At 57.3% G+C, this 72,089-nt stretch overlaps 1 protein-coding gene and 1 long non-coding RNA gene across 2 annotated transcripts; one reads left to right on the top strand and one right to left on the bottom strand.

Annotated features, from left to right (window-relative positions):
* Positions 1 to 3,293: 3,293 nt before the first annotated feature.
* On the top strand, positions 3,294 to 14,589 carry LOC142478288 (uncharacterized). The gene is made up of 4 exons (XR_012793047.1): positions 3,294 to 3,423; positions 3,734 to 3,824; positions 12,088 to 12,159; positions 13,555 to 14,589. It is a non-coding gene; the product is annotated as an uncharacterized LOC142478288 (long non-coding RNA).
* Positions 14,590 to 16,778: 2,189 nt separating this feature from the next.
* On the bottom strand, positions 16,779 to 34,316 carry LOC142478287 (ER membrane protein complex subunit 3-like). Its single transcript, XM_075582437.1, has 9 exons — positions 34,115 to 34,316; positions 30,356 to 30,413; positions 18,581 to 18,674; positions 18,397 to 18,501; positions 18,150 to 18,231; positions 17,992 to 18,071; positions 17,817 to 17,899; positions 16,928 to 17,047; positions 16,779 to 16,897 (listed from the first exon to the last, which is right to left on the bottom strand). The coding sequence occupies exons 1-8, from the start codon at positions 34,267 to 34,269 to the stop codon at positions 16,946 to 16,948; spliced, it is 759 nt and encodes a 252-aa protein (XP_075438552.1). The 5' UTR covers positions 34,270 to 34,316; the 3' UTR covers positions 16,779 to 16,897; positions 16,928 to 16,945.
* Positions 34,317 to 72,089: the final 37,773 nt, after the last annotated feature.

The following is a 72,089-nucleotide window of genomic DNA, read 5'->3' on the forward strand; positions in this document are numbered from 1 at the left end:
CCCCACATCCTGCACACTGCCCCCCCACGTCTAGCACACTGCGCCCCCCCCACGTCTAGCACACTGACCCCCCACATCTAGCCCACATCTAGCACACTGCCCCCCCCACGTCTAGCACACTGCGCCCCCACATCCTGCACACTGCCCCCCCACGTCTAGCACACTGCGCCCCCCACGTCTAGCACACTGCCCCCCCACATCCTGCACACTGCCCCCCCACGTCTAGCACACTGCGCCCCCCCACGTCTAGCACACTGCGCCCCCACATCTAGCACACTGCGCCCCCCCACGTCTAGCACACTGCCCCCCCACATCTAGCACACTGCCCCCCCCACGTCTAGCACACTGCCCCCCCACGTCTAGCACACTGCCCCCCCCACATCTAGCACACTGCGCCCCCCCCACATCTAGCACACTGCCCCCCCTCCTACATCTAGCACACTGCCCCCCCCTCCTACATCTAGCACACTGCGCCCCCCCCCCCACATCTAGCACACTGCCCCCCCTCCTACATCTAGCACACTGCCCCCCCTCCTACATCTAGCACACTGCGCCCCCCCACATCTAGCACACTGCGCCCCCCCCCCACATCTAGCACACTGCGCCCCCCCTCCTACATCTAGCACACTGCCCCCCCTCCTACATCTAGCACACTGCCCCCCCCCCCCACATCTAGCACACTGCGCTCCCCCCCCCCCCTACGTCTGGCACACTGAACCTCCTCTACCTCTAGGACACAGCAAATACCACCACCCTCTCTACCTCTAGGACACTGCACTCGGACACGTGCTCTGTATAAGCCCGTGTACCTCTAGGACACTGCACTCGGACACGTGCTCTGTATAAGCCCGCGTACCTCTAGGACACTGCACTCGGACACGTCCTCTGTATAAGCCCGTGTACCTCTAGGACACTGCACTCGGACACGTGCTCTGTATAAGCCCGCGTACCTCTAGGACACTGCACTCGGACACATGCTCTGTATAAGCCCGTGTACCTCTAGGACACTGCACTCGGACACATGCTCTGTATAAGCCCGTGTACCTCTAGGACACTGCACTCGGACACGTGCTCTGTATAAGCCCGCGTACCTCTAGGACACTGCACTCGGACACATGCTCTGTATAAGCCCGCGTACCTCTAGGACACTGCACTCGGACACATGCTCTGTATAAGCCCGCGTACCTCTAGGACACTGCACTCGGACACGTGCTCTGTATAAGCCCGTGTACCTCTAGGACACTGCACTCGGACACGTGCTCTGTATAAGCCCGTGTACCTCTAGGACACTGCACTCGGACACATGCTCTGTATAAGCCCGTGTACCTCTAGGACACTGCACTCGGACACGTGCTCTGTATAAGCCCGTGTACCTCTAGGACACTGCACTCGGACACGTGCTCTGTATAAGCCCGTGTACCTCTAGGACACTGCACTCGGACACATGCTCTGTATAAGCCCGCGTACCTCTAGGACACTGCACTCGGACACGTGCTCTGTATAAGCCCGCGTACCTCTAGGACACTGCACTCGGACACGTGCTCTGTATAAGCCCGCGTACCTCTAGGACACTGCACTCGGACACGTGCTCTGTATAAGCCCGCGTACCTCTAGGACACTGCACTCGGACACGTGCTCTGTATAAGCCCGCGTACCTCTAGGACACTGCACTCGGACACGTGCTCTGTATAAGCCCGCGTACCTCTAGGACACTGCACTCGGACACATGCTCTGTATAAGCCTGCGTACCTCTAGGACACTGCACTCGGACACGTGCTCTGTATAAGCCCGCGTACCTCTAGGACACTGCACTCGGACACGTGCTCTGTATAAGCCTGTGTACCTCTAGGACACTGCACTCGGACACGTGCTCTGTATAAGCCTGCGTACCTCTAGGACACTGCACTCGGACACGTGCTCTGTATAAGCCTGCGTACCTCTAGGACACTGCACTCGGACACGTGCTCTGTATAAGCCCGCGTACCTCTAGGACACTGCACTCGGACACATGCTCTGTATAAGCCCGCGTACCTCTAGGACACTGCACTCGGACACATGCTCTGTATAAGCCCGCGTACCTCTAGGACACTGCACTCGGACACGTGCTCTGTATAAGCCCGCGTACCTCTAGGACACTGCACTCGGACACGTGCTCTGTATAAGCCCGCGTACCTCTAGGACACTGCACTCGGACACGTGCTCTGTATAAGCCCGCGTACCTCTAGGACACTGCACTCGGACACGTGCTCTGTATAAGCCCGCGTACCTCTAGGACACTGCACTCGGACACGTGCTCTGTATAAGCCCGCGTACCTCTAGGACACTGCACTCGGACACGTGCTCTGTATAAGCCCGCGTACCTCTAGGACACTGCACTCGGACACATGCTCTGTATAAGCCCGCGTACCTCTAGGACACTGCACTCGGACACATGCTCTGTATAAGCCCGCGTACCTCTAGGACACTGCACTCGGACACGTGCTCTGTATAAGCCCGCGTACCTCTAGGACACTGCACTCGGACACGTGCTCTGTATAAGCCCGCGTACCTCTAGGACACTGCACTCGGACACATGCTCTGTATAAGCCCGCGTACCTCTAGGACACTGCACTCGGACACGTGCTCTGTATAAGCCCGCGTACCTCTAGGACACTGCACTCGGACACGTGCTCTGTATAAGCCTGCGTACCTCTAGGACACTGCACTCGGACACGTGCTCTGTATAAGCCTGCGTACCTCTAGGACACTGCACTCGGACACATGCTCTGTATAAGCCCGCGTACCTCTAGGACACTGCACTCGGACACGTGCTCTGTATAAGCCCGCGTACCTCTAGGACACTGCACTCGGACACGTGCTCTGTATAAGCCCGCGTACCTCTAGGACACTGCACTCGGACACGTGCTCTGTATAAGCCCGCGTACCTCTAGGACACTGCACTCGGACACATGCTCTGTATAAGCCCGCGTACCTCTAGGACACTGCACTCGGACACGTGCTCTGTATAAGCCCGCGTACCTCTAGGACACTGCACTCGGACACGTGCTCTGTATAAGCCCGCGTACCTCTAGGACACTGCACTCGGACACGTGCTCTGTATAAGCCCGCGTACCTCTAGGACACTGCACTCGGACACATGCTCTGTATAAGCCCGTGTACCTCTAGGACACTGCACTCGGACACATGCTCTGTATAAGCCCGTGTACCTCTAGGACACTGCACGGCGGACACATGCTCTGTATAAGCCCGTGTACCTCTAGGACACTGCACTCGGACACATGCTCTGTATAAGCCCGCGTACCTCTAGGACACTGCACTCGGACACGTGCTCTGTATAAGCCCGCGTACCTCTAGGACTCAGTTGTTTCTTTTCCTCACAGGCTGGAATCAGACGCGGCTAATCTGTTGTCCAAACTACTGCAGGTAATGTCCCCCCGGGGTCAGGTGGAGGTCATATGGGGTCAAACAGAGTTCAGATAGGGTCACAGGTGGAGGTAGGGACAGGCAATAGTCACATAGGGTCAATGTAAGAGGCAGCGGTAATATGGGGTCAGGCAGGGGTCACAGGTCGATGCAGGGTCAGACAGAGCATAAGGTTTCAAACAAAGGTCACAAATGGAGGTCGGGTCAGAAAAAGCTCATGCAAAGTCACAGGCGGAGGTTGCATAAGGTCCAAGTCATATGGGGTCAAAAGTATTTGCAGGTCACCTCAGGTCACTTGTCCCTGTCACAGCTGGTGGGGAGGAGGCGGATCTCCGCAGAGGAGGCAATGAGGCACCTGTACTTCCAGGCACTGGGGGACCGGATCCACACCCTGTCCGACAGTAAGTGCCACCTCGCACACTCCTCCCCTGCGCACACCTCGCACACTCCTCCCCTGCGCACACCTCGCACACTCCTCCCCTGCGCACACCTCGCACACTCCTCCCCTGCGCACACCTCGCACACTCCTCCCCTGCGCACACCTCGCACACTCCTCCCCTGCGCACACCTCGCACACTCCTCCCCTGCGCACACCTCGCACAATCCTCCCCTGGGCACACCTCGCACACTCCTCCCCTGCGCACACCTCGCACACTCCTCCCCTGCGCACACCTCGCACACTCCTCCCCTGCGCACACCTCGCACACTCCTCCCCTGCGCACACCTCGCACACTCCTCCCCTGCGCACACCTCGCACACTCCTCCCCTGCGCACACCTCGCACACTCCTCCCCTGCGCACACCTCGCACACTCCTCCCCTGCGCACACCTCGCACACTCCTCCCCTGCGCACACCTCGCACAATCCTCCCCTGGGCACACCTCGCACACTCCTCCCCTGCGCACACCTCGCACACTCCTCCCCTGCGCACACCTCGCACACTCCTCCCCTGCGCACACCTCGCACACTCCTCCCCTGCGCACACCTCGCACACTCCTCCCCTGCGCACACCTCGCACAATCCTCCCCTGCGCACACCTCGCACACTCCTCCCCTGCCCACACCTCGCACACTCCTCCCCTGCCCACACCTCGCACACTCCTCCCCTGCGCACACCTCGCACACTCCTCCCCTGCGCACATCTCGTACACTCCTTCCCTGCGCACACCTCGCACACTCCTCCCCTGCACACACCTCGCACACTCCTCCCCTGCGCACACCTCGCACACTCCTCCCCTGCGCACACCTCGCACACTCCTCCCCTGCGCACATCTCGCACACTCCTTCCCTGCGCACACCTCGCACACTCCTCCCCTGCGCACACCTCGCACACTCCTCCCCTGCGCACACCTCGCACACTCCTCCCCTGCGCACACCTCGCACACTCCTCCCCTGCGCACACCTCGCACACTTCTCCCCTGCGCACACCTCGCACACTCCTCCCCTGCGCACACCTCGCACACTCCTCCCCTGCGCACACCTCGCACACTCCTCCCCTGCGCACACCTCGCACACTCCTCCCCTGCGCACACCTCGCACACTCCTCCCCTGCGCACATCTCGCACACTCCTTCCCTGCGCACACCTCGCACACTCCTCCCCTGCGCACACCTCGCACACTCCTCCCCTGCGCACACCTCGCACACTTCTCCCCTGCGCACACCTCGCACACTCCTCCCCTGCGCACACCTCGCACACTCCTCCCCTGCGCACACCTCGCACACTCCTCCCCTGCGCACACCCATCACACTCCTCCCCTGCGCACACCTCGCACACTCCTCCCCTGCGCACACCTCGCACACTCCTCCCCTTCGCACACTCCTCCCCTGCGCACACGTCGCACACTCCTCCCCTGCGCACACCTCGCACACTCTTCCCCTGCGCACACCTCGCACACTCCTCCCCTGCACACACCCATCACACTCCTCCCCTGCGCACACCTCGCACACTCCTTCCCTGCGCACACCTCGCACACTCCATCCCTGCGCACACCTCGCACACTCCTCCCCTGCGCAAACCTCGCACTCCTCCCCTGCGCACACCTCGCACACTCCTCTCCTGCGCACACCTCGCACACTCCTCCCCTGCGCACACCCATCACACTCCTCCCCTGCGCACACCTCGCACACTCCTCCCCTGCGCACACCTCGCACACTCCTCCCCTGCGCACACCTCGCACACTCCTCCCCTGCGCACACCTCACACACTCCTCCCCTGCGCACACCTCGCACACTCCTCCCCTGTGCACACCTCGCACACTCCTCCCCTGCACACACCCATCACACTCCTCCCTGCGCACACCTCGCACACTTCTCCCCTGCGCACACCTCGCACACTTCTCCCCTGCGCACACCTCGCACACTTCTCCCCTGCGCACACCTCGCACACTCCTTCCCTGCACACACCTCGCACACTCCTCCCCTGCGCACACCTCGCACACTCCTCCCCTGCGCACACCTCGCACTCCTCCCCTGCGCACACCTCGCACACTCCTCCCCTGCGCACAACTCGCACACTCCTCCCCTGCGCACACCTCGCACAGTCCTCCCCTGCGCACACCCATCACACTCCTCCCCTGTGCACACCTCGCACACTCCTCCCCTGCGCACACTCCTCCCCTGCGCACACCTCGCACACTCCTCGCCTGCGCACACCTCGCACACTCCTCCCCTGCGCACACCTCGCACACTCCTCCCCTGCGCACACCTCGCACACTCCTCCCCTGCGCACACCTCGCACACTCCTCCCCTGCGCACACCTCGCACACTCCTCCCCTGCGCACACCTCGCACTCCTCCCCTGAGCACACCTCGCACACTCCTCCCCTGCGCACACCTCGCACACTCCTCCCCTGCGCACACCCATCACACTCCTCCCCTGCGCACACCCATCACACTCCTCCCCTGCGCACACCTCGCACTCCTCCCCTGCGCACACCTCACACTCCTCCCCTGCGCACACCTCACACTTCTCCCCTGCGCACACCTCGCACACTCCTCCCCTGCGCACACCTCGCACACTCCTCCCCTGCGCACACCCAGCACACTCCTCCCCTGCGCACACCTCGCACACTCCTCCCCTGCGCACACCTCGCACACTCCTCTCCTGCGCACACCCAGCACACTCCTCCCTTGCGCACACCCAGCACACTCCTCCCCTGTGCACATCTCGCACACTCCTCCTCTGCGCACACCTCGCACACTCCTCCCCTGCGCACACCTCGCACACTCCTCCCCTGCGTACATCTCGCACACTCCTCCTCTGCGCACACCTCGCACACTCCTCCCCTGCGCACACCTCACACACTCCTCCTCTGCGCACACCTCGCACACTCCTCCCCTGCGCACACCTCGCACACTCCTCCCCTGCGCAAACCTTGCACACTCCTCCCCTGCGCACACCTCGCACACTCCTCCCCTGCGCACACCTCGCACTCCTCCCCTGCGCACACCTCGCACACTCCTCCCCTGCGCACACCTTGCACACTCCTCCCCTGCGCACATCCATCACACTCCTCCCCTGCGCACACCCATCACACTCCTCCCCTGCGCACACCCATCACACTCCTCCCCTGTGCACACCTCGCACTCCTCCCTTGCGCACACCTCACACTTCTCCCCTGCGCACACCTCGCACACTCCTCCCCTGCGCACACCTCGCACACTCCTCCCCTGCGCACACCTCGCACACTCCTCCCCTGCGCACACCAGCACACTCCTCCCCTGCGCACACCTCGCACACTCCTCCCCTGCGCACACCTCGCACACTCCTCTCCTGCGCACACCCAGCACACTCCTCCCTTGCGCACACCCAGCACACTCCTCCCTTGCGCACACCCAGCACACTCCTCCCTTGCGCACACTTCGCACACTCCTCCCCTGCGCACACCTCGCACACTCCTCCCCTGCGCACACCCATCACACTCCTCCCCTGCGCACACCTCGCACACTCCTCCCCTGCGCACATCTCGCACACTCCTCCTCTGCGCACACCTCGCACACTCCTCCCCTGCGCACACCTCGCACACTGCTCCCCTGCGCACATCTCGTACACTCCTCCTCTGCGCACACCTCGCACACTCCTCCCCTGCGCACACCTCGCACACTCCTCCTCTGTGCACACCTCGCACACTCCTCCCCTGCGCACACCTCGCACATTCCTCCCCTGCGCACACCTCGCACATTCCTCCCCTGCGCACACCTCGCACACTCCTCTGCGCACACCTCGCACACTCCTCCCCTGCGCACACCTCGCACACTCCTCCTCTGCGCACACCTCGCACACTCCTCCCCTGCGCACACCTCGCACACTCCTCCCCTGCGCACACCTCGCACACTCCTCCCCTGCGCACACCTAGCACACTCCTCCCCTGCGCACACCTCGCACACTCCTCCCCTGCGCACACCTCGCACACTCCTCCCCTGCGCACACCTCGCACACTCCTCCCCTGCGCACACCTCGCACACTCCTCCCCTGCGCACACCTCGCACACTCCTCCCCTGCGCACACTCATCACACTCCTCCCCTGCGCACACCTCACACACTCCTCCCCTGCGCACATCTCGCACACTCCTTCCCTGCGCACACCTCGCACACTCCTCCCCTGCGCACACCTCGCACACTCCTCCCCTGCGCACACCTCGCACACTCCTCCCCTGCGCACACCTCGCACACTTCTCCCCTGCGCACACCTCGCACACTCCTCCCCTGCGCACACCTCGCACACTCCTCCCCTGCGCACACCTCGCACACTCCTCCCCTGCGCACACCTCGCACACTCCTCCCCTGCGCACACCTCGCACACTCCTCCCCTGCGCACATCTCGCACACTCCTTCCCTGCGCACACCTCGCACACTCCTCCCCTGCGCACACCTCGCACACTCCTCCCCTGCGCACACCTCGCACACTTCTCCCCTGCGCACACCTCGCACACTCCTCCCCTGCGCACACCTTGCACACTCCTCCCCTGCGCACACCTCGCACACTCCTCCCCTGCGCACACCCATCACACTCCTCCCCTGCGCACACCTCGCACACTCCTCCCCTGCGCACACCTCGCACACTCCTCCCCTTCGCACACTCCTCCCCTGCGCACACGTCGCACACTCCTCCCCTGCGCACACCTCGCACACTCTTCCCCTGCGCACACCTCGCACACTCCTCCCCTGCACACACCCATCACACTCCTCCCCTGCGCACACCTCGCACACTCCTTCCCTGCGCACACCTCGCACACTCCATCCCTGCGCACACCTCGCACACTCCTCCCCTGCGCAAACCTCGCACTCCTCCCCTGCGCACACCTCGCACACTCCTCTCCTGCGCACACCTCGCACACTCCTCCCCTGCGCACACCCATCACACTCCTCCCCTGCGCACACCTCGCACACTCCTCCCCTGCGCACACTCCTCCCCTGCGCACACCTCGCACACTCCTCCCCTGCGCACACCTCGCACACTCCTCCCCTGCGCACACCTCACACACTCCTCCCCTGCGCACACCTCGCACACTCCTCCCCTGTGCACACCTCGCACACTCCTCCCCTGCACACACCCATCACACTCCTCCCTGCGCACACCTCGCACACTTCTCCCCTGCGCACACCTCGCACACTTCTCCCCTGCGCACACCTCGCACACTTCTCCCCTGCGCACACCTCGCACACTCCTTCCCTGCACACACCTCGCACACTCCTCCCCTGCGCACACCTCGCACACTCCTCCCCTGCGCACACCTCGCACTCCTCCCCTGCGCACACCTCGCACACTCCTCCCCTGCGCACAACTCGCACACTCCTCCCCTGCGCACACCTCGCACAGTCCTCCCCTGCGCACACCCATCACACTCCTCCCCTGTGCACACCTCGCACACTCCTCCCCTGCGCACACTCCTCCCCTGCGCACACCTCGCACACTCCTCGCCTGCGCACACCTCGCACACTCCTCCCCTGCGCACACCTCGCACACTCCTCCCCTGCGCACACCTCGCACACTCCTCCCCTGCGCACACCTCGCACACTCCTCCCCTGCGCACACCTCGCACACTCCTCCCCTGCGCACACCTCGCACTCCTCCCCTGAGCACACCTCGCACACTCCTCCCCTGCGCACACCTCGCACACTCCTCCCCTGCGCACACCCATCACACTCCTCCCCTGCGCACACCCATCACACTCCTCCCCTGCGCACACCTCGCACTCCTCCCCTGCGCACACCTCACACTCCTCCCCTGCGCACACCTCACACTTCTCCCCTGCGCACACCTCGCACACTCCTCCCCTGCGCACACCTCGCACACTCCTCCCCTGCGCACACCCAGCACACTCCTCCCCTGCGCACACCTCGCACACTCCTCCCCTGCGCACACCTCGCACACTCCTCTCCTGCGCACACCCAGCACACTCCTCCCTTGCGCACACCCAGCACACTCCTCCCCTGTGCACATCTCGCACACTCCTCCTCTGCGCACACCTCGCACACTCCTCCCCTGCGCACACCTCGCACACTCCTCCCCTGCGTACATCTCGCACACTCCTCCTCTGCGCACACCTCGCACACTCCTCCCCTGCGCACACCTCACACACTCCTCCTCTGCGCACACCTCGCACACTCCTCCCCTGCGCACACCTCGCACACTCCTCCCCTGCGCAAACCTTGCACACTCCTCCCCTGCGCACACCTCGCACACTCCTCCCCTGCGCACACCTCGCACTCCTCCCCTGCGCACACCTCGCACACTCCTCCCCTGCGCACACCTTGCACACTCCTCCCCTGCGCACATCCATCACACTCCTCCCCTGCGCACACCCATCACACTCCTCCCCTGCGCACACCCATCACACTCCTCCCCTGTGCACACCTCGCACTCCTCCCTTGCGCACACCTCACACTTCTCCCCTGCGCACACCTCGCACACTCCTCCCCTGCGCACACCTCGCACACTCCTCCCCTGCGCACACCTCGCACACTCCTCCCCTGCGCACACCAGCACACTCCTCCCCTGCGCACACCTCGCACACTCCTCCCCTGCGCACACCTCGCACACTCCTCTCCTGCGCACACCCAGCACACTCCTCCCTTGCGCACACCCAGCACACTCCTCCCTTGCGCACACCCAGCACACTCCTCCCTTGCGCACACCTCGCACACTCCTCCCCTGCGCACACCTCGCACACTCCTCCCCTGCGCACACCCATCACACTCCTCCCCTGCGCACACCTCGCACACTCCTCCCCTGCGCACATCTCGCACACTCCTCCTCTGCGCACACCTCGCACACTCCTCCCCTGCGCACACCTCGCACACTGCTCCCCTGCGCACATCTCGTACACTCCTCCTCTGCGCACACCTCGCACACTCCTCCCCTGCGCACACCTCGCACACTCCTCCTCTGTGCACACCTCGCACACTCCTCCCCTGCGCACACCTCGCACATTCCTCCCCTGCGCACACCTCGCACATTCCTCCCCTGCGCACACCTCGCACACTCCTCTGCGCACACCTCGCACACTCCTCCCCTGCGCACACCTCGCACACTCCTCCTCTGCGCACACCTCGCACACTCCTCCCCTGCGCACACCTCGCACACTCCTCCCCTGCGCACACCTCGCACACTCCTCCCCTGCGCACACCTAGCACACTCCTCCCCTGCGCACACCTCGCACACTCCTCCCCTGCGCACACCTCGCACACTCCTCCCCTGCGCACACCTCGCACACTCCTCCCCTGCGCACACCTCGCACACTCCTCCCCTGCGCACACCTCGCACACTCCTCCCCTGCGCACACTCATCACACTCCTCCCCTGCGCACACCTCACACACTCCTCCCCTGCGCACATCTCGCACACTCCTTCCCTGCGCACACCTCGCACACTCCTCCCCTGCGCACACCTCGCACACTCCTCCCCTGCGCACACCTCGCACACTCCTCCCCTGCGCACACCTCGCACACTCCTCCCCTGCGCACACCTCGCACACTCCTCCCCTGCGCACACCTCGCACACTCCTCCCCTGCGCACACCTCGCACACTCCTCCCCTGCGCACACCTCGCACACTCCTCCCCTGCGCACATCTCGCACACTCCTCCTCTGCGCACACCTCGCACACTCCTCCCCTGCGCACACCTCGCACACTCCTCCTCTGTGCACACCCCGCACACTCCTCCCCTGCGCACATCTCGCACTCCTCCTCTGCGCACACCTCGCACACTCCTCCCCTGCGCACACCTCGCACACTCCTCCTCTGTGCACACCTCGCACACTCCTCCCCTGCGCACACCTCGCACACTCCTCCTCTGTGCACACCCCGCACACTCCTCCCCTGCGCACATCTCGCACTCCTCCTCTGCGCACACCTCGCACACTCCTCCCCTGCGCACACCTCGCACACTCCTCCTCTGTGCACACCTCGCACACTCCTCCCCTGCGCACACCTCGCACACTCCTCCCCTGCGCACATCTCGCAAACTCCTCCTCTGCGCACACCTCGCACACTCCTCCCCTGCGCACACCTCGCACACTCCTCCTCTGTGCACACCTCGCACACTCCTCCCCTGCGCACACCTCGCACACTCCTTCCCTGTGCACACCTCGCACACTCCTCCCTATGTGAGCTCTTCCCATCTGTGCTGAGCAAAGGCATCTTCCTGTCTCTTCTTTGTTTTCCAGCCACCTCCATCTTTGTTCTGAAAGAGATCGGTCTGGAGGCAGAGAGCGGGCACAGGACGATCCCCGAGCCAGGTGACACCCCAAATGTACCCTACTCTGAGCCAGGTGACACCCCAAATGTACCCTACTCTGAGCCAGGTGACACCCCAAATGTACCCTACTCTGAGCCAGGTGACACCCCAAATGTACCCTACTCTGAGCCAGGTGACACCCCAAATGTACCCTACTCTGAGCCAGGTGACACCCCAAATGTACCCTACTCTGAGCCAGGTGACACCCCAAATGTACCCTACTCTGAGCCAGGTGACACCCCAAATGTACCCTACTCTGAGCCGGGTGACACTGCCTCCCCCCAATGTACCCTACTCTGAGCCGGGAGACAACCCAAATGTACCCTACTCTGAGCCGGACGACACCCCATATGTACCCTACTCTGAGCCGGGCGACACCCCAAATGTACCCTACTCTGAGGCAGGTGACACCCCAAATGTACCCTACTCTGAGCCAGGTGACACCCCAAATGTACCCTACTCTGAGCCGGACGACACCCCAAATGTACCCTACTCTGAGCCAGGTGACACCCCAAATGTACCCTACTCTGAGCCGGACGACACCCCAAATGTACCCTACTCTGAGCCAGGTGACACCCCAAATGTACCCTACTCTGAGTCAGGTGACACCCCCCATGTCCCTTACTGTGAGCTGGATGACACCTCCCCCTGCCCCACATGCCCCCTACTCTGAGCCGGATGACACAGCACCCCCGCTCCCCCCCCCCCCTTGTACCTTACTGAGCCAGGTGACGGTTCATTAGGCCGCACTGTGTCTATCGGTGGTGTACGTTGCCTCACTGCTTATTAAACATGCCGCTTTTGTCTGAGCATCGGGCAATCTGACACCCGGTCACTGGGTTCAATCATTCTCCATGTTATTTGATAGTTTTTTGGTATTTTATGGCTCGGGTTTGGGCTCCATAAACCAGCTCCCGGCACACGCAGTCGGCACACGCAGTCGGCACACGCAGTCGGCACACGCAGTCGGCACACGCAGTCGGCACACGCAGTCGGCACACGCAGTCCTTTGTATCGCATGCCTCATGTTCAGGATCTCCAGACACTTACAGCAGCAAATGACCGATGGTTAGGAGTCTTTAGGCCGTTTGTGGGATGGGTTGGTCAATCCTCTGCTCCTCTGCACCAGGATCCCTCCTCATTTGCGTGAAGCTCTCTGTCTTTTGTAGATTTTAAATTAATGTCTAAATGTTTTTAATGTCACATCCTGCAAGGAATCTGTGAAACTGACTGCAATCTCCAGCCTCGCTTTGTATCGCCGCAGCGTCTGGAGCCGGTCCCGCCCTGTGCGCTGTGGGAGGTGCAGCGAGACACATCTGGCCCTGTTGTGAGCAGATAGCATGAGACCTTGTGTGAGATTGGGGACTTTAGATCTTTATTCTTCTTTCTCCTGCAGTTAATGGACAGTCTCGCCGACTCAGCCTCGTCCTCTGAGAAATACTTTGAGCTCTATCTTCAGTGAGATCCTGATGACCAGAAGATCGGTGCCTGGACAGAGCTTTACAGACAGCTCTGTGCCCGATGGCCAAGTGAACGTGGATATCAGGCGGTGCCAGCATGTGGCACCTGCAATTCCAGTATTAGCTCTACCCTGCCGTGCGGTCACAGTGCACACTGCGCTGCTGCTGCCGTCCCTCTGGCAGCCCCTAATAGGACTCTGTCCTTTCCTTGCTCGTGTCCCTGTTTTCTCTCGACCACACCCTCGGTCACAGAAGTTTTTTTTTGTCAACTTCCTCTGCGGGCCTCTCTCTGTGACAGTGTGCGGGCCCCTCTGTCTAAGCTGCTCTCATTGTCAGTGTGCAGGGTCTGAGCATGAGAAGTTTAAACTTCCACAGTGATCCTGGATGTTCCCAGTATTAATCAAACTAGAGGGAAGCCAACGACCTGAACTCAGCAGACCTTTTGGTTGCTACTGGCAGGGATGTGATGCTCTGCAGGTCTCTGGCAGGGGAGGGGTTAATCACCATACTAAACTCATGAGTAATTTGGCTCCAGCCAGTTGAGTTGCACACGGGGAAGGCTTATAACCCCCAGCCGACTCCTGCGGGGTAAAGTTGCTACTCTCTTATCCCACTGTACGCACTGGTGAATAGATGTGGGAGGGGGTGTCACACATGTGCCCAAGTCAGAGGTGAAAGGTCACTTTGCATTTCCTAGATACAAGACTGTGCCTGGGCCAAAGCGTGCCGTATTGGATGTGAACAAGTAGCGATGCGCTGCAGGGGAAGATGTGCTGCAGGGACCAGGTAGGAGAGTAGCTGTACAGACGTCTGGCTGTAGCCTTTAACCCTGCTCAGGCCTCAATTCAAGGCACGTTATGGCTGCACTGACTTCCCTATACGACCTATACAATGTCGCCTTTCAGCCAGGAACAGACCCCTCACCCTGCTGCATATCAATGTATGAACAAATATTAAATGTTTGGAAACCACACGCAGGCTTTGGTGAATGTGTTGGGAGAGGGTGCATGTCTGGGTCATGTCAGACGGTTCCCCGTACACAATTTACATATGTTTGCATAACGTCCAGATGCAGCGTGTGAAATGTAATATAAAAGTATACATTTAATAAGGAAAATACCACACGCTCAAGGAATAAGCATTGAGTTTTACTCCCTGTACAACTGCCATTTAGTAGATTCTATTTTATTTATCACAGAATTATTTTATTTTTCAAAAGGACTTTATTCACAAATATGGGACAGCGGTGGGAACGAAATTTGCCCCATCTTATGCAAATGTATACATGGGCCTGTGGGAGGTTTAAATACACATGGCACAATAACCCCCGAGAAACTGTTGGACACGATTCATAGATGATACTTTTTATCTGGAAGGGGCCAAGAGATCTATTATATGTATTTTGAACTTCTATTAACAATGAATTTGGATTGGATTTCAGTAGTGTGAGCGATAATAAACAGATTGCATTTTTAGATCTTTATTTTACTTTTTCATGAAGGCATCAGCCCCATTTACACTAAAATTCAGAATAGGAGAATGTAATGAGTCTCGATGTATGCATCCTCAAACTGGATCAATAACTGAATCAATAACATCCCATCTGGGCAATTATGCAGAGTAAAAAGACATTGCACTTTAGACTCTTGATTTCCAAATAGAAGCTTAACTTTTAGTGAATATATTTCAAGAGATGCACTACAGCGCAGAACTAGTCAACTCCTCTCTGGGAAAGGTAGCAATCTTAAATATAGCAGAATTGATAAGAAAAGGGGACAGAACACAAGTTTTATCACTCTGTGCAATGAGGGAGCACCCCAAATAAAACAAATAAAAAATCTTTACACACTGGAACATCCTTAAACAGGATGGCGTTCTCAGCAATGAAATCTCTGAGACCACAGATTACATACATATATAAAGGTGAGAACTACAAAAGATAGGACGGCCCCATGTTCTCTGAAAGTACAGGTTAATATACCGCTGTTAAGATTAATGTCTTTTTCAAATCTTTCTGTCTCGCATAATTAATGGCCTTAATTCACTCCGGCCCTGCCTGCCCGTTACATACATGTCTATCTTCAGGGACATATTCCTAGGTATAGGTATTCTATAAGATTGATGCTATTAGGGTTATTTGTATTCCTGTAATCACACACTGCTTGCAGTTATGTTTATTCACAAGGTATCACAGCACTGGATGTATAATGGGAATTTGCAAACCCTATATTTTTTAGTACTGATTTGTACATCAGAGCCTGGGGGTCACTGACCTAACAGGAAATAAGTGAATAGAGGTCTCTATAAAGAGACATGCGTGGTTGCCATGACAGAATGGGCAGCTTAAATGTGTGTGACACAACACCCACCAGAACCTAACCCCTGAACAATTGGGCGGCGCGCTCATGGAACGCGCAGGGTGAGCGGGGAAGACGTTATCAGCGCCGTGCGACTCCCAGGCCTGTACTGAGGATGCTGGACGCCAAGCGCTGCCTTCCGTGGTAGCGGCGATTGTCCCTCTTGCTTCTCCTTTGGACCAGGCTGAAAGGACCCTAACCTTCTCCATGCCTTTTTAAAATACAGACGATCGCGAGTTGGCATTTTTTAACCCTTTCTATTTATACTGAATAAATCTTCTTGTGCCATAGAGCGTTTTGCGCGCTTATCTTCTAGTAATACAGACACTAAAATACCTGACATGTATGGTGCACGCCGACCTCGGGTAAAGAACCTACCTGGTCTCTGCGCTCCGTCCGCTGAATACAACAGAGAAAATGCTTAGCAAAACATGATCGCTACATCTTCCAACAGAGAAAATGCTTAGCAAAACATGATCGCTACATCTTCAAACAGAGGAAATGCTTAGCAAAACATGATCGCTACATCTTCAAACAGAGGAAATGCTTAGCAAAACATGATCGCTACATCTTCCAACAGAGGAAATGCTTAGCAAAACATGATCGCTACATCTTCCAACAGAGGAAATGCTTAGCAAAACATGATCGCTACATCTTCCAACAGAGGAAATGCTTAGCAAAACATGATCGCTACATCTTCCAACAGAGAAAATGCTTAGCAAAACATGATCGCTACATCTTCCAACAGAGAAAATGCTTAGCAAAACATGATCGCTAAATCTTCCAACAGCCGTTTGCAAAACCCTCTGAAATATTACTTTATTGTCTGGGGGAAAAACATCAACTGTACAACTGGTTAAGGCACAAGATATGAATCCATTAAAAAACCCTTCTTCCCGTAGTGAGGAAAGCTTTATACAGGGGGGGGGGGGGGGTGGGAGGGGGGGGGAGAGGGGGGCAGTGTTCTTGATCAGTGAGGGCCATCAAGGTTTAGGTCCTGAGAGATGAGATCTTCCTCCACGTTTTCCAGAGCCCACTGATGTTCCGTGATCTCCATGGCTTCCCACTCAGCCTAAGGAGGACACGAGTCAGAGGAGGAGGACACGGTGACACAGAGAGGAGGAGGACACGGTGACACAGAGAGGAGGAGGACACGGTGACACAGAGAGGAGGAGGACACGGTGACACAGAGAGGAGGAGGACACGGTGACACAGAGAGGAGGAGGACACGGTGACACAGAGAGGAGGAGGACACGGTGACACAGAGAGGAGGAGGACACGGTGACACAGAGAGGAGGAGGACACGGTGACACAGAGAGGAGGAGGACACGGTGACACAGAGAGGAGGAGGACACGGTGACACAGAGAGGAGGAGGACACGGTGACACAGAGAGGAGGAGGACACGGTGACACAGAGAGGAGGAGGACACGGTGACACAGAGAGGAGGAGGACACGGTGACACAGAGAGGAGGAGGACACGGTGACACAGAGAGGAGGAGGACACGGTGACACAGAGAGGAGGAGGACACGGTGACACAGAGAGGAGGAGGACACGGTGACACAGAGAGGAGGAGGACACGGTGACACAGAGAGGAGGAGGACACGGTGACACAGAGAGGAGGAGGACACGGTGACACAGAGAGGAGGAGGACACGGTGACACAGAGAGGAGGAGGACACGGTGACACAGAGAGGAGGAGGACACGGTGACACAGAGAGGAGGAGGACACGGTGACACAGAGAGGAGGAGGACACGGTGACACAGAGAGGAGGAGGACACGGTGACACAGATTGGAGAATGACACGAGACAATAAACCAGAGAGCTTTGGGAGAATCTCACCTTAAAAGCTTTGTTAGTGTCAGGGGGTACAGGTACAGCACCCCCTGTCATCTGATCCTGCATAATACGGCTCTGATCGGCAGCTGTGAGACAGTGAGTAATGACAGCAGCATCAGACTGAGACACTGAGACACCCCCCCTCTCTCTCTCTTCTCTCTCCTCCCTCCCCGCTCACCATTGTCCTGTCCCAGGAGCAGCGTGTACATGCTGCGCAGACCAAACACATTGAGGAAATACCAGGACGCCGAGCTCACCCTACAAGCAGAGCATAGGTCAGGGGTCAAGGGAAATAAGGAGGGGAATCTCACACAAAAAGAAAGCAACGCTTCTTACCAGGAGGCATCGAGTGACACCAGCTCAATCCCACGCTGTAACATGGGTTTAAACCGCAGGGTCAGTGGGAACGGTACTTTCGCTGAAAGAGACGCAGGTCTGATGAGAAGTGCTGACCCCCTAAAGAAGCCCATGCCTGACTACTGAAATACAGCCCCCCACCACATACTTAATCCTCACAGGCTCTTCCTCCCCCACCTACCAGACCCATCCACCCCTGGCGTTATGTTCTAGAGATTACACCTACTCGTGAGGAAGCCAGAGAAGGCCCAGTTGATCCAACCTCCGATGAGGATCATGGGGAGGACGTTGGTGAGATTCCCCTTCATCATCTCAGTGACCATGGTGGGGTCTGTGGGGGGAGAGGAGGTGAGCGAGGAAGAAGGCCGAGCCCGACAGAGGGAATAGGAGTATGTTGGGTGGGCTATTACCTGTCATTGGGTTTCGCTGGATCACTTTCCTCTTGGTTTTCTTGAAGAATCCATTCTCCACGTCATTAAAATAAAACTTCCTCATGATGAAAGACTGTGGGGGCATCATATCGACCGAGGTCAAACTCGCACACAGCGGCAGAGCTCACCTGCCGAGACACACACACACACACACACACACACCTCGCTCACCTGTCGCGACACACACACACAGCGGCAGAGCTCACCTGCCGAGACACACACACACAGCGGCAGAGCTCACCTGCCGAGACACACACACACAGCGGCAGAGCTCACCTGCCGAGACACACACACACACGCACACACGCACACACGCACACCTCGCTCACCTGTCGCGACACATACACACAGCGGCAGAGCTCACCTACCGGGACACACACACACCTCGCTCACCTGTCGCGGGACACACGCACACACGCAGAGCTCACTCGCCTGTCGCGGGACACACGCACACACATGCGGAGCTCACTCGCCTGTCGCTGGACACACGCACACACGCAGAGCTCACTCGCCTGTCGCGGGACACACGCGCACACACGCAGAGCTCACTCGCCTGTCGCGGGACACGCGCAACACGCACACACGCAGAGCTCACTCGCCTGTCGCGGGACACACGTGCACATGCAGAGCTCACTCGCCTGTCGCGGGACACACGCACACACGCAGAGCTCACTCGCCTGTCGCGGGACACGCGCACAGAAGCAGAGCTCACTCGCCTGTCGCGGGACACACGCGCACACACGCAGAGCTCACTCGCCTGTCGCGGGACACGCGCAACACGCACACACGCAGAGCTCACTCACCTGTCGCGGGACACACGCGCACACGCAGAGCTCACTCGCCTGTCGCGGGACACACGCACACACGCAGAGCTCACTCGCCTGTCGCGGGACACACGTGCACATGCAGAGCTCACTCGCCTGTCGCGGGACACACGCACACACGCAGAGCTCACTCGCCTGTCGCGGGACACACGCACACACGCAGAGCTCACTCGCCTGTCGCGGGACACACGTGCACATGCAGAGCTCACTCGCCTGTCGCGGGACACACGCACACACGCAGAGCTCACTCGCCTGTCGCGGGACACACGCACACACGCAGAGCTCACTCGCCTGTCGCGGGACACACGTGCACATGCAGAGCTCACTCGCCTGTCGCGGGACACGCGCAACACGCACACACGCAGAGCTCACTCACCTGTCGCGGGACACACGTGCACATGCAGAGCTCACTCGCCTGTCGCGGGACACGCGCACACGCAGAGCTCACTCGCCTGTCGCGGGACACGCGCACACGCAGAGCTCACTCGCCTGTCGCTGGACACACGCACACATGCAGAGCTCACTCGCCTGTCGCGGGACACACGCACACACACGCAGAGCTCGCTCGCCTGTCGCGGGACACACACGCACACACGCAGAGCTCACTCGCCTGTCGCGGGACACGCGCAACACGCACACATGCAGAGCTCACTCGCCTGTCGCGGGACACACGTGCACATGCAGAGCTCACTCGCCTGTCGCGGGACACACGCACACACGCAGAGCTCACTCGCCTGTCGCGGGACACACGCGCACACACGCAGAGCTCACTCGCCTGTCGCGGGACACGCGCAACACGCACACACGCAGAGCTCACTCACCTGTCGCGGGACACACGCGCACACGCAGAGCTCACTCGCCTGTCGCGGGACACACGTGCACATGCAGAGCTCACTCGCCTGTCGCGGGACACACGCACACACGCAGAGCTCACTCGCCTGTCGCGGGACACACGCACACACGCAGAGCTCACTCGCCTGTCGCGGGACACACGTGCACATGCAGAGCTCACTCGCCTGTCGCGGGACACGCGCAACACGCACACACGCAGAGCTCACTCGCCTGTCGCGGGACACACGCACACACGCAGAGCTCACTCACCTGTCGCGGGACACACGTGCACATGCAGAGCTCACTCGCCTGTCGCGGGACACGCGCACACGCAGAGCTCACTCGCCTGTCGCTGGACACACGCACACATGCAGAGCTCACTCGCCTGTCGCGGGACACACGCACACACACGCAGAGCTCGCTCGCCTGTCGCGGGACACACACGCACACACGCAGAGCTCACTCGCCTGTCGCGGGACACACGCACACACATGCAGAGCTCACTCGCCTGTCGCGGGACACACACGCACACACGCAGAGCTCACTCGCCTGTCGCGGGACACACGCACACATGCAGAGCTCACTCGCCTGCCGCGGGACACGCGCAGAGCTCACTCGCCTGTCGCGGGACACGCGCACACACGCTGAGCTCGCTCGCCTGGCGCGGGACACACGCGCACACACGCAGAGCTCACTCGCCTGGCGCGGGACACACACGCACACACGCAGAGCTCACTCGCCTGTCGCGGGACACGCGCACACACGCAGAGCTCACTCGCCTGTCGCGGGACACACGCACACATGCAGAGCTCACTCGCCTGTCGCGGGACACGCGCACACACGCAGAGCTCACTCGCCTGTCGCGGGACACGTGCGCACACGCAGAGCTCACTCGCCTGTCGCTGGACACACGCACACATGCAGAGCTCACTCGCCTGTCGCGGGACACACGCACACACACGCAGAGCTCGCTCGCCTGTCGCGGGACACACACGCACACACGCAGAGCTCACTCGCCTGTCGCGGGACACACGCACACACATGCAGAGCTCACTCGCCTGTCGCGGGACACACACGCACACACGCAGAGCTCACTCGCCTGTCGCGGGACACACGCACACATGCAGAGCTCACTCGCCTGCCGCGGGACACGCGCAGAGCTCACTCGCCTGTCGCGGGACACGCGCACACACGCTGAGCTCGCTCGCCTGTCGCGGGACACACGCACACACGCAGAGCTCACTCGCCTGTCGCGGGACACACGCACACACGCAGAGCTCACTCGCCTGTCGCGGGACACACGTGCACATGCAGAGCTCACTCGCCTGTCGCGGGACACGCGCAACACGCACACACGCAGAGCTCACTCACCTGTCGCGGGACACACGTGCACATGCAGAGCTCACTCGCCTGTCGCGGGACACGCGCACACGCAGAGCTCACTCGCCTGTCGCGGGACACGCGCACACGCAGAGCTCACTCGCCTGTCGCTGGACACACGCACACATGCAGAGCTCACTCGCCTGTCGCGGGACACACGCACACACACGCAGAGCTCGCTCGCCTGTCGCGGGACACACACGCACACACGCAGAGCTCACTCGCCTGTCGCGGGACACGCGCAACACGCACACATGCAGAGCTCACTCGCCTGTCGCGGGACACACGTGCACATGCAGAGCTCACTCGCCTGTCGCGGGACACACGCACACACGCAGAGCTCACTCGCCTGTCGCGGGACACACGCGCACACACGCAGAGCTCACTCGCCTGTCGCGGGACACGCGCAACACGCACACACGCAGAGCTCACTCACCTGTCGCGGGACACACGCGCACACGCAGAGCTCACTCGCCTGTCGCGGGACACACGTGCACATGCAGAGCTCACTCGCCTGTCGCGGGACACACGCACACACGCAGAGCTCACTCGCCTGTCGCGGGACACACGCACACACGCAGAGCTCACTCGCCTGTCGCGGGACACACGTGCACATGCAGAGCTCACTCGCCTGTCGCGGGACACGCGCAACACGCACACACGCAGAGCTCACTCGCCTGTCGCGGGACACACGCACACACGCAGAGCTCACTCACCTGTCGCGGGACACACGTGCACATGCAGAGCTCACTCGCCTGTCGCGGGACACGCGCACACGCAGAGCTCACTCGCCTGTCGCTGGACACACGCACACATGCAGAGCTCACTCGCCTGTCGCGGGACACACGCACACACACGCAGAGCTCGCTCGCCTGTCGCGGGACACACACGCACACACGCAGAGCTCACTCGCCTGTCGCGGGACACACGCACACACATGCAGAGCTCACTCGCCTGTCGCGGGACACACACGCACACACGCAGAGCTCACTCGCCTGTCGCGGGACACACGCACACATGCAGAGCTCACTCGCCTGCCGCGGGACACGCGCAGAGCTCACTCGCCTGTCGCGGGACACGCGCACACACGCTGAGCTCGCTCGCCTGGCGCGGGACACACGCGCACACACGCAGAGCTCACTCGCCTGGCGCGGGACACACACGCACACACGCAGAGCTCACTCGCCTGTCGCGGGACACGCGCACACACGCAGAGCTCACTCGCCTGTCGCGGGACACACGCACACATGCAGAGCTCACTCGCCTGTCGCGGGACACGCGCACACACGCAGAGCTCACTCGCCTGTCGCGGGACACGTGCGCACACGCAGAGCTCACTCGCCTGTCGCTGGACACACGCACACATGCAGAGCTCACTCGCCTGTCGCGGGACACACGCACACACACGCAGAGCTCGCTCGCCTGTCGCGGGACACACACGCACACACGCAGAGCTCACTCGCCTGTCGCGGGACACACGCACACACATGCAGAGCTCACTCGCCTGTCGCGGGACACACACGCACACACGCAGAGCTCACTCGCCTGTCGCGGGACACACGCACACATGCAGAGCTCACTCGCCTGCCGCGGGACACGCGCAGAGCTCACTCGCCTGTCGCGGGACACGCGCACACACGCTGAGCTCGCTCGCCTGGCGCGGGACACACGCGCACACACGCAGAGCTCACTCGCCTGGCGCGGGACACACACGCACACACGCAGAGCTCACTCGCCTGTCGCGGGACACGCGCACACACGCAGAGCTCACTCGCCTGTCGCGGGACACACGCACACACGCAGAGCTCACTCGCCTGTCGCGGGACACGCGCACACACGCAGAGCTCACTCGCCTGTCGCGGGACACGTGCACACACGCAGAGCTCACTCGCCTGTCGCGGGACACACGCACACACATGCAGAGCTCACTCGCCTGTCGCGGGACACACGCGCACACATGCAGAGCTCACTCGCCTGTCGCGGGACACACGCGCACACGCAGAGCTCACTCGCCTGGCGCGGGACACACGCGCACACATGCAGAGCTCACTCGCCTGGCGCGGGACACACACGCACACATGCAGAGCTCACTCGCCTGGCGCGGGAGACACGCACACACGCAGAGCTCACTCGCCTGTCGCGGGACACACGCACACACGCAGAGCTCACTCGCCTGTCGCGGGACACACGCACACACGCAGAGCTCACTCGCCTGTCGCGGGACACGCGCACACACGCTGAGCTCGCTCGCCTGGCGCGGGACACACGCGCACACACGCAGAGCTCACTCGCCTGGCGCGGGACACACACGCACACACGCAGAGCTCACTCGCCTGTCGCGGGACACGCGCACACACGCAGAGCTCACTCGCCTGTCGCGGGACACACGCACACATGCAGAGCTCACTCGCCTGTCGCGGGACACGCGCACACACGCAGAGCTCACTCGCCTGTCGCGGGACACGTGCACACACGCAGAGCTCACTCGCCTGTCGCGGGACACACGCACACACATGCAGAGCTCACTCGCCTGTCGCGGGACACACGCGCACACATGCAGAGCTCACTCGCCTGTCGCGGGACACACGCGCACACGCAGAGCTCACTCGCCTGGCGCGGGACACACGCGCACACATGCAGAGCTCACTCGCCTGGCGCGGGACACACACGCACACATGCAGAGCTCACTCGCCTGGCGCGGGAGACACGCACACATGCAGAGCTCACTCGCCTGTCGCGGGACACACGCACACACGCAGAGCTCACTCGCCTGTCGCGGGACACACGCACACACGCAGAGCTCACTCGCCTGTCGCGGGACACGCGCACACACGCAGAGCTCACTCGCCTGTCGCGGGACACACGCACACATGCAGAGCTCACTCGCCTGTCGCGGGACACACGCACACACGCACACATGCAGAGCTCACTCGCCTGTCGCGGGACACACGCACACACGCACACACGCAGAGCTCACTCGCCTGTCGCGGGACACGCGCACACACGCAGAGCTCACTCGCCTGTCGCGGGACACGCGCACACATGCAGAGCTCACTCGCCTGTCGCGGGACACGTGCACATGCAGAGCTCACTCGCCTGTCGCGGGACACGCGCACACATGCAGAGCTCGCTCGCCTGTCGCGGGACACACGCACACATGCAGAGCTCACTCGCCTGTCGCGGGACACGCGCACACATGCAGAGCTCACTCGCCTGTCGCGGGACACACGTACACATACAGAGCTCACTCGCCTGTCGCGGGACACACGCACACACGCAGAGCTCACTCGTCTGTCGCGGGACACACGCACACACGCAGAGCTCACTCGTCTGTCGCGGGACACGCGCACACACGCAGAGCTCACTCGCCTGTCGCGGGACACACGCACACACGCAGAGCTCACTCGCCTGTCACGGGACACGCGCGCACACGCAGAGCTCACTCGCCTGTCGCGGGACACACGCACACACGCAGAGCTCACTCGTATGTCGCGGGACACGCGCACACACGCAGAGCTCACTCGCCTGTCGCGGGACACGCGCACACACGCAGAGCTCACTCGCCTGTCGCGGGACACGCGCACACATGCAGAGCTCACTCGTATGTCGCGGGACACACGCACACACGCAGAGCTCACTCGCCTGTCGCGGGACACACGCACACATGCAGAGCTCACTCGTATGTCGCGGGACACACGCACACACGCAGAGCTCACTCGTCTGTCGCGGGACACGCGCACACATGCAGAGCTCACTCGCCTGTCGCGGGACACACGCACACACGCAGAGCTCACTCGTATGTCGCGGGACACACGTGCACACACGCAGAGCTCACTCGCCTGTCGCGGGACACGCGCACACACGCAGAGCTCACTCGTATGTCGCGGGACACACGTGCACACGCAGAGCTCACTCGTATGTCGCGGGACACACGTGCACACACGCAGAGCTCACTCGTATGTCGCGGGACACACGTACACATGCAGAGCTCACTCGCCTGTCGCGGGACACACGTGCACACACGCAGAGCTCACTCGCCTGTCGCGGGACACGCGCACACACGCAGAGCTCACTCGCCTGTCGCGGGACACACGTACACACGCAGAGCTCACTCGTATGTCGCGGGACACACGTACACACGCAGAGCTCACTCGTATGTCGCGGGACACACGTGCACACGCAGAGCTCACTCGTATGTCGCGGGACACACGTGCACACACGCAGAGCTCACTCGTATGTCGCGGGACACGCGCACACACGCAGAGCTCACTCGCCTGTCACGGGACACACGTACACACGCAGAGCTCACTCGCCTGTCACGGGACACACGTACACACGCAGAGCTCACTCGTATGTCGTGGGACACACGTGCACACGCAGAGCTCACTCGTATGTCGCGGGACACACGTGCACACACGCAGAGCTCACTCGTATGTCGCGGGACACACGTGCACACACGCAGAGCTCACTCGTATGTCGCGGGACACACGTGCACACACGCAGAGCTCACTCGCCTGTCGCGGGACACGCGCACACACGCAGAGCTCACTCGTATGTCGCGGGACACACGTGCACACGCAGAGCTCACTCGTATGTCGCGGGACACACGTGCACACACGCAGAGCTCACTCGTATGTCGCGGGACACACGCACACACGCAGAGCTCACTCGTCTGTCGCGGGACACACGCACACACGCAGAGCTCACTCGTCTGTCGCGGGACACACACGCAGAGCTCACTCGCCTGTCGCGGGACACGCGCACACACGCAGAGCTCACTCACCTGTCGCGGGACACACGTACACACGCAGAGCTCACTCGTATGTCGCGGGACACACGTGCACACGCAGAGCTCACTCGCCTGTCGCGGGACACACGTGCACACGCAGAGCTCACTCGCCTGTCGCGGGACACACGTACACATGCAGAGCTCACTCGCCTGTCGCGGGACACGCGCACACACGCAGAGCTCACTCGCCTGTCACGGGACACACGTACACACGCAGAGCTCACTCGTATGTCGCGGGACACACGTGCACACGCAGAGCTCACTCGTATGTCGCGGGACACACGTGCACACACGCAGAGCTCACTCGCCTGTCGCGGGACACACGCACACACGCAGAGCTCACTCGCCTGTCGCGGGACACGCGCACACACGCAGAGCTCACTCGCCTGTCGCGGGACACACGCACACATGCAGAGCTCACTCGCCTGTCGCGGGACACACGCACACACGCACACATGCAGAGCTCACTCGCCTGTCGCGGGACACACGCACACACGCACACACGCAGAGCTCACTCGCCTGTCGCGGGACACGCGCACACACGCAGAGCTCACTCGCCTGTCGCGGGACACGCGCACACATGCAGAGCTCACTCGCCTGTCGCGGGACACGTGCACATGCAGAGCTCACTCGCCTGTCGCGGGACACGCGCACACATGCAGAGCTCGCTCGCCTGTCGCGGGACACACGCACACACGCAGAGCTCACTCGTCTGTCGCGGGACACACGCACACACGCAGAGCTCACTCGTCTGTCGCGGGACACGCGCACACACGCAGAGCTCACTCGCCTGTCGCGGGACACACGCACACACGCAGAGCTCACTCGCCTGTCGCGGGACACACGCACACACGCAGAGCTCACTCGCCTGTCACGGGACACGCGCGCACACGCAGAGCTCACTCGCCTGTCGCGGGACACACGCACACACGCAGAGCTCACTCGTATGTCGCGGGACACGCGCACACACGCAGAGCTCACTCGCCTGTCGCGGGACACGCGCACACACGCAGAGCTCACTCGCCTGTCGCGGGACACGCGCACACATGCAGAGCTCACTCGTATGTCGCGGGACACACGCACACACGCAGAGCTCACTCGCCTGTCGCGGGACACACGCACACATGCAGAGCTCACTCGTATGTCGCGGGACACACGCACACACGCAGAGCTCACTCGTCTGTCGCGGGACACGCGCACACATGCAGAGCTCACTCGCCTGTCGCGGGACACACGCACACACGCAGAGCTCACTCGTATGTCGCGGGACACACGTGCACACACGCAGAGCTCACTCGCCTGTCGCGGGACACGCGCACACACGCAGAGCTCACTCGTATGTCGCGGGACACACGTGCACACGCAGAGCTCACTCGTATGTCGCGGGACACACGTGCACACACGCAGAGCTCACTCGTATGTCGCGGGACACACGTACACATGCAGAGCTCACTCGCCTGTCGCGGGACACACGTGCACACACGCAGAGCTCACTCGCCTGTCGCGGGACACGCGCACACACGCAGAGCTCACTCGCCTGTCGCGGGACACACGTACACACGCAGAGCTCACTCGTATGTCGCGGGACACACGTACACACGCAGAGCTCACTCGTATGTCGCGGGACACACGTGCACACGCAGAGCTCACTCGTATGTCGCGGGACACACGTGCACACACGCAGAGCTCACTCGTATGTCGCGGGACACGCGCACACACGCAGAGCTCACTCGCCTGTCACGGGACACACGTACACACGCAGAGCTCACTCGCCTGTCACGGGACACACGTACACACGCAGAGCTCACTCGTATGTCGCGGGACACACGTGCACACGCAGAGCTCACTCGTATGTCGCGGGACACACGTGCACACACGCAGAGCTCACTCGTATGTCGCGGGACACGCGCACACACGCAGAGCTCACTCGCCTGTCGCGGGACACACGCACACACGCAGAGCTCACTCGTATGTCGCGGGACACACGCACACACGCAGAGCTCACTCGTATGTCGCGGGACACACGTGCACACACGCAGAGCTCACTCGCCTGTCGCGGGACACGCGCACACACGCAGAGCTCACTCGTATGTCGCGGGACACACGTGCACACGCAGAGCTCACTCGTATGTCGCGGGACACACGTGAACACGCAGAGCTCACTCGTATGTCGCGGGACACACGCACACACGCAGAGCTCACTCGTCTGTCGCGGGACACACGCACACACGCAGAGCTCACTCGTCTGTCGCGGGACACACACGCAGAGCTCACTCGCCTGTCGCGGGACACGCGCACACACGCAGAGCTCACTCACCTGTCGCGGGACACACGTACACACGCAGAGCTCACTCGTATGTCGCGGGACACACGTGCACACGCAGAGCTCACTCGCCTGTCGCGGGACACACGTGCACACGCAGAGCTCACTCGCCTGTCGCGGGACACACGTACACATGCAGAGCTCACTCGCCTGTCGCGGGACACGCGCACAAACGCAGAGCTCACTCGCCTGTCACGGGACACACGTACACACGCAGAGCTCACTCGTATGTCGCGGGACACACGTGCACACGCAGAGCTCACTCGTATGTCGCGGGACACACGTGCACACACGCAGAGCTCACTCGTATGTCGCGGGACACGCGCACACACGCAGAGCTCACTCGCCTGTCGCGGGACACGCGCACACACGCAGAGCTCACTCGCCTGTCGCGGGACACACGCACACACGCAGAGCTCACTCGTATGTCGCGGGACACACGTGCACACACGCAGAGCTCACTCGCCTGTCGCGGGACACGCGCACACACGCAGAGCTCACTCGTATGTCGCGGGACACACGTGCACACGCAGAGCTCACTCGTATGTCGCGGGACACACGTGCACACACGCAGAGCTCACTCGTATGTCGCGGGACACACGTACACACACGCAGAGCTCACTCGCCTGTCACGGGACACACGTACACATGCAGAGCTCACTCGCCTGTCGCGGGACACACGCACACACGCAGAGCTCACTCGCCTGTCGCGGGACACACGTACACACGCAGAGCTCACTCGTATGTCGCGGGACACACGTGCACACGCAGAGCTCACTCGCCTGTTGCGGGACACACGTACACATGCAGAGCTCACTCGCCTGTCGCGGGACACGCGCACACACGCAGAGCTCACTCGTCTGTCGCGGGACACGCGCACACACGCAGAGCTCACTCGCCTGTCACGGGACACACGTACACACGCAGAGCTCACTCGTATGTTGCGGGACACACGTGCACACGCAGAGCTCACTCGTATGTCGCGGGACACACGTGCACACACGCAGAGCTCACTCGTATGTCGCGGGACACGCGCACACGTAGAGCTCACTCGCCTGTTGCGGGACACGCGCACACACGCAGAGCTCACTCGCCTGTCGCGGGACACACGCACACACGCAGAGCTCACTCGTATGTCGCGGGACACACGTGCACACACGCAGAGCTCACTCGCCTGTCGCGGGACACGCGCACACACGCAGAGCTCACTCGTATGTCGCGGGACACACGTGCACACGCAGAGCTCACTCGTATGTCGCGGGACACACGTGCACACACGCAGAGCTCACTCGTATGTCGCGGGACACACGTACACACACGCAGAGCTCACTCGCCTGTCGCGGGACACACGCACACACGCAGAGCTCACTCGCCTGTCGCGGGACACACGCACACACGCAGAGCTCACTCGCCTGTCGCGGGACACACGCACACATGCAGAGCTCACTCGCCTGTCGCGGGACACACGCACACACGCAGAGCTCACTCGCCTGTCGCGGGACACACGCACACACGCAGAGCTCACTCGCCTGTCGCGGGACACACGCACACACGCAGAGCTCACTCGCCTGTCGCGGGACACACGCACACACGCAGAGCTCACTCGCCTGTCGCGGGATGTACTTTCCATTCTCCCTCAGGACTCGGCTCCGCAGAAGAACCTGACTGAGAGGGACAGAGAAACAGCTCAGATCAGAGAAAGAATCGTGTGGGGGGGGGGGGGGGGAAGGGGAGGAGAGAATGGATCGGGGGGGGGGAGGAGAGAATGGATCGGGGGGGGGAGGAGAGAATGGATCGGGGGGGGAGGAGAGAATGGATCGGGGGGGGAGGAGAGAATGGATCGGGGGGGGAGGAGAGAATGGATCGGGGGGAGGGGAGAGAATGGATCGGGGGGGGAGGAGAGAATGGACGGGGGGGGAGGAGAGAATGGACGGGGGGGGGGGGGGAGGAGAGAATGGACGGGGGGGGGAGGAGAGAATGGACGGGGGGGGGAGGAGAGAATGGACGGGGGGGGGGAGGAGAGAATGGACGGGGGGGGGGGAGGAGAGAATGGACGGGGGGGGGGGAGGAGAGAATGGACGGGGGGGGGGGAGGAGAGAATGGACGGGGGGGGGGAGGAGAGAATGGACGGGGGGGGGAGGAGAGAATGGACGGGGGGGGGGGAGGAGAGAATGGACGGGGGGGGAGGAGAGAATGGACGGGGGGGGGAGGAGAGAATGGACGGGGGGGGGGAGGAGAGAATGGACGGGGGGGGGAGGAGAGAATGGACGGGGGGGGGAGGAGAGAATGGACGGGGGGGGGAGGAGAGAATGGACGGGGGGGGGAGGAGAGAATGGACGGGGGGGGAGGAGAGAATGGACGGGGGGGAGGAGAGAATGGACGGGGGGGGAGGAGAGAATGGACGGGGGGGGAGGAGAGAATGGACGGGGGGGGAGGAGAGAATGGACGGGGGGGGGAGGAGAGAATGGACGGGGGGGGAGGAGAGAATGGACGGGGGGGGAGGAGAGAATGGACGGGGGGGAGGAGAGAATGGACGGGGGGGGGGGAGAGAATGGACGGGGGGGGGGGAGAGAATGGACGGGGGGGGGGGAGAGAATGGACGGGGGGGGGGGAGAGAATGGACGGGGGGGGGGGAGAGAATGGACGGGGGGGGGGGAGAGAATGGACGGGGGGGGGGGAGAGAATGGACGGGGGGGGGGAGAGAATGGACGGGGGGGGGGGGAGAGAATGGACGGGGGGGGGGGGAGAGAATGGACGGGGGGGGGGGAGAGAATGGACGGGGGGGGGGGGGAGAGAATGGACGGGGGGGGGGGGGGGAGAGAATGGACGGGGGGGGGGGGAGAGAATGGACGGGGGGGGGGGGAGAGAATGGACGGGGGGGGGGGGAGAGAATGGACGGGGGGGGGGGGAGAGAATGGACGGGGGGGGGGGGAGAGAATGGACGGGGGGGGGGGAGAGAATGGACGGGGGGGGGGGGGGGAGAGAATGGACGGGGGGGGGGGGGGAGAGAATGGACGGGGGGGGGGGGAGAGAATGGACGGGGGGGGGGGGGGAGAGAATGGATGGGGGGGGAGAGAATGGATGGGGGGGGAGAGAATGGATGGGGGGGGAGAGAATGGATGGGGGGGAGAGAATGGATGGGGGGGAGAGAATGGATGGGGGGGAGAGAATGGATGGGGGGGGAGAGAATGGATGGGGGGGAGAGAATGGATGGGGGGGAGAGAATGGATGGGGGGGGAGAGAATGGATGGGGGGGAGAGAATGGATGGGGGGGAGAGAATGGATGGGGGGGAGAGAATGGATGGGGGGGAGAGAATGGATGGGGGGGAGAGAATGGATGGGGGGGAGAGAATGGATGGGGGGGAGAGAATGGATGGGGGGGAGAGAATGGATGGGGGGGAGAGAATGGATGGGGGGGGGAGAGAATGGATGGGGGGGGGAGAGAATGGATGGGGGGGGGAGAGAATGGATGGGGGGGGAGAGAATGGATGGGGGGGAGAGAATGGACGGGGGGGGAGAGAATGGACGGGGGGGGAGAGAGAATGGACGGGGGGGGAGAGAATGGACGGGGGGGAGAGAATGGACGGGGGGGGAGAGAATGGACGGGGGGGGAGAGAATGGACGGGGGGGGAGAGAATGGACGGGGGGGGAGAGAATGGACGGGGGGGGAGAGAATGGACGGGGGGGGGAGAGAATGGACGGGGGGGGGAGAGAATGGACGGGGGGGGGAGAGAATGGACGGGGGGGGAGAGAATGGATGGGGGGGGAGAGAATGGATGGGGGGGGAGAGAATGGATGGGGGGGGAGAGAATGGATGGGGGGGGAGAGAATGGATGGGGGGGGAGAGAATGGATGGGGGGGGAGAGAATGGATGGGGGGGGAGAGAATGGATGGGGGGGAGAGAATGGATGGGGGGGAGAGAATGGATGGGGGGGAGAGAATGGATGGGGGGGGGAGAGAATGGATGGGGGGGGAGAGAATGGATGGGGGGGGAGAGAATGGATGGGGGGGGAGAGAATGGATGGGGGGGGAGAATGGATGGGGGGGGAGAGAATGGATGGGGGGGGAGAGAATGGATGGGGGGGGAGAGAATGGATGGGGGGGGAGAGAATGGATGGGGGGGGAGAGAATGGATGGGGGGGGAGAGAATGGATGGGGGGGGAGAGAATGGATGGGGGGGGAGAGAATGGATGGGGGGGAGAGAATGGATGGGGGGGAGAGAATGGATGGGGGGAGAGAATGGATGGGGGGGAGAGAATGGATGGGGGGGAGAGAATGGATGGGGGGGAGAGAATGGATGGGGGGGAGAGAATGGATGGGGGGGAGAGAATGGATGGGGGGAGAGAATGGATGGGGGGGAGAGAATGGATGGGGGGGAGAGAATGGATGGGGGGGAGAGAATGGATGGGGGGGAGAGAATGGATGGGGGGGAGAGAATGGATGGGGGGGAGAGAATGGAGGGGGGGGGAGAGAATGGAGGGGGGGGAGAGAATGGAGGGGGGGGGAGAGAATGGAGGGGGGGGGAGAGAATGGAGGGGGGGGGAGAGAATGGAGGGGGGGGGAGAGAATGGATGGGGGGGAGAGAATGGATGGGGGGGAGAGAATGGATGGGGGGGAGAGAATGGATGGGGGGGGGAGAGAATGGATGGGGGGGGGGAGAGAATGGATGGGGGGGGGGAGAGAATGGATGGGGGGGGGAGAGAATGGATGGGGGGGGGGGAGAGAATGGATGGGGGGGGGGAGAGAATGGATGGGGGGGGGAGAGAATGGATGGGGGGGGGGAGAGAATGGATGGGGGGGGGAGAGAATGGATGGGGGGGGGAGAGAATGGATGGGGGGGGAGAGAATGGATGGGGGGGAGAGAATGGATGGGGGGGGGAGAGAATGGATGGGGGGGGGAGAGAATGGATGGGGGGGGGAGAGAATGGATGGGGGGGAGAGAATGGATGGGGGGGAGAGAATGGATGGGGGGGAGATAATGGATGGTGGGGGGGAGAGAATGGATGGGAGGGAGAGAATGGATGGGGGGGGGGAGAGAATGGATGGGGGGGGGAGAGAATGGATGGGGGGGGGGAGAGAATGGATGGGGGGGGGAGAGAATGGATGGGGGGGGAGAGAATGGATGGGGGGGGAGAGAATGGATGGGGGGGGGAGAGAATAGATGGGGGGGAGAGAGAATGGATGGGGGGGGGGAGAGAATGGATGGGGGGGAGAGAATGGATGGGGGGGGAGAGAATGGATGGGGGGGGGAGAGAATGGATGGGGGGGGAGAGAATGGATGGGGGGGGGGAGAGAATGGATGGGGGGGGAGAGAATGGATGGGGGGGGAGAGAATGGATGGGGGGGAGAATGGTCAGAGGTCACACCTGTCACTCAGGGGCTCTAGCTCCACCTTCTTGTCGCCCTGCAGCAGGCGGGTCACGTGGTGGCGCAGGAGGCCGCTCAGGAAGGTGATGAACACGATGGGCAGCACTACCCACAGCCTGATACTGGCGTCCAGCAGCAGCTCGAGGCTCCCCATCTCTCCGTGACGTCACGCCGGAAAAAGCGCAGCACCCGGAAATGGAACCGCCGCGGCTAAAGCTTCCGGGTGACGCTTTGCATCCGCCCGCAGTCAAGATGGCCGCCGGTATTATCACCTGCCCGAGATGTGACTTGTGACGTTTTATTACCCAGAATGCTTCGTATCCCGCGGGCGCTTCCGGGAGCTGCAGACATGGCGAAGGTTCTGCGGTACGAGGCATTTGTGACGGACATTCTGCGGAGAGACCTGCGGTGTGTACCACGTGACTCATTCCAGCGCCACGTGACTGTGCACAGCACCATGTGACACCTCCCAACGCCACGTGACTGCACAGCACGTGACACCTCCCTAATCAGCGCCACGTGACTATACACAGCACCACGTGACACCTCCCAACTCAACACTACGTGACTGCACAGCACCGTGAGACTATACACAGCGCCGTGAGACTATACACAGCGCCGCGAGACTATACACAGCACCACGTGACTATCCACAGCGCCGTGAGGACTATACACAGCACCACGTGACTATACACAGCGCCGTGATACTATACACAGCACCGTGAGACTATACACAGCGCCGTGAGACTATACACAGCGCCGCGAGACTATACACAGCGCCGTGAGACTATACACAGCGCCGTGAGACTATACACAGCACCACGTGACACCTCCCAACTCAACACTACGTGACTGCACAGCACCGTGAGACTATACACAGCGCCGCGAGACCATACACAGCACCACGTGACTATACACAGCGCCGTGAGACTATACACAGCGCCGTGAGACTATACACAGCGCCGCGAGACTATACACAGCGCCGCGAGACTATACACAGCGCCGCGTGACTATACACAGCGCCGTGAGACTATACACAGCGCCGTGAGACTATACACAGCGCCGTGAGACTATACACAGCGCTGCGAGACTATACACAGCACCGCGAGACTATACACAGCGCCACGTGACACCTCCCAACTCAACACTACGTGACTGCACAGCACCGTGAGACTATACACAGCACCGCGTGACTATTCACAGCACCGCGTGACTATACACAGCGCCACGTGACTATACACAGCACCGCGTGACACCTCCGAACTCAGCACCGCGTGACTATACACAGCACCGTGAGACTATACACAGCACCGCGTGACTATACACAGCGCCGCGTGACTATACACAGCGCCACGTGACTATACACAGCGCCGCGTGACTATACACAGCGCCGCGTGACTATACACAGCGCCACGTGACTATACACAGCGCCGCGTGACTATACACAGCGCCGCGTGACTATACACAGCGCCGCGTGACTATACACAGCGCCGCGTGACTATACACAGCGCCGCGTGACTATACACAGCGCCACGTGACTATACACAGCACCGCGTGACTTTCTCGACTTCCTTTGAAAGGTTTTTTCTTACCTTCTTTCCAGTCCTTAGGCTGTGCTCTGTGCACTCTGTCTGCTCTGTCTACTCTGTGCGCTCTGTCTGCTCTGTCTACTCTGTGCGCTCTGTGCGCTCTGTCTGCTCTGTGCGCTCTGTCTGCTCTGTCTTCTCTGTGCGCTCTGTGCGCTCTGTCTGCTCTGTGCGCTCTGTCTGCTCTGTCTTCTCTGTGCGCTCTGTCTGCTCTGTCTGCTTTGTGTGCTCTGTCTGCTCTGTGCACTCTGTCTGCTCTGTCTACTCTGTGCGCTCTGTGCGCTCTGTCTGCTCTGTGCGCTCTGTCTGCTCTGTCTTCTCTGTGCGCTCTGTCTGCTCTGTCTGCTTTGTGTGCTCTTTCTGCTCTGTGCGCTCTGTGTGCTCTGTGTGCTCTGTGTGCTCTGTGCGCTCTGTGTGCTCTGTGTGCTCTGTGCGCTCTGTCTGCTCTGTGCGCTCTGTCTGCTCTGTCTGCTCTGTGCGCTCTGTGCGCTCTGTCTGCTCTGTTTGTTACTGTGCTATTCTAGGATAGATCTAATCACCACGAGCGCTCACCTGATTCCCAAAATCACAGCCTCAAACATTCACAACATAAGGTGGTCGGACCACGCTCTGGTAGAAATAGAGAAGGTCAACTTTCACGCTAAATCACATAGATCCCACTGGAAACTTAACGAAGCTTTATTAAAAATCCCAGAAATAATCTGAGATTTGGATACAGAGATAAAGGCCTTCTTCCAGATAAAGGAGGGAAGTGTAGCTGCTTGAGAAGGAGTGGCTCAGTGAGTAAAGACACTGACTGGCACTGAGTGTGAAGCAGGGGAGCCTGGGAGAAGGAGCGGCTCAGTGAGTAAAGACACTGACTGGCACTGAGTGTGATGCAGGGGAACCTGGGAGAAGGAGCGGCTCAGTGAGTAAAGACACTGACTGGCACTGAGTGTGAAGCAGGGGAACCTGGGAGAGGGAGCGGCTCAGTGAGTAAAGACACTGACTGGCACCGAGTGTGAAGCAGGGGAGCCTGGGAGAAGGAGCGGCTCAGTGAGTAAAGACACTGACTGGCACTGAGTGTGAAGCAGGGGAACCTGGGAGAAGCAGCGGCTCAGTGAGTAAAGACACTGACTGGCACCGAGTGTGAAGCAGGGGAACCTGGGAGAAGGAGCGGCTCAGTGAGTAAAGACACTGACTGGCACCGAGTGTGAAGCAGGGGAACCTGGGAGAAGGAGCGGCTCAGTGAGTAAAGACACTGACTGGCACTGAGTGTGAAGCAGGGGAACCTGGGAGAAGGAGCGGCTCAGTGAGTAAAGACACTGACTGGCACTGAGTGTGAAGCAGGGGAACCTGGGAGAAGGAGCGGCTCAGTGAGTAAAGACACTGACTGGCACTGAGTGTGAAGCAGGGGAACCTGGGAGAAGGAGCGGCTCAGTGAGTAAAGACACTGACTGGCACTGAGTGTGAAGCAGGGGAGCCTGGGAGAAGGAGCGGCTCAGTGAGTAAAGACACTGACTGGCACTGAGTGTGAAGCAGGGGAACCTGGGAGAAGGAGCAGCTCAGTGAGTAAAGACACTGACTGGCACTGAGTGTGAAGCAGGGGAACCTGGGAGAAGGAGCGGCTCAGTGAGTAAAGGCACTGACTGGCACTGAGTGTGAAGCAGGGGAACCTGGGAGAAGGAGCGGCTCAGTGAGTAAAGACACTGACTGGCACTGAGTGTGAAGCAGGGGAACCTGGGAGAAGGAGTGGCTCAGTGAGTAAAGACACTGACTGGCACTGAGTAGCAGGGGAAAAGCTAACACTGAACCACTTACTAACCCCAAAGGAATTACAATTGGTTATTAAAAATTTAAAGTGCTCTAAAGCCACTGGCCCAGATGGGTTTTCAAATATGTACTACAAAAATTTTAGCAAGACCTTAACCCCTTATTTACTTCAAACTTTTCAATGCAATTCTCCAAAACAAAGAGGCTTTCCCCACTTCCATGCTGCAAGATTCAATATCCCTAATCTACAAAGAGGGAGAAGAACCTACTAAGTGTGGAAGCTACCGCCCCATCTCATTGGTTAATTCGGACCTAAAGATATTCTCCAAAATTTTAGCTAACAGATTAAGTAATATTCTCCCCAAGCTGATACACTATAACCAGGTAGGATTTATATCAGGCTGCTGACAATGTGAGAAGAAAAATAGTTGACTTGACACATTTAGCCCAGAAGAATAAGATCCCTTCAATGCTGGATGCCGAAAAAGCATTAGACTGCATTGATTGGTTATATATAAGGCCTGGACATCCACACATTACAACAGTGGTGGATGATAATAGGATCCTTTCCATGGTAAAGAAAACCCCGTCACAACATCCAGCCAAGTGAAGAACACTCTCCAGGAGGTAGGCATATCATTATCCAAGTCTACCATAAAGAGAAGACTTCACGAGAGCAAATACAGAGGGTTCACCACAAGGTGCAAACCATTCATAAGCCTAAAGAATAGAAAGGCCAGATTAGACTTTGTCAAACAATATCTAAAAAAAGCCTGCCCAGTTCTGGAACAGCATTCTTTGGACAGATGAAACAAAGATCAATCTGTGCCAGAATGATAGGAAGAAAAAAGTATGGAGAAGGCTTGGAACGGCTCATGATCCGAAGCATACCACATCATCTGTAAAACACGGTGGAGGCAGTGTGATGGCATGGGCATGCATGGCTTACAATGGCACTGGGTCTCTAGTGTTTATTGATGATGTGACAGAAGTAGCCGGATGAATTCTGAAGTGTATAGGGATATATTGTCTGCTCAGATTCAGCCAAATTCAGCAACATTGATTGATGAACGGCGCTTCACTTTACAGATGGACAATGACCCAAAACATACTGCGAAAGCAACCCAGGAGTTTTTTTTAAGGCAAAGAAGTGAAATAATCTGCAATGGCCGAGTCAATCACTTGATCTGAACCCGATCGAGCATGCATTTCACTTGCTGAAGACAAAACTTAAGGCAGAAAGACCCACGAACAAACAACAACTGAAGACAGCTGCAGTAAAGGCCTGGCAAAGCATCACAAAGGAGGAAACCCAGCGTTTGGTGATGTCCATGCGTTCCAGACTTCAAGCAGTCATTGCCTGCAAAGGATTCTCGACAAAGTATTACAAATGAACATTTTATTTATGATTGTGTTAATTTGTCCAATTACATTTGAGCCCCTGAAATAAGGGGACTGGTATGAAAATGGTTGCAATTCATAAACCTTTCATATGATATTTTTGTTCAACCCCTTGAATTAAAGCTGAAAGTCTGCACTTCTATTGCATCTCGGTTGTTTCATTTCAAATCCATTGTGGTGGCGTACAGAGCAAACATTATGAAAATTGTGTCAGTGTCCAATTATTTCCGGACCTAACTGTAAGTAGGTGGTTTGACCAATAGGCTGTGTGCAAGTTATTTGCACACAGAGAGACACAGCTACAGGTTATCTACATATCGCGATCTAGTATACTTTGCATTATTAAGTATTTATGCTATTATATATGGCTAATCTGCAACCTGTTTACTTAAAACAGGGAAATTCAGCACTGGTGTTTACTTTCTCCTAAGAAAGTTATTTTGCTATAGAACTCTTCCATACATGCTATAAGTGGAATATTAGATCAAAGATCATCTATTAGACCTCCACGGACACTAAACATCTGAGGAGTTATATGATGTTGAGATATTATGTCCAATTAGGAGTCTAATATAGACTTTGACATCTACCTATTTCTAATAAGGACATTCCACTTATTCGTGCTTCGTTGTGGACTGAAATGTTGGTGATGTCCATGCGTTCCAGACTGAGAATGTGGTTTACGTGTGAAATGGAGAACATGACGGGTTTTCTTAATGATTCTTGCGCAAAATTCCAGAGGGTCTGGCAACCCTGGCTAAATCATATAGGCACCTCTATACTGACCGTAAATACAACGCTGGCTAAATCACATAGGCAGCTATACACTGACTGTAAATACAACCCTGGCTAAATCATATAGGCAGCTATACACTGACTGTAAATACAACCCTGGCTAAATCATATAGGCAGCTCTATACTGACCGTAAATACAACCCGGGCTAAATCATATAGGCAGCTCTATACTGACCGTAAATACAACCCTGGCTAAATCATATTGGCAGCTATACACTGACCGTAAATACAACCCTGGCTAAATCATATAGGCAGCTCTATACTGACCGTAAATACAACCCTGGCTAAATCATATAGGCAGCTCTATACTGACCGTAAATACAACCCTGGCTAAATCATATAGGCAGCTCTATACTGACCGTAAATACAACCCTGGCTAAATCACACAGGCAACTATACACTGACCGTAAATACAACCCTGGCTAAATCATATAGGCAGCTCTATACTGACCGTAAATACAACCCTGGCTAAATCATATAGGCAGCTCTATACTGACCGTAAATACAACCCTGGCTAAATCACATAGGCAGCTATACACTGACCGTAAATACAACGCTGGCTAAATCATATAGGCAGCTCTATACTTACCGTAAATACAACCCTGGCTAAATCACATAGGGAGCTCTATACTGACCGTAAATACAACGCTGGCTAAATCACATAGGGAGCTCTATACTGACTGTAAATACAACCCTGGCTAAATCATATAGGCAGCTATACACTGACCGTAAATACAACGCTGGCTAAATCATATAGGGAGCTCTATACTGACCGTAAATACAACCCTGGCTAAATCACATAGGGAGCTCTATACTGACTGTAAATACAACCCTGGCTAAATCATATAGGCAGCTATACACTGACCGTAAATACAACGCTGGCTAAATCACATAGGGAGCTCTATACTGACCGTAAATACAACCCTGGCTAAATCATATAGGCAGCTCTATACTGACCGTAAATACAACCCTGGCTAAATCACATAGGCAACTATACACTGACCGTAAATACAACGCTGGCTAAATCATATAGGCAGCTCTATACTGACCGTAAATACAACCCTGGCTAAATCACATAGGCAGCTATACACTGACCGTAAATACAACCCTGGCTAAATCATATAGGCAGCTCTATACTGACCGTAAATACAACCCTGGCTAAATCACATAGGCAGCTATACACTGACCGTAAATACAACGCTGGCTAAATCACATAGGGAGCTCTATACTGACCGTAAATACAACCCTGGCTAAATCATATAGGCAGCTCTATACTGACCGTAAATACAACGCTGGCTAAATCATATAGGCAGCTCTATACTGACCGTAAATACAACCCTGGCTAAATCATATAGGCAGCTCTATACTGACCGTAATTACAACCCTGCTTTAACTGAAAACTGTATAGTGATGTTTATTCTGATATCAGAACCAGCTGGTCTGTAACTTCTCTCGGCACATTCGTTAATATTTAAACTCATCTGACTCCTGGTCCTCCTTGCCCCTGCCCCTCTCCCCCCCCGTGCCCCCCCCCCCACCCTGTCCCCCCCCCCTTCCCTCATAAGTGTAAGGTTGAAAATATTAATAAAAAATAAGTTGGCGGCCCGTCTGCTTCTTCCCAGGAGCGTCCTGGAGAGTCGGGACACGGTGTACGAGAAGATTGCTCAGTACCTGCAGCTGAAGAGTGTTATCGAGAGACTGCAGGTATTTACTAGGGAGGTGGGAAGATCTGTACCAGGAGGGGAATATATAATACTAATAGATCGGTCACTCTGTCCGCAGGAGTCGGACTCGGAGCCTCTCCACACACAGGTGGACCTGGGATGTAACTTCTATGTGAGCGCGGAGGTGTGAGTGACGCTGCGCTACTTTATATGTTGTGTCCACTCTCCCCCTTTCTCTCCCTCCCATCCCTGTTGCCATCCCTTCTCTGTCTGTCTCCCCCCTTATCTATCTTGCCTCCCCTTCTGTCTGCCCCCCCTATCTATCTCTCCCCCTTTATCTCTCCCATTCGCTGTCTGTCCCCCCACTTCGCTGTCGGTCCCCCCCCCCCCCTTTGGCTGCCTGTCCCCCCCCCTTCGCTGTCTGTCCCCCTTCTTTATCTCTCCCATCGCTCCTTCTCTGTCTCCTCCGCCCTTTGTCTCCCACTCCCTCTCTATCTCTGTACTGAGTATAGTGAGACACGGGGAACTCTCTTGGAAATAGAGGCGCCATCACTAACCCGCGATATCACATCACTTGATATTAAACAGGGACACCCAACCCCCCTCCCCAGTTCTGTCTCCTCGAACCACCCCTCCCCAGTTCTGTCTCCTCTCCAGTCTTCCACCCCCCAGTCAGTGTTCTCTCCTCACACCCACCCTCCCTGTCAGTCTTCTCTCCCATGTCAGTCTCCCCCCATGTCAGTCTTCCTCCCCTCGTGTCAGTCTTCCTCCCCTCGTGTCAGTCTTCCTCCCCCCGTGTCAGTCTTCCTCCCCCCGTGTCAGTCTTCCTCCCCCCGTGTCAGTCTTCCTCCCCCCGTGTCAGTCTTCCTCCCCCCATGTCAGTCTTCCTCCCCGTGTCAGTCTTCCTCCCCCCCCAAGTCAGTCTTCCTCCCCCCCCAAGTCAGTCTTCCTACTCCCCCCATGTCAGTTTTCCTACCCCCATGTCAGTTTTCCTACCCCCCCATGTCAGTTTTCCTACCCCCCATGTCCTTTTTCCTACCCCCCCCCCCATGCCAGTCTTCCTACCCCCGTTGTCAGTCTTCCTCCCCCCGTTGCCAATCTTCCTCCCCCTCATTGCCAGTCTTCCTCCCCCCCCCCCCCATGTTGGTCTTTAAGGAATCGGGGAACACGTCCTTTGCGACGTGTTCCCTCCTTACCTGTCACAGCACAGTCTTCCGCTCTGGCACCAGCGCACCCCCGCTCTGTTTGCAGAGCACACGCGCAACTCTTCTAGTGTGCCACGGAGCTTAGCTCCGCCCCCTCGGATGTGTCGCACTTCTCTCACGTGACGCCGTGCACCGCTCCCAAGCTCCTTCTTGTGGATCAAGATTTTTATGGTCAAGAAATCAGTACCGGTGGGTTTAGAGGCTATCGACGGACGTCCCCTACAGCCAGCCTTCATTTCATTAGAGACTCCTACACTTACTCTCTCCACTACCGACGGTCACAAGGAGCAGATCTCACTGGAGGTTATCCATTCACCTTCTGTACAGGTAATTCTGGGCCTTCCTTGGCTCCAACAACACAATCCGCTTATAGACCGGACAGACAAGAGACCAATACAATGGGGAGTTACTTCGGAAGTTGCTCCTGTATCCTCGGTACAACTTATCGCTGGAGTAGAGACCAGTACTCCTGCCAATCCCACGCTTCCTGAAGTATATGCAGATTTCATCGATGCTTTTGATAAGGTTTGTTCTGAAATCCTTCTTCCTCACCGTCCTTATGATTGCCCCATTGATCTTCTGCCCGGTGCCATCCTTCCTAAAGGTAGATCTTATCCTTTGTCGCTTCCCGAGACTAAGGCTATGTCTGAGTATATTCAGGAGAATTTAAAGAGTGGGTTCATTAGGGCTTCATCCTCCCCAGCCGGGTCTGGTTTCTTTTTTGTTAAGAAGAAGGATTGTTCGCTCTGTCCATGCATAGACTATAGGGGTCTTAACAAAATAACCCTGAAGATTCGTTACCCCTTGCCACTCATTTCAGAATTGTTTGATCGTCTACAATGTTCATCCATTTTTTCTAAACTTGATCTTCGTGGGGTTTACAATCTTATATGTATTCGACAAGGGGACGAATGGAAAACGGCCTTCAATACAAGAGACGGCCATTACGAATAATTGGTCATGCCGTTCGGGCTCTGTAATGCACCAGCTGTTTTTCAAGAATTCGTGAATTTTATTTTTCGAGATGTTCTCAACATTTTTGTAATTGTCTACCTCGATGATATTCTTATTTTTTCTAAATCTATACCCGAGCATATTCAGCACACCAAGCTAGTTCTCTCCCGTCTAAGTGAGAGTCATCTCTATGCCAAGATGGAGAAATGTATTTTCCACCAAACGTCCACTTCTTTCTTGGGCTACATTATCTCTGACAAGGGCTTCTCCATGGATCCTGATAAACTCAGGGCAGTTGTAGATGGGCCCCAACCCACTTCTCTCAAGGTGATTCAGCGGTTTCTTGGCTTCGCCAATTATCGTAAATGTATCCGTAATTTCTCCGCCACAGTGGCTCCCATCACTGCCTTGATGAAGAAAGATGTGGACACTTCTTCTTGGTCTTCTGAAGCATGCCAAGCCTTTGAAACTCTTAAGAAGGCGTTCGTCTCTGCTCCTATTTTACGCTATCCGGACCCTAAACTTCCTTTCACTTTGGAAGTAGAAGCCTCGGATATTGGAGCAGGAGCCGTACTCTCAGAGACAGTCCCCTCAGGATAAACTACATCCCTGTAGGTTTTTCTCAAAAAAATTCTCAGTGGAACAAAACTACGATGTTGGCAACAGGGGACTCTTGGCCATCAAACTTGCTCTACAAGAGTGGAGACACCTCCTGGAGGGCACTGAAAATCCGATTTCAATCCTCACGGACCATAAAAATCTGTTATATACCGAGGGTGCCCGTCGCCTCGGTTCCCGTCAGGCTCATTGGGCATTGTTCTTTTCCAGATTCAAGTATATAATTTCCTACATTACTGGTACTAAGAATCTAAAGGCTGACGCCTTATCCCGTCAATTCGTCAGTGAAGACAGATCTGAAGACATTCCTGGGACCATTCTACTCACCAAATATGTCTTCTCGGGGAACTCTTTTGATGTATTAGACAAGATCTTGGAGACGCAGACGCTCATCCCCGAGGGTATGGAAGTGCCGGAGGGTTATTTGTATGCTGCACATGAATTTCAGCAGAAAATCCTTGAGTGGGGTCATTCCTCTAAGTCGGCCGGTCACCCGGGTACTAAAAGAACTTCCGATCTGATCAGATGCAACTTTTGGTGGCCTAATATGTTTAAGGATATCAAAGAATTCATCAATTCATGTTCCACCTGTACTCTAAATAAGTCTGCCCGCAATAAGCCGTCTGGTCTGCTCCGTCCTCTCTCCATTCCGACCGACCGTGGACCCACCTCTCAATGGACTTTATTGTTGAGCTTCCTGTTTCTTGTGGGATGAATATGATTCTCGTCATTGTGAATAGATTTTCCAAACAGGACCATTTCATTCCTCTTAAGGGTCTTTCTAATTCTTCCACCCTAGCAGATATTTATAATAAAGAAATATTTCGTATTCATGGAGTCCCATTCTCTATAGTGTCCGATCAGGGGTCACAGTTTGTCTCGAAATTTTGGTGTGCCTTCGCCCAAAGGTTGGAGATCACTCTTCTTTTTTTCTTCTGGGTATCATCCCCAAACCAATGGTCAAACCGAGAGAACGAATCAGTCATTAGAGCAATATCTGTGTTGCTTTATTTCCGACGCACAAGACAACTGAGTGGAGGTACTTCCATGGGCAGAATTCGCCCATAATTCACTCAGAAATGAATCTACTCAAGAATCACCATTCTTCATAAATTACAGATACCATCCATCTCGCCTTCCTATCTCTTCCAATCCTTCTGGGGTTCCATCCATCTCGCCTTCCTATCTCTTCCAATCCTTCTGGAGTTCCATCCATCTCGCCTTCCTTTCTCTTCCAATCCTTCTGGGGTTCCATCCATCTCGCCTTCCTATCTCTTCCAATCCTTCTGGGGTTCCATCCATCTCACCTTCCTATCTCTTCCAATCCTTCTGGGGTTCCATCCAGTTCGCCTTCCTATCTCTTCCAATCCTTCTGGGGTTCCATCCATCTCGCCTTCCTATCTCTTCCAATCCTTCTGGGGTTCCATCCAGCTCGCCTTCCTATCTCTTCCAATCCTTCTGGGGTTCCATCCATCTCGCCTTCCTATCTGTTCCAATCCTTCTGGGGTTCCATCCATCTCGCCTTCCTATCTCTTCCAATCCTTCTGGGGTTCCAGCAACAGATTCCAGAGTAAACTCGCTTCAAAATTGTTGGAAGAAAATTCAAAAGACTCTGCAGGAAGCAGTACTCAGACAAAAGACACAGGCGGATTGCCATCGCCGTGAGGCACCCGAGTTTAGGCCAGGAGACAAGGTGTGGCTTTCATCTAAGAACATGAGACTGAAGACACCTACACTGAAACTGGCCCCAAGATTCCCAGGTCCTTTCACTGTTCTCAAACAGGTCAATCCTGTGGCATATCGCTTGCAACGGCCTCAATCTATGAGAATTCCGGTGGTTCAAAGTGCTCAATTTCCTGATGTCTCGTCTAAACCTCCACCCGTACAGGGTCAAGAAGAATTCGAAATTCAATCCATAATCGATTCCAGATACTCCAGAGGAGGTGTCCAATTCCTCGCACACTGGAAACGCTATGGACTGGAGGAACACTCATGGATACCGCTTCGTCAGATTCATGCTCCCGGCTTGTTAAGGCGGTTCCACGCCAGGTTCCTGCCCAAGCCTTATGGTCATGGTGAAGTAAAGGCATTAGGCATTCCCTGATGAAGTGGCCTTTATAGTTGCTACGAAACTAGTTGGAATTATACTTTGATTGATCTACTAGTACCCTTAGTATTCTATCACTTTGCTGGTTGAGCTGACTCTGATCGGTGAGACTGTCCCTCTACCAGCTACTCCTAAACGGAGCTTGGGACTTATCTACCTGGGTTACGTGGAAGCCTAAAGGGAACCCTCCGCTTCTAAAGAGCCCAGCAGTTGAAAGCACAGCCTGATATGACTGCAGATTCCTGACATTGGGTGATCCGCTGCAGCCTTCTCCTGTGTCCTGATACCTGAGTGGTAACAACTGTCATAGTTACAGTTACATGCCTGTTTTACCTTTATCTGATGTACGCAGAACCTTGAATTACTTTTTAATATAAATTGTTCATTCTTACTTCACCATGAGCGTTGTGCGCTGTTTTGTGTTTTGTTTTGTCTAGATTCAGGGTCTTGGACCACCCTATCACAGCAGCAGACGCTCCTTATTGGTAACCTAGTTACTTATACACACTTGGGTATTAAGTGGTTAATGCACTTTATTTCAATTCACTCTGCTTATTCATTATAGTTGCGCACTTGTACTGTGTTTTTCTTTTGTTTCACAAGCCTTATGGGAATTGTCCTGAGGCCGTTCCTCAAGGGGGGGATACTGTAAGGAATTGGGGAACACGTCCTTTGCGACGTGTTCCCTCCTTACCCGTCATTGCACAGTCTTCCGCTCTGGCACCAGCTCTTGTGCGCACCCCCACTCTGCTTACAGAGCGTGCGCACACGCGCAGCTCTTCTAGTGTATCATGGAGTGTAGCTCCGCCCCCTCGGACGCGTCACGCTTCTCTCGCATGCGGCGCGCACGTGGCGCCGTGCACCGCTCCCCAGCTGCGTGGGAAGTTATCATCAAGCCCACTTGTCTCCTGCAGCCAATCCTTGCTTCCACAGAGGCCGCGCCTCCGCTCTGCCTCCCTTGCTACTGGTTCCTGTGTGCTATAAATAATCTGTACTGCCCTTCCTGCTTTGCTGAGCATAACTAGTTGGAGCCTTGTGCTTCCACGTCTGTGTGCCTTGCTCCTGCCTTGTGCTTCCACGTCTGTGTGCCTTGCTCCTGCCTTGTGCTTCCACGTCTGTGTGCCTTGCTCCTGCCTTGTGCTTCCACGTCTGTGTGCCTTGCTCCTGCCTTGTGCTTCCACGTCTGTGTGCCTTGCTCCTGCCTTGTGCTTCCACGTCTGTGTGCCTTGCTCCTGCCTTGTGCTTCCACGTCTGTGTGCCTTGCTCCTGTCTTGTGCTTCCACGTCTGTGTGCCTTGCTCCTGCCTTGTGCTTCCACGTCTGTGTGCCTTGCTCCTGTCTTGTGCTTCCACGTCTGTGTGCCTTGCTCCTGCCTTGTGCTTCCACGTCTGTGTGCCTTGCTCCTGTCTTGTGCTTCCACGTCTGTGTGCCTTGCTCCTGTCTTGTGCTTTCACGTCTGTGTGCCTTGCTCCTGCCTTGTGCTTCCACGTCTGTGTGCCTTGCTCCTGCCTTGTGCTTCCACGTCTGTGTGCCTTGCTCCTGCCTTGTGCTTCCACGTCTGTGTGCCTTGCTCCTGTCTTGTGCTTCCACGTCTGTGTGCCTTGCTCCTGTCTTGTGCTTCCACGTCTGTGTGCCTTGCTCCTGCCTTGTGCTTCCACGTCTGTGTGCCTTGCTCCTGCCTTGTGCTTCCACGTCTGTGTGCCTTGCTCCTGCCTTGTGCTTCCACGTCTGTGTGCCTTGCTCCTGTCTTGTGCTTCCACGTCTGTGTGCCTTGCTCCTGCCTTGTGCTTCCACGTCTGTGTGCCTTGCTCCTGTCTTGTGCTTCCACGTCTGTGTGCCTTGCTCCTGCCTTGTGCTTCCACGTCTGTGTGCCTTGCTCCTGCCTTGTGCTTCCACGTCTGTTGTGCCTTGCTCCTGCCTTGTGCTTCCACGTCTGTGTGCCTTGCTCCTGCCTTGTGCTTCCACGTCTGTGTGCCTTGCTCCTGCCTTGTGCTTCCACGTCTGTGTGCCTTGCTCCTGTCTTGTGCTTCCACGTCTGTGTGCCTTGCTCCTGTCTTGTGCTTCCACGTCTGTGTGCCTTGCTCCTGCCTTGTGCTTCCACGTCTGTGTGCCTTGCTCCTGCCTTGTGCTTCCACGTCTGTGTGCCTTGCTCCTGCCTTGTGCTTCCACGTCTGTGTGCCTTGCTCCTGCCTTGTGCTTCCACGTCTGTGTGCCTTGCTCCTGTCTTGTGCTTCCACGTCTGTGTGCCTTGCTCCTGCCTTGTGCTTCCACGTCTGTGTGCCTTGCTCCTGCCTTGTGCTTCCACGTCTGTGTGCCTTGCTCCTGCCTTGTGCTTCCACGTCTGTGTGCCTTGCTCCTGCCTTGTGCTTCCACGTCTGTGTGCCTTGCTCCCTGCCTTGTGCTTCCACGTCTGTGTGCCTTGCTCCTGTCTTGTGCTTCCACGTCTGTGTGCCTTGCTCCTGCCTTGTGCTTCCACGTCTGTGTGCCTTGCTCCTGCCTTGTGCTTCCACGTCTGTGTGCCTTGCTCCTGCCTTGTGCTTTCACGTCTGTGTGCCTTGCTCCTGCCTTGTGCTTCCACGTCTGTGTGCCTTGCTCCTGCCTTGTGTTGCTCTCTACAGTTAACCCTTCGTGTACTCCTGTGGATACTTACCCCGGCTTACCCTCGACTCTGCTGACTTCTCCAATCCCGACCACGGCTACATGGACTACCACTATTCTGACCTCTCCAACTCCAGACCACGGCTATACGGACTTTGACCATTCTAATCTCTCCAACCCAGACCCGGCTACGTGTGACAATCCGCCTGCCAGGCACGCGTCCGCTGCTGTGGGTGCGCGGTTTAATACTTCCCCACCTCAGTACCGGGGTCTTGTCTTGCTCGTGGGCAGCGCAAGCGTTACACAGTCTTCCCCCCCATCAGTCTCTCCCCCCCCCTCATCAGTCTCTTCCCCTCCCCCATGTCAGTCTCTTCTCCTCCCCATGATCGGTCTCTTCCCCTCCCCCTGGTCAGTCTCTTCCCCTCCCCCTGGTCAGTCTCTTCCCCTCCCCCTGGTCAGTCTCTTCCCCTCCCCCTGGTCAGTCTCTTCCCCTCCCCCTGGTCAGTCTCTTCCCCTCCCCCTGGTCAGTCTCTTCCCCTCCCCCTGGTCAGTCTCTTCCCCTCCCCCTGGTCAGTCTCTCCCCCTCCCCCTGTCAGTCTCTCCCCCTCCCCCTGGTCAGTCTCTCCCCCTCCCCCTGGCCAGTCTCTTCCCCTCCCCCTGGTCAGTCTCTCCCCCTCCCCCTGGTCAGTCTCTCCCCCTCCCCCTGGTCAGTCTCTCCCCCTCCCCCTGGTCAGTCTCTCCCCCTCCCCCTGGTCAGTCTCTCCCCCTCCCCCTGGTCTGTCTCTACCCCTCCCCCTGGCCAGTCTCTTCCCCTCCCCCTGGTCAGTCTCTCCCCCTCCCCCTGGTCAGTCTCTCCCCCTCCCCCTGGTCAGTCTCTTCCCCTCCCCCTGGTCAGTCTCTCCCCCTCCCCCTGGTCAGTCTCTCCCCCTCCCCCTGGTCAGTCTCTTCCCCTCCCCCTGGCCAGTCTCTTCCCCTCCCCCTGGCCAGTCTCTTCCCCTCCCCCTGGTCAGTCTCTCCCCCTCCCCCTGGTCAGTCTCTCCCCCTCCCCCTGGTCAGTCTCTCCCCCTCCCCCTGGTCAGTCTCTTCCCCTCCCCCTGGTCAGTCTCTCCCCCTCCCCCTGGTCAGTCTCTCCCCCTCCCCCTGGCCAGTCTCTCCCCCTCCCCCTGGTCAGTCTCTCCCCCCGCCGGATCCCTATATTCTCACTTCCATCTCATTTACTACAAAGTACCAGCTGAGTCTCTTCCTTACCCTGTCTGCCCACGCTCTCTTTCCCTATCTCTTTCACCCCCCCCCCTATCTCTTTCCCTCCACCACCTCCCTATCTATTTTACCAACCCCCTCCCTATCTCTTTCACCCCCCTCCCTATCTCTTTCACCCCCCTACCTATCTCTTTCACACCCCCCTATGTTTCCCCCCTCCCTATCTCTTTCACCCCCTCCCTATCTCTTTCACCCCACCTCCCTATCTCTTTCACACACCCCTATGTTTCCCCCCTCCCTATCTCTTTCACCCCCCTCCCTATCTCTTTCACCCCACCTCCCTAACTCTTTCACACACCCCTATGTTTCCCCCCTCCCTATCTCTTTCGCCCCACCTCCCTATCTCTTTCACACCCCCCTATGTTTCCCCCCTCCCTATCTCTTTCACACCACCTCCCTATCTCTTTCACCCCACCTCCCTATCTCTTTCACCCCACCTCCCTATCTCTTTCACCCCCCCTATGTTTCCCCCCTCCCTATCTCTTTCACCCCACTTCCCTATCTCTTTCAACCCCCCTCCCTATCTCTTTCAACCCCCCCTAATCTCTTTCACCCCCCTAATCTCTTTCACCCCCCCTAATCTCTTTCACCCCCCCTAATCTCTTTCAAACCCCCCTCTCTTTCACCCCCCTCTCTCTTTCACCCCCCCTCCCTATCTCTTTTACCACCCCCTCCCCCCTCCCTATCTCTTTTACCCCCTCTCTCTTTTGCTCTGTAGTTCTGATACCTCTAAAATATTCCTGGCTCTGGGTTATGGATTCTTCGCTGAACTGACATTGGGGGAAGCTCTGAGATTCATTGAAAAGAAGAACAACATGCTTACAGAGTAAGTAATACTCAACCCGTCCTTACCGAGTAACTAATACCTTACCGAGTAAGTAATTCCCCATCCATACAAAATAAGTAATACCCCACCCACCCTTACAGATTAAGTGATACCCCACCCTTACAGAGTAAGTGATACCCCACCCTTACAGAGTAAGTGATACCCCATCCTTACAGAGTAAGGGATACCCCACCCTTACAGAGTAGTAAGTAATACCCCATCCTTACAGAGTAAGTGATACCCCATCCTTACAGAGTAAGGGATACCCCACCCTTACAGATTAAGTGATACCCCATCCTTACAGAGTAGTAAGTAATACCCCACCCTTACAGAGTAGGTGATACCCCACCCTTACAGAGTAAGTGATACCCCATCCTTACAGAGTAAGTGATACCCCATCCTTACAGAGTAAGTGATACCCCATCCTTACAGAGTAAGTGATACCCTATCCTTACAGAGTAAGTAATACTCAACCCGTCCTTACCGAGTAACTAATACCTTACCGAGTAAGTAATACCCCATCCTTACAGAGTAAGTGATACCCCATCCTTACAGAGTAAGTGATACCCCACCCTTACAGAGTAAGTGATACCCCACCCTTACAGAGTAAGTGATACCCCACCCTTAGAGTAAGTGATACCCCACCCTTACAGAGTAAGGGATACCCCACCCTTACAGAGTAAGTGATACCCCACCCTTACAGAGTAGTAAGTGATACCCCACCCTTACAGAGTAAGTGATACCCCACCCTTACAGAGTAAGTGATACCCCACCCTTACAGAGTAAGTGATACCCCACCCTTACAGAGTAAGTGATACCCCACCCTTAAAGAGTAACTGATACCCCACCCTTCCAGCACCCATAATGGTGGCCATTACATAGACCTTCTCTTCACTTAAAACTGTTTCTTTAATTTCTGACTTCTCTACCTCCCCCTTTTCTGCTCTCGGACCATCACCTAATCTCCTTTGCTATCTCCGGCTCCTCTTCCATGCCTCCTCTTCCATGCCTCCTCTTCCATGCCTCCTCTTCCATGCCTCCTCTTCCATGCCTCCTCCTATCTCGCCTCACCACAGACTTCTGATTCATGGATCAGCCAGCTCTGGAATCCTCCCTGAGCTCTAAACTGTTTTCTTTATGCTTCACTGACATTGGAAACGTCACTCTCCCTGTTCTAACTCTTACCCAGAGGCGGGCTTGCCGGGAAGGCAGGGGTTTAATTGTCCCCTGGGCTGGTCAGATGCTTGCAGAGAAGAGAAGCTTTGTGCGGCTCGTGTTCTTTCCGGGCCCCATGTGGCTCCTGTCCTGGGCGGGCTCCTCTTTGCCGTGTGCTGCTGGTACTGTTAAGTGTGTGTATAAGAAGCAGGGTGTGTGTGTGTGTTGTGTGTGTGTGTATAATAAAATGATCACTGGTGAGCACATTCACATGTCTTAGACAGAGGTCTGCACCCTGCCTTTCACCATTATCCCCAGCATACAGCGCTTGCACTGCAGCAAGAGATTCTAGAAAATTACATGCAAATGAGCACACAATGCCACCTTTTGCTTTGTGTGTGTGTGTGTCATATACATTTTAAGTTATGGTGGGTGAAAAAGGCGACAGAAAACCTCCACCGTTAGCATATAGCCAATAAAGAATATCACTTGTGAGCACATTCACGTGTCTCAGACAGGTCTGCACCCTGCCTTTCACCCATTATCATGTCGCATACAGTGCTCCCACTGCAGCAAGGGATTCTGGGAAATGACATGCAAATGAGCACACAATGTGTCACATTTTGCCTGGAATATCCATTCACATGGAGCCCATTTAATCTGATGCATCGCCGTTCACACAGCTTTTAAGTACAGCATGAGACTAGCAAAGCAAGTCAAACCACTCACAGACATGTTTCAGCCTTGATGGGTGTAGGCGGACGCTCACAGAGGTATGCAAGGGAGACTGATTATAGTGAAATTAAATAAGCCTTTTATTGCGCCTTTTCCTTAACATCAGGAAACCATCCAAACAAGGGGTAAACAAAGCTTCTATTCACTTGGGAGTATTTCTAGTGAAATACTATGCAGTTCACAACTCCCTTAGATAAGCATGTCTCCCAGCCCCAAACATATAGCATGAAATGAACAGATATAAAAAGTCTTGTAAATAAAAATCTTCTCTGTCCCTGGTTCAGCTCCCTTTCCCTCAGGGTTTGTCAGCGTTCAGGTTTAGAAGTTTCCCCTGTGTCTTGAAAGCAGCTCTGCTGTTTCTTCTGGCAGGGCTCAAGACTGTTTGTCTCCAAGTTCAGCTCAGGTGTGAGCTAAGGAGTCTCACTTCCTGTCTCAAAAGACAGGCTTTTCTAAGCCATCTAATCAGGCAGGTGGTGTTTGTTAATTGACTACAAGCAGTTAACCACCACACTGCTGGATTAGAGGCACATTACCTGAACAGGTATAACTCCCCTGTTACATACCTCCCCTGTTTGTGGGAAGCTCGGGCTTGCCACGGCCAAGCCCATCCTTCCACTCTCATTCTAGATATATCTCTGAGACTTGAATGAGAGTGGATGGAGGAAGAGAACCCTCAGTCCTGCTGGGATTGGAGCCCTTTCTCCAGTTTATTCGTGTCTCCTCCCGAAGGTGCTTGAAATCAGCACCCCTTAGTCGCTCGAGGAGGACTTTTTCTAAGTATAGTCTTTTTGCTACGTGCGCGGTCATGAGATTTCCTTCGCGTCGGGTTCTCGTCTTATTGTAGGCATACTGTATGGCAGCAGTTGCAGAGCGTTTAAAAACAGCCCTTTGAGTTTTCCGCTCTTGAAGCTGTCTCTCTGCCCTTTTCCCACTCAATGGGGTTGCTAGTTCAGCATCTTTGGGGTTAATTTGCAATTCCACACCCACTTCCAGAGAATGTCCCATCTTTTCAGCTTCATCAGCTAAGGATTCTTCTGGTTTTGATTCAGCACGTGTACCTTCTTTTGTTGCCTATTGGGTGGCTGAAGGGTTTGCTAGTGCTTGTTTAGGTGGTTCAAATTTTGCAACCTTGTCTTTCAGATGAGTGGTATTCCCAGCTCTCACTGTACCCTTGTCTTCATGGGTTTTTGAGGCTGTGGGATACTGACGCTTAGTCAGGGTCAATACTTGTCCTTGTAGGACTGTAATCTCATCCGCGAGAGATCCCTGTTTTTTGAGTGCGTCTTGCAAGTCTTTTCTCAGGGAATTTATCTGCACGCTTTGCTTTCTCTGAGCTTGCTTCCACATTTTTATTGCATTGTGAAGCACTATGAATTTCTTTGCTCGGGCCACAGTTACTTGTTTTAGTTTCTGGACCTTCTTGTGCTCCCTTTTGTGCCGGGTCACCTGGGTTCTAAGCTTGGCCTCTAGCGATGCTTTGGTGACGCTCAGGGTAGCCTTCAGTTTCTGATGCTGCTTTGCGGGGACATACTGGGTAATCAGACGTTCCTGCAGCACTTGAATTTCTTTAACAGCCTGCAGATTTTCTTCCTATAGAGTTCGCGGCTTCTCCTCGAGGTGCGTACGCAGATCTTGCAGTTGGTTCTGCAGTCGGTGCTCTGCTTCAAACTTCTCACCTTCCAAAAGTCTATTTATTTCCTTAAGCTCGTGCAGCTTTTCATTCTTTTCCTTGACTTCGTCTGTCAACAGAAAATTTTCTTCTTTCAGTTTTAAGTTCTCTTTTTAATCTTAAATGTTCTCCTTTTTCAGTCTCTGTACTATTCAGGGCTTCTTTGCAGTCCTCCTTCCATTTACGCACATCTGCTTTGAGAATGACAGTATCCTGGCGTGAGACTTCCTTCTCTAGTTTGAGGGTCTGAAGCTCCTTCTGAGAGACTTTGAGATCTGTATCAAGATTGACAATAGTTTCTTTAGATATGTCAAGCTCCTCAGTGAGACTGTGTAGTTCCTTTCTGGAAACTTCCAGATCTGTGCGGCAGCTGTTGGTCTCATGATGTGAGGCATCCAGTGCTCTGCGGAGTGTCTGAAACTCTTTCTGAGATACGTCCACCTCTGTCCGGATACTGTTGACCTCCTGTTGTGAGGCATTCAGCTCTACGCGAAGAGTGTGAACCTCTTGCTGGAAGACTGTCATCTGCTTCAGTGCCTCCTCATACTTCCGCTTCAGCTGAGTCATCATTTTATCAGATTGGCTCTGCTTTTCATCCATGGCGGAAATAGTAGCATTTGTAGTATCTAGCTCAGTCTTGAGATCGTCCAATTCTGTCCAAGCTGCAGAGTACATTGCGAGCACATGTTCCTGTAGCTTCACGTTATTTTTCAGTAGCTCCGCGTAGCCATCTTTCTTTTGTTTCAATTGTTCACGGAGTACATCACAGTCACGCCTGGCATTTTTCAGGGCATCCTCAGGGCTGGTCAAGGGATCGACACTCACTGGTTCTGGCTCCGCTTCCCTGGGATGGTTGGTTGAGGGTTCCTCACTGTTGGCACCGGACAGACACTTCTTTGGGGTACACGACTTCTGCCTTGGGCCCTCTGGATATTCGGTTAACCGCGGGACGAATTCTCCATTTTCTCTAGGCTGCAGGGCAATTCGGTCCCCCTTTTCCTCCACAGGATCTGCGGACGTGTCTGTTCCTTCCACGGTAAGTGAAGAACCGCTTTTCTTTTTCCGCCTTTTTGATTTGGATGACACCGTCCCTTCAGGGATACTGGGGTCTCCATCTTCATTTGAAATTTTAGCAGCGTCACTGGATCCACCCGGCTTTTCTTGCAACTGTAATAGCTGACGGAAATATTCGGTGATCCACTGCTCCCGCTCTGTCTCCTGCTGATCATATTCGTCATCAATGGGAGCGGTCTTTTCGGTTTGTGCCGAGTTCAGGCACCCCCACCATTCCTCTTTATTGGACTGGAAGGGCCACTCTTCCGTGGGGTAGGGTTCATTACAGGAACGCTGCATCTTGTCCTCCATTTTTAGGCTATCAGGTGTAATTTTCTTCCTGGCCTCAGGAGGCGCTATTGCAGCTGTTGCCACTGTATTTGCTACAACCCCCAATTGTGGTAGTCCTACAGGTGGGCATATTTTGCTTGTAGAGGTCGTAGCTCTCACAGGCATCTGTAGACTTTTTCTTTCTTGGGTAAGTTTTACAATATCAGCAGTACTGTGCATGCATTTTCTCTTATCAGGTATACAAGATGTGCAGTTGCTAGGTAAAAACGTCTGTTTGCTTTACACCATTTACTTGCTAGGTAAATCTCTCATTAGGTATGCTGAATGTGTAGTTGCTAGGTAAAAACTTCTGTTTGCTTTACACCATTTACTTGCTAGGTGCAATCTCTCTGCTTCAGCCAAATAATGTGATTTTCTGTTTGAGTTCAGTCTCAACTTTGGGTATTATGACATTCCCTCTTCACACTTTGGGATACCTTTTACACAGTTCAGCAATTCCTTTTTTTCTAGTAGGCAATTTTACCCTCAGCACTTGTTTACTGAAAATTTCCCTGCTTCAGCACAGTCTTGCATCAATTTTCACATTTTTCTGCATATACTCCATTCACAACTGGTAGTCCTATGCGGTGTGGCAGCCTTTACTTGCAGAATCAGTACCGCTCATGGGTCACCATCTGTATTCACTGCTTCAGCTAAACATTTGAAAATAACAAACGACTATCCCTTTCAAGGGCTAACTCACTTCTTGAACCCTGACTATGGCTGGAAGGCAAACCCCCTATTTCAATGACAATATTACACTTTATTGTGATAGGCAAATAAGGTTTTACCTGCTTCAGCAGTCTCTCTCTCCTCTTGGGATTGGGGAAAAGAGTCCATCTGTGGTTTTGTAAGTTTCAGTGCAGTGGTGTGTATCACTTTAACTCTGATCTCTGCTGCATGAGATTTTTTTTTTTTTTTTAAGTTGCTCAGACTGTTTGTAGGCAAAAAGCATATAAAAGATTCACAGAACAAATCTCCGGTCCTTTCTAACTTCAAAGACCACCTCTCGTCCCACTTCGGACACCATATGTAGGCGGATGCTCACAGAGGTATGCAAGGGAGACTGATTATAGTGAAATTAAATAAGCCTTTTATTGCGCCTTTTCCTTAACATCAGGAAACCATCCAAACAAGGGGTAAACAAAGCTTCTATTCACTTGGGAGTATTTCTAGTGAAATACTATGCAGTTCACAACTCCCTTAGATAAGCATGTCTCCCAGCCCCAAACATATAGCATGAAATGAACAGATATAATAAAGTCTTGTAAATAAAAGTCTTATCTGTTCCTTGTGGTTTGGAGGGAAAATCTTCTCTGTCCCTGGTTCAGCTCCCTTTCCCTCAGGGTTTGTCAGCATTCAGGTTTAGAAGTTTCCCCTGTGTCTTGAAAGCAGCTCTGCTGTTTCTTCTGGCAGGGCTCAAGACTGTTTGTCTCCAAGTTCAGCTCAGGTGTGAGCTAAGGAGTCTCACTTCTTGTCTCAAAGACAGGCTTTTCTAAGCCATCTAATCAGGCAGGTGGTGTTTGTTAATTGAGTACCAGCAGTTAACCACCACACTGCTGGATTAGAGGCACATTACCTGAACAGGGATAACTCCAATGTTACAATGGGTATCATCAGTGTGAGGTTGGTTTATTCTTGCTTTGCAATATTTCTAGGCTGGGTGGGTTTACCATATACACTTTAAATTATGGTGGGTGAAAAAGGCGACAGAAAACCTCCACCGTTAGCATATAGCCATTAAAGAATATCACTTGAATATCACCGGACCCCAAGCTGTCAGAAGCACTGGGCCGAAGCGCCAGCGGTAGCGATGCCCCAACTCTCCAGACATGGACCTGTAATCATACAAGTGGGGGATAAAAGTGAACAGCAAGTTTGGGAAATAAAAACACATTCCAGAAATGTTGCAGGTAACTGATTAACTGGCGCTTGGGCACAGCGCTTCCGACAGCTTGGGGTCCGGGCCCGTGCATGTGCGACTTTCCCTGCTTTGGCTGCCACGGTGATGAGACATACACATCTCGCCACTGAAGCAATGGAGGACGCCTGAGGCTGGGGCCATAGAGGGGGGAGCAGTGCTGAGGCGCGCTGACGCTGAGGCTCGCCTGCTGAAGCTGTGTGATTTCATGCACATGCAGGCGAGCCAGCGGGCGCGATCGGGAGGCGGGGGGGAGGCAGGGCAGTGACGTCGCTGGGCCAATCGCCCGCGACACACTGACGTCAACGTTGACGCTGCTTCGCGCTGATTGGGTGTTTTCAGCCGACAGCACGCTGAAAAACAGCTTGGCTGAAAAATCCAACTCGCCGGCATGCCTGCGTGTACCTTGCACCGCGTAAGACAAACCATAAAGAGCGTAGGCAGACTGCTCGGGACTGAGACAAGACGCGGAAACAAGTTCAGACTAGTCATTGCCAGCCCATGCCACTGCCGGATGTATAGTCGGTGGTCAGTTTATTTTATATTCATTAGTAGATGGGCCGTTCAAAATATCAGTGCAACAATCAAAACAAAATATGTTCAAACGTAAAACAGGATGCATGTGAGGCGAGGGGGTCTTCCAAATAAGAGCGTATTAGCCAGATACATCCAGCAGTGCTAAGGAAAACTGGAGCTATTATATACCATGCACGGGGACAAAGGGCACTACGTCTGTGTGAGGTGACTCCAGTTTCCTGTACCACAGCTTTGCTATATCTGGGCCATTAAGTTACTGACCACGCACAAGTCACAGAAAACAAAGGAAAATCTACAGCAGCGACGGCCAACTCCAGTCCTCAAAGGCCACCAACAGGCCAGGTTTTAAGGATATCCCTGCTTCAGTACAGGTAGCTGTCAGAATGACTGAGCCACTGATTGAGCCACCTGTGCTGAAGCAGGGATATCCCTAATACCTGGCCTGTTGGTGGCCCTTGAGGAATAGAGTTGGCCGTCCCTATCCTACAGCATCTCGGGATGGGCCTACTGATGGAAAGCATTATCCGGCCCAGTACTCCATTCCATGAATTCCAAAAGAAAAACAGTCGGCTGTTTGCCTTGGATGGAAATCCAGGAAGTGACACATGTAATAATAATAATACAGGCATACCCCGGTTTAAGGACACTCACTTTAAGTACACTCGCGAGTAAGTACATATCGTCCAATAGGCAAACGGCAGCTCATGCATGCGCCTGTCATCACGTCCTGAACAGCAATACCGACTCCCTGCCTGTACTGAAGCTGTGTGCAAGCGGGGAGACTATAGAGCCTGTTACAAATGCGTTATTTATATCAGTTATGCACGTATATGACGATTGCAGTACAGTACATGCATCGATAAGTGGGAAAAGGTAGTGCTTCACTTTAAGTACATTTTCGCTTTACATACATGCTCCGGTCCCATTGCGTACGTTAATGCGGGGTATGCCTGTAATAATGTAAGTAATAATGTAACGACGTTTCCAATGTAAAAGGTTTCTCTGCAAGAGGTGTGAATATTGCTTCTCAATGGGCTGAATTTCACGTTTCGTCGTGCGGGGAAAAACAAGAAACCGCCGCTCATCACTTTCCAAAAAAAATAAACCAACACAAAATGTCACTTGCTCACATTAAAGCCTCAAACATTAGTATCTGCTTCTCTCCTCTCAGTATCTGCTTCTCTCCTCTCAGTAACTGCTTCTCCCCTCTCAGTAACTGCTTCTCCACTCTCGGTATCTGCTTCTCCCCTCTCAGTATCTGCTTCTCCCCTCTCAGTATCTGCTTCTCCCCTCTCAGTATCTGCTTCTCTCCTCTCAGTATCTGCTTCTCTCCTCTCAGTAACTGCTTCTCCCCTCTCAGTATCTGCTTCTCTCCTCTCAGTATCTGCTTCTCTCCTCTCAGTATCTGCTTCTCTCCTCTCAGTATCTGCTTCTCTCCTCTCAGTAACTGCTTCTCTCCTCTCAGTAACTGCTTCTCCCCTCTCAGTATCTGCTTCTCCCCTCTCAGTATCTGCTTCTCCCCTCTCAGTATCTGCTTCTCCCCTCTCAGTATCTGCTTCTCCCCTCTCAGTATCTGCTTCTCCCCTCTCAGTAACTGCTTCTCTCCTCTCAGTATCTGCTTCTCTCCTCTCAGTATCTGCTTCTCCCCTCTCAGTATCTGCTTCTCCCCTCTCAGTATCTGCTTCTCCCCTCTCAGTATCTGCTTCTCTCCTCTCAGTATCTGCTTCTCCCCTCTCAGTATCTGCTTCTCCCCTCTCAGTATCTGCTTCTCCCCTCTCAGTATCTGCTTCTCCCCTCTCAGTATCTGCTTCTCCCCTCTCAGTATCTGCTTCTCCCCTCTCAGTATCTGCTTCTCTCCTCTCAGTATCTGCTTCTCCCCTCTCAGTATCTGCTTCTCTCCTCTCAGTATCTGCTTCTCCCCTCTCAGTATCTGCTTCTCTCCTCTCAGTATCTGCTTCTCTCCTCTCAGTATCTGCTTCTCTCCTCTCAGTATCTGCTTCTCTCCTCTCAGTATCTGCTTCTCTCTTCTCAGTATCTGCTTCTCCCCTCTCAGTATCCGCTTTTCCCCTCTCTGCATCCGCTTCTCTCCTCCCGGCTCCTTATTAAACTCGGCATTCACTACAACATGCTTCTCTCCTGTACCCTCCTCATATCTCGGCTTTAATCTCTCGCTATACCCTACTCTCACACTACGCTCTGCCCCGGCCTGTCTCCTCTCTGCCCCCTCTCCAGCTCTCTCTCACACGCTGCTCCCACCTCTGGGACTCCCTCCCTCACAATGTCCGACAAGCACCTTCTCTCCAACTTCAAAACCTATCTGATAATGAAGAGATTAAATATTCCTAGATTATCACTGAAATATAGTATGCTCTTATACACTCCTACTGTTTCTGCTAGTCTTCCCACAGGCCAATTAGATTGTAAGCTTTTCGACACCTTTATCCCAATGTTACATTTACGGTATATCTTGATGCACTTCTCCCATCTGCATTACAGTATTATATTCCCTGTACTGTCATTGTATTATTGTACCTGGTTGGTGCTATAGAAATCTATGCAAACACCCTGACCCTGTGCTGTGTCATGTACCCCCTCCCCGTACCCCCTCCCCGTACCCCCTCCTTGTACCCCCTCCCCGTACCCCCTCCTTGTACCCCCTCCCCGTACCCCCTCCCCGTACCCCCTCCCCGTACCCCCTCCCTGTACCCCCTCCCCGTACCCCCTCTCCGTACCCCCTCCACGTACCACCTCCCTGTACCCCCTCCTCGTACCCCCTCCCTGTACACCCTCCCCGTACCCCCTCCCCGTACCCCCTCCCCTGTCACTGGTTTCCTCTTCTCTTTTAGAGTAAGTGAAAATCTGTCGAGAGACGCAGCTAAAATTAAAGCTCATATCAGACTGGTCCTAGAGGTGAGGGATTGGGATTAGGGAAGGGATGTGCGGGTACAGTGTGTGAGCGAGGGGTAATAAGGGATTGGGTGGGAGTGGGATGTGCGGGTGGGGAGGTAGTAAGGGATTGGGTGGGGTGGGATGTGCGGGTGGGGGGGTAGTAAGGGATTGGGTGGGGTGGGATGTGCTGGTGGGGGGGAGTAAGGGATTGGGTGGGGTGGGGTGGGATGTGCGGGTGGGGGGGTAGTAAGGGATTGGGTGGGGGTGGGATGTGCGGGTGGGGGGTAGTAAGGGATTGGGTGGGGTGGGATGTGCGGGTGGGGGGTAGTAAGGGGGTGGGATGTGCGGGTGGGGGGTAGTAAGGGATTGGGTGGGGTGGGATGTGCGGGTGGGGGGTAGTAAGGGATTGGGTGGGGGTGGGATGTGCGGGTGGGGGGGGTAGTAAGGGATTGGGTGGGGGTGGGATGTGCTGGTGGGGGGGTAGTAAGGGATTGGGTGGGGGTGGGATGTGCGGGTGGGGGGGTAGTAAGGGATTGGGTGGGGGTGGGATGTGCGGGTGGGGGGGTAATAAGGGATTGGGTGGGGGTGTGATGTGCGGGTGGGGGGGTAGTAAGGGATTGGGAGGGGGTGGGATGTGAGGGTACGGGGTGTGGGCGGGGGGGAGTAAGGGATTGGGAGGGGAACGGATGTGAGGGTACGGGGTGTGGGCGGGGGGAGTAGTGAGGGTACGGGGTGTGGGCGGGGGGGGAGTAAGGGATTGGGTGGGGGGGGAGTAAGGGATTGGGTGGGGGGGAGTGAGGGTACGGGGTGTGGGCGGGGAGAGTAAGGGATTGGGTGGAGGTGGGATGTGAGGGTACGGGGTGTGGGCGGGGGGGAGTAAGGGATTGGGTGGGGGGGGAGTGAGGGTACGGAGTGTGGGCGGGGGGGAGTAAAGGATTGGGTGGGGGTGGGATGTGAGGGTACGAGGTGTGGGCGGGGGGGAGTAAGGGATTGGGTGGGGGTGGGATGTGAGGGTACGGGGTGTGGGCGGGGGGGAGTAAGGGATTGGGTGGGGGTGGGATGTAAGGGTACGGGGTGTGGGCGGGGGGGAGTAAGGGATTGGGTGGGGGGGGAGTGAGGGTACGGAGTGTGGGCGGGGGGGAGTAAGGGATTGGGTGGGGGTGGGATGTGAGGGTACGAGGTGTGGGCGGGGGGGAGTAAGGGATTGGGTGGGGGGGATGTGAGGGTACGGGGTGTGGGCGGGGGGAAGTAAGGGATTGGGTGGGGGTGGGATGTGAGGGTACAGGGTGTGGGCGGAGGGAGTAAGGGATTGGGTGGGGGTGGGATGTGAGGGTACGGGGTGTGGGCGGGGGGGAGTAAGGGATTGGGTGGGGGGGGAGTGAGGGTACGGGTGTGGGCGGGGGGGAGTAAGGGATTGGGCGGGGGGGAGTAAGGGATTGGGTGGGGGTGGGATGTGAGGGTACGGGGTGTGGGCGGGGGGGAGTAAGGGATTGGATGGGGGTGGGATGTGAGGGTACGGGGTGCGGGTGGGGGGGTAGTAAGGGATTGGGAGGGGGTGGGATGTGAGGGTACGGGGTGTGGGCGGGGGGGAGTAAGGGATTGGGAGGGGGTGGGATGTGACGGTACGCGGTGTGGGCGGGGGGGAGTAAGGGATTGGGTGGGGGGGGGGAGTGAGGGTACGGGGTGTGGGCGGGGGGGGAGTAAGGGATTGGGTGGGGGGGGGAGTGAGGGTGTGGGCGGGGGGGAGTAAGGGATTGGGTGGGGGTGGGATGTGAAGGTATGGGGTGTGGGCGGGGGGGAGTAAGGGATTGGGTGGGGTATTGGGATGTGAGGGTACGGGGTGTGGGCGGGGGGGGAGTAAGGGATTGGGTGGGGGGTGGATGTGAGGGTACGGGGTGTGGGCGGGGGGGGGAGTAAGGGATTGGGTGGGGGGGAGTGAGGGTACGGAGTGTGGGCGGGGGGGAGTAAGGGATTGGGTGTGGGCGGGGGGGGAGTGAGGTTACGGGGTGTGGGCGGGGGGGAGTAAGGGATTGGGTGGGGGTGGGATATGAGGGTACGGGGTGTGGGCGGGGGGGAGTAAGGGATTGGGTGTGGGCGGGGGGGGAGTGAGGTTACGGGGTGTGGGCGGGGGGGAGTAAGGGATTGGGTGGGGGTGGGATATGAGGGTACGGGGGTGGTGGGCGGGGGGGGAGTAAGGGATTGGGTGGGGGTGGGATGTGAGGGTACGGGGTGTGGGCGAGGGGAAGTAAGGGATTGGGTGGGGGTGGGATGTGAGGGTACGGGGTGTGGGCGGGGGGAGTAAGGGATTGGGTGGGGGTGGAATGTGAGGGTACGGGGTGTGGGGCGGGGGGAGTAAGGGATTGGGTGGGGGTGGGATGTGAGGGTATGGGGTGTGGGCGGGGGGGAGTAAGGGATTGGGTGTGGGCGGGGGGGAGTGAGGGTACGGGTGTGGGCGGGGGGGAGTAAGGGATTGGGTGGGGGTGGGGTGTGAGGGTATGGGGTGTGGGCGGGGGGAAGTAAGGGATTGGGTGGGGGTGGGATGTGAGGGTACGGGGTGTGGGCGGGGGGGAGTAAGGGATTGGGTGGGGGTGGGATGTGAGGGTATGGGGTGTGGGCGGGGGGGAGTAAGGGATTGGGTGGGGGTGGGATGTGAGGGGTACGGGGTGTGGGCGGGGGGGAGTAAGGGATTGGGTGGGGGTAGGATGTGAGGGTATGGGGTGTGGGCGGGGGGAGTAAGGGATTGGGTGGGGTGGGATGTGAGGGTACGGGGTGTGGGCGGGGGGGAGTAAGGGGTTGGGGTGGGGGTGGGATGTGAGGGGGCGGGGGGGAGTAAGGGATTGGGTGGGGGTGGGATGTGAGGGTACGGGGTGTGGGCGGGGGGAGTAAGGGATTGGGTGGGGGTGGGATGTGAGGGTACGGGGTGTGGGCGGGGGGGAGTAAGGGATTGGGTGGGGGTGGGATGTGAGGGTACGGGTGGAAGGGTGTGGGCGGGGGGGAGTAAGGGATTGGGTGGGGGTGGGATGTGAGGGTACGGGTGTGGGCGGGGGGGAGTAAGGGATTGGGTGGGGGTGGGATGTGAGGGTACGGGGTGTGGGCGGGGGGGAGTAAGGGATTGGGTGGGGTTGGGATGTGAGGGTACGGGGTGTGGGCGGGGGGGAGTAAGGGATTGGGTGGGGGTGGAATGTGAGGGTACGGGGTGTGGGCGGGGGAGTAAGGGATTGGGTGGGGGGGAGTGAGGGTAACGGGTGTGGGCGGGGGGGGGAGTGAGGGTACGGGGTGTGGGCGGGGGGGGAGTAAGGGATTGGGTGGGGGTGGGATGTGAGGGTACGGGGTGTGGGCGGGGGGGCGAGTAAGGGATTGGGTGGGGGTTGGGATGTGAGGGTATGTTGTGTGGGCGGGGGGGAGTAAGGGATTGGGAGGGGGTGGGATGTGAGGGTACGGGGTGTGGGCGGGGGGGAGTAAGGGATTGGGTGGGGGTGGGATGTGAGGGTACGGGGTGTGGGCGGGGGGGAGTAAGGGATTGGGAGGGGGTGGGATGTGAGGGTACGGGGTGTGGGCGGGGGGGAGTAGGGATTGGGTGGGGGTGGGATGTGAGGGTACGGGGTGTGGGCGGGGGGAGTAAGGGATTGGGAGGGGGTGGGATGTGAGGGTACGGGGTGTGGGCGGGGGGGAGTAAGGGATTGGGTGGGGGTGGGATGTGAGGGTACGGGGTGTGGGCGGGGGGGCGAGTAAGGGATTGGGTGGGGGTGGGATGTGAGGGTACGGGGTGTGGGCGGGGGGAGTAAGGGATTGGGAGGGGGTGGGATGTGAGGGTACGGGGTGTGGGCGGGGGGGAGTAAGGATTGGGTGGGGGTGGGATGTGAGGGTACGGGGTGTGGGCGGGGGGGCGAGTAAGGGATTGGGTGGGGGTTGGGATGTGAGGGTACGGGGTTTGGGCGGGGGGAAGTAAGGGATTGGGTGGGGGTGGGATGTGAGGGTATGGGGTGTGGGCGGGGGGGAGTAAGGGATTGGGTGTGGGCGGGGGAAAGTGAGGTTACGGGGTGTGGGCGGGGGGGAGTAAGGGATTGGGTGGGGTGGGGTGTGAGGGTATGGGGTGTGGGCGGGGGGAAGTAAGGGATTGGGTGGGGGTGGATGTGAGGGTACGGGGTGTGGGCGGGGGGAGTAAGGGATTGGGTGGGGGTGGGATGTGAGGGTACGGGGTTGTGGGCGGGGGGGGAGTAAGGGATTGGGTGGGGTTGGGATGTGAGGGTACGGGGTGTGGGCGGGGGGGAGTAAGGGATTGGGTGGGGGTGGGATGTGAGGGTACAGGGTGTGGGCGGGGGGGAGTAAGGGATTGGGAGGAGGTGGGATGTGAGGGTACGGGGTGTGGGCGGGGGGGAGTAAGGATTGGGTGGGGGTGGAATGTGAGGGTACGGGGTGTGGGCGGGGGGAGTAAGGGATTGGGTGGGGGGGAGTGAGGGTACGGGGTGTGGGCGGGGGGGAGTAAGGGATTGGGTGGGGGTGGGATGTGAGGGTACGGGGTGTGGGCGGGGGGAGTAAGGGATTGGGTGGGGGGGGAGTGAGGGTAACAGGTGGTGGGCGGGGGGAGTAAGGGATTGGGTGGGGGTGGGATGCGAGGGTACGGGGTGTGGGCGGGGGGGGGAGTAAGGGATTGGGTGGGGGTGGGGTGTGAGGGTAAGGGGTGTGGGCGGGGGGAGTAAGGGATTGGGTGGGGGTGGGGAGTGAGGTTACGGGGTGTGGGCGGGGGAGTAAGGGATTGGGTGGGGGTGGGGAGTGAGGGTACGGGGTGTGGGGCGGGGGGGGAGTAGGGATTGGGTGGGGGTGGGGTGTGAGGTACGGGGTGTGGGCGGGGGGAGTAAGGGATTGGGTGGGGGTGGGGTGTGAGGGTACGGGGTGTGGGCGGGGGGAGTAAGGGATTGGGTGGGGGTGGGATGTGAGGGTACGGGGTGTGGGCGGGGGGGAGTAAGGGATTGGGTGGGGGTGGGATGTGAGGGTACATTGTGTGCCAGGGGGGAGGTATTGGTGTGGGAGGGAGGGCGGGGGGAGTAAGGGATTGGAGGGGGTGGGATGTGAGGGTACGTTGTGTGCGCAGGGGGGAGGTATTGGTGTGGGAGGGAGGGCGGGGGGAGTAAGGGATTGGGTGGGTGGGGGGGGAGTGAGGGTACAGGTGTGGGCGGGGGGAGTAAGGGATTGGGGTGGGGCGGGGGGGAGTAAGGGATTGGGTGGGGGGGTTGGGATGTGAGGGTACGGGGTGTGGGCGGGGGGGGCGAGTAGTGGGATTGGGTGGGGGGTTGGGATGTGAGGGTACGGGGTGTGGGCGGGGGGAGTAAGGGATTGGGAGGGGGGTGGGATGTGAGGGTTACGGGGTGTGGGCGGAGGGGGAGTAAGGGATTGGGTGGGGGTGGGATGTGAGGGTACGGGGTGTGGGCGGGGGGGAGTAAGGGATTGGGTGGGGGTGGGATGTGAGGGTACGGGGTGTGGGCGGGGGGGGAGTAAGGGATTGGGAGGGGGTGGGATGTGAGGGTACGGGGTGTGGGCGGGGGGGAGTAAGGGATTGGGTGGGGTGGGATGTGAGGGTACGGGGTGTGGGGCGGGGGGAGTAAGGGATTGGGTGGGGGGGGAGTGAGGGTACAGGTGTGGCGGGGGGAGTAAGGGATTGGGTGGGGGTGGGATGCGAGGGTACGGGGTGTGGGCGGGGGGGGAGTAAGGGATTGGGTGGGGGTGGGGTGTGAGGGTACGGGGTGTGTGGGCGGGGGGAGTAAGGGATTGGGTGGGGGTGGGGTGTTGAGGGTACGGGGTGTGGGCGGGGGGAGTAAGGGATTGGGTGGGGGTGGGGTGTGAGGGTACGGGGTGTGGGCGGGGGGAGTAAGGGATTGGGTGGGGGTGGGGAGTGAGGTTACGGGGTGTGGGCGGGGGGGAGTAAGGGATTGGGTGGGGGTGGGATGTGAGGGTACGAGGTGTGGGCGGGGGGAGTAAGGGATTGGGTGGGGGTGGGATGTGAGGGTACGGGGTGTGGGCGGGGGGGGAGTAAGGGATTGGGTGGGGGTGGGATGTGAGGGTACGTTGTGTGCCCAGGGGGGAGGTATTGGTGTGGGAGGGAGGGCGGGGGGAGTAAGGGATTGGGAGGGGGTGGGATGTGAGGGTACGTTTTGTGCGCAGGGGGGAGGTATTGGTGTGGGAGGAGGGAGGGAGGGAGGGCGGGGGGAGTAAGGGATTGGGTGGGGGGGGGAGTGAGGGTACAGGTGTGGGCGGGGGGAGTAAGGGATTGGGTACGGGTGTGGGCGGGGGGGAGTAAGGGATTGGGAGGGGGTGGGATGTGAGGGTACGGGGTGTGGGCGGGGGGTGTAAGGGATTGGGTGGGGGTGGGGGTGGGGTGTGAGGGTACGGGGTGTGGGCGGGGGGAGTAAGGGATTGGGTGGGGGTGGGATGTGAGGGTACGGGGTGTGGGCGGGTGGGAGGTATTGGTGTGGGAGGGAGGGCGGGGGGGAGTAAGGGATTGGGAGGGGGTGGGATGTGAGAATACGTTGTGTGCGCAGGGGGGAGGTATTGGTGTGGGAGGGAGGGCGGGGGGGAGTAACGTATTGGGTGGGGGGGGAGTGAGGGTACAGGTGTGGGCGGGGGGAGTAAGGGATTGGGTGGGGGGGGGGAGTGAGGGTACGGGTGTGGGCGGGGGGGAGTAAGGGATTGGGTGGGGGTGGGATGTGAGGGTACGTTGTGTGCGCAGGGGGGAGGTATTGGTGTGGGGCGGGGGGGAGTAAAGGATTGGGAGGGGGTGGGATGTGAGGGTACGTTGTGTGCGCAGGGGGGAGGTATTGGTGTGGGAGGGAGGGCGGGGGGATTAAGGGATTGGGTGGGGGGGGAGTGAGGGTACAGGTGTGGGCGGGGGGAGTAAGGGATTGGGTGGGGGGGGAGTGAGGGTACGGGTGTGGGCGGGGGGGAGTAAGGGATTGGGAGGGGGTGGGATGTGAGGGTACGGGGTGTGCGCAGGGGGGAGGTATTGGTGGGGTTTGGAATCATTTTAATATTTACGGAGTAATTAATAATAATATATTAGCTTGGTACAGAGAAGCGCTGCCCGCAGAGGTTACTGGGGTCGGGTTCTTTCCGTTTGCGCTCCCCTGATCTGGATGTTTTGATGCGTTTGAATCGAGCTGAGAAGTCGCTGCTCAGAGAGACCAGGGACCTGTTGGGATGGTTCTTAGGAGAGGTCTTGAAGGTGAAGCGATAGGGAGCTCCGCTGAAGCTGAGGGATGGAAGAGCAGGCGGGACGTCTCTGAAGAGAGAGAAGGATTTTGTCGCTAATAAGGAATTAGATTGGAGACCAGTAGTGAATTTAGGGAAAACCGAGGCAGAATAATCCCCAGTATATATTGTCCCAGAGAGTTTGGGGGCAGGAAGGTTGTAGAAGTGAGGATGGGAAAGCATAAGGAGGAATGGCACGATGTAACCGGAGGGGGAGCGGTTGGCAGAGTGCGGCTCATGTTTGTAACGTGAGGATAACGCTACTTGTGTCAGCAGCTAACGGCAGGGTCACTATATCCTCAGAGTATTGCCGAGAGTCGTGGCTGTGACATTCTGGGCTCAGAGTATTGCCGAGAGTCGTGGCTGCGACATTCTGGGCTCAGAGTATTGCCGAGAGTCGTGGCTGTGACATTCTGGGCTCAGAGTATTGCCGAGAGTCGTGGCTGTGACATTCTGGGCTCAGAGTATTGCCGAGAGTCGTGGCTGCGACATTCTGGGCTCAGAGTATTGCCGAGAGTCGTGGCTGTGACATTCTGGGCTCAGAGTATTGCCGAGAGTCGTGGCTGTGACATTCTGGGCTCAGAGTATTGCCGAGAGTCGTGGCTGTGACATTCTGGGCTCAGAGTATTGCCGAGAGTCGTGGCTGCGACATTCTGGGCTCAGAGTATTGCCGAGAGTCGTGGCTGCGACATTCTGGGCTCAGAGTATTGCCGAGAGTCGTGGCTGTGACATTCTGGGCTCAGAGTATTGCCGAGAGTCGTGGCTGTGACATTCTGGGCTCAGAGTATTGCCGAGAGTCGTGGCTGTGACATTCTGGGCTCAGAGTATTGCCGAGAGCCGTGGCTGTGACATTCTGGGCTCAGAGTATTGCCGAGAGTCGTGGCTGTGACATTCTGGGCTCAGAGTATTGCCGAGAGTCGTGGCTGTGACATTCTGGGCTCAGAGTATTGCCGAGAGTCGTGGCTGTGACATTCTGGGCTCAGAGTATTGCCGAGAGTCGTGGCTGTGACATTCTGGGCTCAGAGTATTGCCGAGAGTCGTGGCTGTGACATTCTGGGCTCAGAGTATTGCCGAGAGTCGTGGCTGTGACATTCTGGGCTCAGAGTATTGCCGAGAGTCGTGGCTGCGACATTCTGGGCTCAGAGTATTGCCGAGAGTCGTGGCTGTGACATTCTGGGCTCAGAGTATTGCCGAGAGTCGTGGCTGTGACATTCTGGGCTCAGAGTATTGCCGAGAGTCGTGGCTGTGACATTCTGGGCTCAGAGTATTGCCGAGAGTCGTGGCTGCGACATTCTGGGCTCAGAGTATTGCCGAGAGTCGTGGCTGTGACATTCTGGGGCTCAGAGTATTGCCGAGAGTCGTGGCTGTGACATTCTGGGCTCAGAGTATTGCCGAGAGTCGTGGCTGTGACATTCTGGGCTCAGAGTATTGCCGAGAGTCGTGGCTGTGACATTCTGGGCTCAGAGTATTGCCGAGAGTCGTGGCTGCGACATTCTGGGCTCAGAGTATTGCCGAGAGTCGTGGCTGCGACATTCTGGGCTCAGAGTATTGCCGAGAGTCGTGGCTGTGACATTCTGGGCTCAGAGTATTGCCGAGAGTCGTGGCTGTGACATTCTGGGCTCAGAGTATTGCCGAGAGTCGTGGCTGTGACATTCTGGGCTCAGAGTATTGCCGAGAGTCGTGGCTGTGACATTCTGGGCTCAGAGTATTGCCGAGAGTCGTGGCTGTGACATTCTGGGCTCAGAGTATTGCCGAGAGTCGTGGCTGTGACATTCTGGGCTCAGAGTATTGCCGAGAGTCGTGGCTGTGACATTCTGGGCTCAGAGTATTGCCGAGAGTCGTGGCTGTGACATTCTGGGCTCAGAGTATTGCCGAGAGTCGTGGCTGTGACATTCTGGGCTCAGAGTATTGCCGAGAGTCGTGGCTGTGACATTCTGGCTCAGAGTATTGCCGAGAGTCGTGGCTGTGACATTCTGGGCTCAGAGTATTGCCGAGAGTCGTGGCTGCGACATTCTGGGCTCAGAGTATTGCCGAGAGTCGTGGCTGCGACATTCTGGCTCAGAGTATTGCCGAGAGTCGTGGCTGTGACATTCTGGCTCAGAGTATTGCCGAGAGTCGTGGCTGCGACATTCTGGGCTCAGAGTATTGCCGAGAGTCGTGGCTGTGACATTCTGGGCTCAGAGTATTGCCGAGAGTCGTGGCTGCGACATTCTGGGCTCAGAGTATTGCCCGAGAGTCGTGGGCTGTGACATTCTGGGCTCAGAGTATTGCCGAGAGTCGTGGCTGCGACATTCTGGGCTCAGAGTATTGCCGAGAGTCGTGGCTGTGACATTCTGGGCTCAGAGTATTGCCGAGAGTCGTGGCTGTGACATTCTGGGCTCAGAGTATTGCCGAGAGTCGTGGCTGTGACATTCTGGGCTCAGAGTATTGCGAGAGTCGTGGCTGTGACATTCTGGGCTCAGAGTTTTGCCGAGAGTCGTGGCTGTGACATTCTGGGCTCAGAGTATTGCCGAGAGTCGTGGCTGTGACATTCTGGGCTCAGAGTATTGCCGAGAGTCGTGGCTGTGACATTCTGGGCTCATGAGTATTGCCGAGAGTCGTGGCTGTGACATTCTGGGCTCAGAGTATTGCCGAGAGTCGTGGCTGTGACATTCTGGGCTCAGAGTATTGCCGAGAGTCGTGGCTGTGACATTCTGGGCTCAGAGTATTGCCGAGAGTCGTGGCTGTGACATTCTGGGCTCAGAGTATTGCCGAGAGTCGTGGCTGTCGACATTCTGGGCTCAGAGTATTGCGCGAGAGTCGTGGCTGTGACATTCTGGGCTCAGAGTATTGCCGAGAGCCGTGGCTGTGACATTCTGGGCTCAGAGTATTGCCGAGAGTCGTGGCTGTGACATTCTGGGCTCAGAGTATTGCCGAGAGTCGTGGCTGTGACATTCTGGGCTCAGAGTATTGCCGAGAGTCGTGGCTGCTGACATTCTGGGCTCAGAGTATTGCCGAGAGTCGTGGCTGTGACATTCTGGGCTCAGAGTATTGCCGAGAGTCGTGGCTGTGACATTCTGGGCTCAGAGTATTGCCGAGAGTCGTGGCTGTGACATTCTGGGCTCAGAGTATTGCCGAGAGTCGTGGCTGTGACATTCTGGGCTCAGAGTATTGCCGAGAGTCGTGGCTGCTGACATTCTGGGCTCAGAGTATTGCCGAGAGTCGTGGCTGCGACATTCTGGCTCAGAGTATTGCCGAGAGTCGTGGCTGTGACATTCTGGGCTCAGAGTATTGCCGAGAGTCGTGGCTGTGACATTCTGGGCTCAGAGTATTGCCGAGAGTCGTGGCTGTGACATTCTGGGCTCAGAGTATTGCCGAGAGTCGTGGCTGTGACATTCTGGCTCAGAGTATTGCCGAGTCGGTCGTGGCTGCGACATTCTGGGCTCAGAGTATTGCCGAGAGTCGTGGCTGTGACATTCTGGGCTCAGAGTATTGCCGAGAGTCGTGGCTGTGACATTCTGGGCTCAGAGTATTGCCGAGAGTCGTGGCTGTGACATTCTGGGCTCAGAGTATTGCCGAGAGTCGTGGCTGTGACATTCTGGGCTCAGAGTATTGCCGAGAGTCGTGGCTGTCACATTCTGGGCTCAGAGTATTGCCGAGAGTCGTGGCTGCGACATTCTGGGCTCAGAGTATTGCCGA

The sequence above is a fragment of the Ascaphus truei genome, unplaced genomic scaffold, assembly GCF_040206685.1.
Source record: "Ascaphus truei isolate aAscTru1 unplaced genomic scaffold, aAscTru1.hap1 HAP1_SCAFFOLD_236, whole genome shotgun sequence".
Taxonomy (NCBI): Eukaryota; Metazoa; Chordata; class Amphibia; order Anura; family Ascaphidae; genus Ascaphus; species Ascaphus truei.

What these genes read in the sequence shown, in the direction of transcription:
- LOC142478287 (XM_075582437.1), bottom strand. Translation starts at nt 34,269, where the DNA reads ATGGGGAGCCTCGAGCTGCTGCTGGACGCCAGTATCAGGCTGTGGGTA. An exon ending in CCAGCGAAACCCAATGACAG is followed by an intron (nt 18,502 to 18,580) that starts GTAATAGCCCAC and finishes CTCCCCCCACAG; the next exon opens with ACCCCACCATGGTCACTGAG. An exon ending in CTTCTCTGGCTTCCTCACGA is followed by an intron (nt 18,232 to 18,396) that starts GTAGGTGTAATC and finishes CGTCTCTTTCAG; the next exon opens with CGAAAGTACCGTTCCCACTG.